At 32.5% G+C, this 72,089-nt stretch overlaps 3 protein-coding genes and 1 non-coding gene across 12 annotated transcripts; 3 read left to right on the top strand and 1 right to left on the bottom strand.

Moving 5' to 3' along the window:
* The first annotated feature begins 22,296 nt into the window (after window positions 1-22,296).
* On the top strand, window positions 22,297-22,403 carry LOC139903731 (small nucleolar RNA R71). The gene has a single exon (XR_011778526.1). It is a non-coding gene; the product is annotated as a small nucleolar RNA R71 (small nucleolar RNA).
* A 9,448-nt stretch (window positions 22,404-31,851) lies between these two features.
* Window positions 31,852-33,907, top strand: LOC139895947 (probable CoA ligase CCL5). The gene is made up of 4 exons (XM_071878501.1): window positions 31,852-33,249; window positions 33,334-33,401; window positions 33,508-33,610; window positions 33,782-33,907. Exons 1-4 carry the CDS (start codon window positions 31,852-31,854, stop codon window positions 33,905-33,907), a joined length of 1,695 nt encoding a protein of 564 aa, XP_071734602.1.
* Window positions 33,908-33,986: 79 nt separating this feature from the next.
* Window positions 33,987-36,293, bottom strand: LOC139895942 (probable small nuclear ribonucleoprotein F). Its single transcript, XM_071878496.1, has 4 exons — window positions 36,200-36,293; window positions 35,690-35,815; window positions 35,101-35,165; window positions 33,987-34,288 (listed from the first exon to the last, which is right to left on the bottom strand). The coding sequence occupies exons 1-4, from the start codon at window positions 36,203-36,205 to the stop codon at window positions 34,216-34,218; spliced, it is 270 nt and encodes an 89-aa protein (XP_071734597.1). The 5' UTR covers window positions 36,206-36,293; the 3' UTR covers window positions 33,987-34,215.
* Window positions 36,294-39,908: 3,615 nt separating this feature from the next.
* On the top strand, window positions 39,909-46,560 carry LOC139895941 (uncharacterized). 9 transcript variants are annotated; one of them, XR_011776077.1, is made up of 10 exons: window positions 39,909-40,051; window positions 40,203-40,347; window positions 40,461-40,599; window positions 40,994-41,119; window positions 41,214-41,428; window positions 41,507-41,541; window positions 41,693-41,785; window positions 42,720-42,772; window positions 46,180-46,262; window positions 46,356-46,382. XR_011776077.1 is itself a non-coding variant. In XM_071878495.1 (9 exons), the coding sequence occupies exons 4-8, from the start codon at window positions 41,114-41,116 to the stop codon at window positions 42,737-42,739; spliced, it is 369 nt and encodes a 122-aa protein (XP_071734596.1). In that variant the 5' UTR covers window positions 39,909-40,051; window positions 40,203-40,347; window positions 40,461-40,599; window positions 40,994-41,113; the 3' UTR covers window positions 42,740-42,772; window positions 46,324-46,560. The 9 variants fall into 9 exon arrangements, 4 of the variants coding, with proteins under 4 accessions (XP_071734596.1, XP_071734594.1, XP_071734593.1 ...); XM_071878495.1 differs by lacking the exon at window positions 46,180-46,262 and having other exon boundaries at window positions 46,324-46,560; XM_071878493.1 differs by lacking the exons at window positions 42,720-42,772; window positions 46,180-46,262; window positions 46,356-46,382 and adding an exon at window positions 42,064-42,404 and having other exon boundaries at window positions 40,461-40,533.
* Window positions 46,561-72,089: the final 25,529 nt, after the last annotated feature.

Raw genomic sequence — 72,089 nt, 5'->3', positions numbered from 1 at the left:
TTTATGTTGTAGGTGTTAAACAATCAAATTGTAAACCAAAACACAACCTTCTTTGTTGGAGAGGGATAAACTCAATGTTCGAACTTCTTAGACTAGCACCGCAGTAAGAGATTTGTTCTCAAATATAAAGGGAAGTTTAACAAAATTAAAGAACCCTTACCCGATCCTTTTGCTGATACAATTGTTGTTATTCAGCATAATGCTTATTGGATGTTGTTCGATGAGCAGAGGAAGAATGGTGGTAGGGTGAAAAAGAATAAGCCAAATACTTTGTGGAAGAAAAATGACAAATCATTTTATAGGAAGATTATTCCACTTTCCAAGAAGAAAAACTTATCAAAAGACATTGAATGTTTCCATTGTGGAAAAGTTGGTCATTGGAGAAGGAATTATCTTATCTTCCAATCTAAGCTTAGAAATGTCACGGCTGGTAAGACTAGCAATCAAGTGTATTTATATATAGTTATATATTTTCTTATAGTGATTTCTGGACTTCTGTTACCGATTGTGGCATTCACATCTGTAACAATATGAAGGGAATGAGAAGAAGTATTGAACTGAAAAAGACACACTGGATTTGTGAGTTGGCAAAACGGAATTGAGCTTCTGCTGAAGATATTGATTCCCATAAGCTTACTCTTCCAAGTGACCTCATTGATTTTTTGAAACAATGGCATTACGCTCATAGTATTACGAGCTACATAGTTTGGAAGATGTTGGTTTTGAACTTTCATTTACACACTTTTGTGTTTCAATTTCTAAGGATAATATTTTTTATTTTAATACCTATCCACGTGATGGTATTTTTGAAATTGATATGCGTGGTGTGATTTCAAATGAGAATTCTGTGTATACTTGTACGGTCAAACGATTCAAGCAAGACTTGAATAAGACCTATCAATGACATTGTTGCCTTGGTCATATAAACAAACATCACACTTTAAAACTCCAATCAATTAGACTTTTGGAATCAACTGGCTATGAGTCATTTGATGTATGCGAGTCATATTTATATGAAAAGATGACAAAGACTCCTTTATGTGATTTAGGTGAAAGAGCTAAAGATCTTTTAGGACAAATACATACTGATGTATGTGGCCCTTTTAGAACAATGTCTAGAATGGTGAATCTTACTTCATTATATTAATTGATGATTATAGCACATATGGTTATGTTTAATTGTTGAACATAAACATGAAGTTTTGGAAACATTCAAAAGTCATCCAAAATGAAGTAGATAATCAGCTTGGAAAGACCATTAAATCACTTCGCTCTGATAAAAGAAGTGAGTATATGAGTCAAGAGTTTGTAACACCCGCAAAACGAGCCTAGTTGAAAATGACCATTTTGCCCCTATGTGCATTTATAATGTTGATTTTATAATTGAATGTTTATAGTCGTTTGACTATTTGGTTGAGACCAATTCGTGACAAGGGTTACATAAAAGGTTTGTTTGTTTAATTTGGACTCCGTTAGATCCGCCTAATGAGGTGCGTGAGATTCCAGATAACTGATAAATACCCGTGTGATGTGGAGCATGAGATTATAACACATTAAAGTGTATGTATTCAGCTTATTTCCTTCATTTTCTAGAAATATCCACACACACATCCCGTACCTAACTCCTTCACTCTTGAAAGCCCAATTGATCTAAACTTGAAATTGGACTAAGAGACTTTAGAGACTAATTTCTAGCATCATAGTGAGCATCATCTCAGGTTTGTCTTGTTGAATCCATGCTTTGATTGTTAGAAATTGAGATTTTTATGTTCTTGAGTAAAAAGTTTGATTTTGATGCTTAATCTTGATGAAAAGTGTTTATATATGTTAATTGATGTTAGATTTATGTTCTATAGTTGTTATATGATGTTTTGAAGTGGTTTCATGATCAGATTGAGCAAAAATCAAGATTTGGGGTCAAAAAATGCGAAAACAGCGAGCTAGAGCTGATCTTCATCTCCCACACTTTTGACAGCTCAATCAATCGGTTGAGCACGCGTTTGAGGGTTCAACCACATGGTTGAGGGCTCAACCACGCGGTTGAGCACTTGTCAGCTTTTGGTAAAATTGAAAAGGGTATAACTTTCAAACTGTAACTCCGTTTTTGATGAATAAACTATCGTTGGAATCGTATTGATGAGTAATTTTCAATGGTAAACTTTTAATAATCTGGATCAACCTGTATTTGGATCGAAAAGCGAGGTTTTAACGTTATTGTCTTATTTCGCACTCACCCGAATGTCGATATTGAATGAATTTATGTTGTAGACTTATAATATGATGATTAAATGATGATATGACCTAGTTTATAGTATGAATCAATTATAATGGTATTATTGATTAGAACACTATACTGACTTGGTTTATGATGTTTCCAGGTGATCAGGAGAAGTGGACTCAGAAATATAAGACCTTTAAGTTCTTCTCGTGCTGGTATTCGGTGAGTGGGTTAATTTAGCCATTAAGGCATATAGTGACATGACCTAGACCGTTGACCTAGTTGCTATGCTTCGAACCAATGTCGTTGTGTGTTGTTGACTATGGCCTCACGCGTTTATTGGACCGACCTTGCTTCTGATCAAGTCGGGAGAGATCAACCTTGCTTCTGATCAAGTCAGGCTCATTGATGTTGTATGATTAGTATAAGTTGGAATCACGTGTTCGTCGCGTGTGGAAGACTTATACTAGTGATACAGAGTTATGAGTTTTCGGTAGACTCTAGTCTGATCAACTGGGGTCGTTGGCCCGGCCAGGCCGCCGAGTCTCTCAAGGGGTTACTTCAGATTACCCACACGGTTGCTTTTGATTGACCGTTTTTTGTAGTTATTACGGTTGCTTTGGATTGACTGTTGATGTAGATATTTTTTATGCTTTGGTGGTCTTTGGATTTAGTTGATTGTTGGCTATTGTATGATATTATATTTGTATTGCTTTTTATGTTGTATGCTAATGGTAGATCACTCTGTTTCTATATGTTCTAGTGGTTATTTGATTAACTGTCTGCCTAATTTGATGCTGCATGTTCTAGTGATTGTACATATGTGCTTTAGCTGTTAGATTAGTCCATTCACTTAGCTTCGTACTAACCCCTCCACCTTACCCCTTGCAGGTTGTAGGTCTTTTGCTTTTGTGGACATGGGAGAAGATGGGCGTGTTGGGTTGTGTTCGACAAGTCTAGAACTCTGATGTTGTCTATATGAAATCAGATATTAACGTAACACCGGTTGTTTGATAACAATGTATTTATGAATGAATTTGTAATAATTACGTTTATGTTAGTACATAAGTGCATGTTTTGTAAATAAGACTTCCGTTGTGTTATTTAAAAAAAAGTACGGTGTTGCAACTTGTTATCAGAGAATAGGTTTGGCCGCATCGACATTGTACTTGAATGTCATGTTCCCAAACCTTGAGAGGATCTTGTCGAACATAACACAAAGGGGATGGGTTAAGTGAATGTAGGAGCTTTTATGTGTTATGATGTGCTCGATCGTGTCCTTTTATTTTGATCGGATTTAGATTGAATTTATTACACGAATTGGTTATGATTATATGGTGTTCTTATGATTTCGGATTGATTTCACACATATAGGCAACTTTGTCCTATCCGTATAGTAATAGTTTATTTGGTAAATTCGGTTCGTTCCACAGAGAGATGGAGTTTTCAAGATTTTTTAATTGCTAAAAGTTAATCTATTTAAAAGGGGGATTTTGGATTAGCGTTTACTACTTAATTGAACGGAAATTAAATTTAACTAAAACAAAATAACTAAATTAACGACAATAAAAATACAATTTAAACTAATTTAACAAAGTAGAAGAAATAAGGTTTTTCATGGAAATATAGCAAAATAGTAAAAAGTAATTAAAGTTTATGATATGGCAATAAGTGAAATTGAAGAGATTTAAAATAAGGTAAAGTAGTGGCTACTAAAATATGTCCCCTATGGATTTATGGATTGTTTTTAAGTCCGATTACGATGTTTTAATATATATCCTTATATTTTATCTTTCGATTTATAAAGATTTAATCAACTAAAACTAAATCTCACTTTCGTTTAGATCTCATTTTAGCGAATTAAATTATACCCCGACTATTTAAATTAAGATTTAATCCAGTTTTTACTTTCGTTAAAACCAAAATTATAACGGTCTTACCCTTTTTATAATTACACGATTATATAATCTGTAATATTACCCAAACCACCGAATCACACTTCTAAATTGTTGTCAATAATTTGTCCATATGTCCGTCTAGATCACCGAGGTGATGAAGCATAATTTATGTCAGTTTAATGCACTTTCGTTTATCAATTTTAATAAATTATGTGATAGGGGTGAAAATATTAAATTATATAACAATGGGTCGGTGATTAAACTTAATATTAAAAATAGTCAAAGTTACATCATAATATTATAATATGGTTCAATCCATTTGTCCAGAGGTTCTACATTTTAGTTACCACTATGGATATTTAGTTGGACATTATAACGGCGTAAAAATATAAATTATAAAAAATGGACATGGTAATAATAATAATAAACGATAACAATAATAAATAATAAATAACGATAGTAATAACAACGATAATAACGATACGCGAAAATAAAGTTGGGACGTGGAGACTTACAGCGAGTTGGAACGGTAAAAAGTAATATAATTAGCGTAGCGGTACCCGGACAGAACTCCGACTTAAAGCCCGTAAATTAAACGTTACAATAACCTTATTATTAAAATAAACTTAAATTAAAATTAAAATTATAAATATATATATTATGTTTACAGAAATGAAAATGAAAAGAAAGTGTACATAAAACTCGAGCAAACTGACTTTTTATAGAGATGTGGCCTGCTACAGGACACCATGCGATCGCATGGAAAATAGCCTTCCACGCCATGCGATCGCATGGCCCCCTTTTCCAGCTCAGGATTTTTTTGTTTGCTTCTTTGTCGACATATTTTTTAAATATAAATATAATATATATAATTTATATAATTATATATATATTATATTATATTTATGTGCATAGTTGACTCATAATTTTGGCTCCGATGTTTCGTACGTTTACGCCCGGTTTATGTCTCGGTTGCGGTTTCTCGAACGTCTTTTCGTACAATTTAATATCGTGTAATTTGCGTTCCGCGACTTGCGTTCTTGTCAATCTTTAGACGTTTTTCTTCGATAATTTAAACCACTTGGAGTGTAACTTGTACGTTTGAGCATTTTGGACGTTTTCGCCTTTTAAATCTTCGTTTTAATCTTTAAATCTTCAGTTTCGAGCGATCTTCGTCTTTCGTCTTCGCACTTATTTATTTAAACAATTACAACTAAAAATAAGGAAATTACAATTAAAAACATTACATTTTGGAATGATATTGCGACTAAATATATGTTCGTTTGGAGCAATATCAAATATCCCTACACTTGAACGTTGCTTGTCCTCAAGCAATACATAACTTGAAATAAAACAAACTTCACACAAATCACTTCTTTATTCTCACACTTTATACATCAGTGATTTTGATACGGCAGTATGAACAATGATAGTAACGATAGAACCATGGTTAAAGGTGGGTGTGCCATCCACAGTTGCCTCGGGTTCAGGTCAACGACACTTGCAATCAAATAGCCGATTTACTTCCGGTTTCAAAAGCAAAGTGCACATTTGAACGGCGGTTTAAAGTCCCACATGACTATGAAAATTTAGATCCTTAAGAAAATTGGATCTTTAAAAAAACTTTTGATCTTTTGAAAATTTAAGCTAGATTTTACCCTAGAAAAGTTTTCCAGAATAATCCTTCACCGGTGTTAGCAAAATGATTTTGTAGGTTTTGTGGGTTTCAGATTTTTAAAATTTTAGCTCAAAACTTATGGTTTTGTGTCACTCACTTGCTAATCCTTGTATTAGGAAAGCCCACGTCCAGTTTACTTGTCCCGTATATTACCTTTCAGTAAACTACCGTCCGGTTGTAAAGGAAAGCAATGAACAAGCAACTGTTAAGGCAATGTCTAATGACATGCTTTTGAATATGGTCCACAACGTGTCGAATGCTATTACTATCCTTTGTAGGAGCAATAGTAAAGATCATCCTATAATTTTTTGGTCTGGTACAAGGTCCTGTCTTCGACCATGCTATGCAACCACCGTTCTTACGGTTGACACCCGATTTGGTTCATGTGACCTAATGAATTCTGATGAATTCTCAGGATTTTACGTTCAATGGTAATGAACGCATTGAAAATAGGTTTTCAGAAAACAAATTGGTTTTAATTTGATCAAAATATTTTCTCGTTCAAGCTCGAGTTTAGATATCATCGAATTCCATGAGTTTGTAATTCTCAATCTTTAAGATCAATCTCAAGGATTGAGTAATATCATGCTTAAATGTCGATTTTTAATCTTTTAGGAGATTATCCTTTCTGGGGGTCTGATTCATTAGTCTTATCAAGCTAATTTGCACGGCGCCCTCCCCATTTTACGAGACAGATCCTCTCATGGTTAGGATAAGTCTGACCACTTGACGACCCTGTTTGATGTTGAGGTCCGTGAATTTCCAGCTGATTTTCGAGAAAACTTTTCAAGGTTTTTCGTAGACTCTACAACTGGTCTGGACGACAACTTCCTGACCTAAATCAAGAAGCGCATTTCTTTTTCTGAAGACTTTACTTCATTTTAATGATGGAATTGATTCATCGTGTAGATCCATCTTTTCTTTCATTTATATTACAATTTAATGGGTAAAACAAATTTATACAGCCCAAAGCAAAAGTACCTGAAAAAACTTCGTACAAACATGTGATAACAGTTCATATATATTGACAAATCTCCCCACACTTGGCTTTTTTTCATGCGTCTTTTTATTTCTAATAAATAAATTCAAGCGTTTTAGTTGTTTCTCAATTTATGTCCTTATTTTAGGGTAACAATAATTTCGGTACCCACACCTAGTTTTATCGTTCATAAACATATTAAACAAGATTTGAATTCATTTAGTTAAAAAAATTTTAAAATTTTCACAAAATTTAGAAAATAAGCCTAGTGTAAACCCGAGAGAATTTATAACCCCTCCCCACACTTGAGATCATGCAATGCCTTCATTTGCAATGAAATCAGACAAGATAAAATTCATGAGGGCAATTAGAATAGAAAGGGAGTTAAAACCTCTTTAGCTAAAAAGCCGTAACTTGCGAGTTTTCTGTTTAATCTGTTGATGTTGATTTGTTCGTCATCCCAAAATTTCGGTCATCTTTTCATATGTTTTGCCAAAAATTGGTTGCTTTTGCTGAACTAAATTTCAGTCTTTGAAAATGCGTCTTTTACCCTTATTAGTACATAAAATAAACTACAAACATATATACATATTTTTGAAGTTTGATATATTACCCCACATTCATATAATATTTTTGGCATACTTTAGATCAATAATATTAAAATAATGATAACAAAATTTTTCGCCCCGTCCTAGGGTAAAGCAATTTCGGTTCTATGACCTAGTTTTCAACTCACGACGAATTTTAGAAATCATTTTTTTTAAGCTTAATGAAATAAAGTAAATTTTGTTTTTAAATCACACAAAATTTAAATTTAAAAAGCATATTAATTTCATACAAAACTAAAAAAAAATTCAGAATGGAGGGAGAAGACTAGTTCTTTAGTGTCTGCTAGCAGAAAAGACCAATCGGGCTCCACTCTTGAAATAATTTGAAACGTTTTAAGAAGGCGAGTGGTTAGCTAAAATTACCCTGAATTTATTTGTCCTTAGGGTAGAATGTGATGTCATCTCTTTCAGTGTTGTTGAACCCTTTATAATAGAATTTAAGTCTGTGACCATTCACATTGAAAATACCACCATTCTTGTCATATAACTCTACGTATCCGGATGGAAATGCTTGTTTTACTTCATAAGGTCCCCTCCATCGGGACTTAAGTTTCCCAGGTGAAAACTTAAAACGTGATTGAAAAACTAGAACTTTGTCCCCTGGTTCAAATGCTTTCTTCTCTTTTAAGCGAGCATCGTGCCATTTCTTAGTTCTCTCTTTGTAAGATCTCGAGTTTTCATATGCTTAAAGTCTTAGCTCGTCTAATTTATGCAATTGTAAGAATCGATTTTCTCCGGCTTCCACAAGGTCCGTATTACATTCTTTTATTGCCCAGTACGCCTTGTGTTCAACCTCGACAGGTAGATGACATGCCTTACCATATATTAATCGGAAAGGAGTGGTACCAATGGGCATTTTGAATGTGGTTCTAAATACCCACAACGCATCAACTAGCTTTCGATGCCAGATTTTTGGATTATTCTTAACCGTTCTTTCTAAAATTCGTTTAAGACCTCGATTTGTGTTTTCAACTTGGCCACTCGTTTGAGGGTGGTAAGAGGTTGAGAAACGATGATTAACTCCGTACTTTTTAAGTACTTTCTCGAGTAATTGATTTGTAAAATGAGTTCCACGATCACTGATTAATGCTTTTGGAAGTCCGAATCCTGAGAAAAGGTTTTTGAGAAAGCTGACAACAACTCGAGCATCGTTAGTGGGTAGAGCTTTTGCTTCAGCCCATTTAGAAAAGTAATCGACTGCTACGAGAATGTATTTGCATTTGTTAGAGGCGGGGAATGGACCCATGAAGTCAATACCCCAAATGTCAAATACTTCGCATACTAGGATGCTTTGTTGTGGCATTTCGTCTCTCTTGGAGATTTTTCCGGATCTTTGACAAGCGTCACAGGTTTTTACCATGTTGTAAGAATCTTTGAAAATAGTTGGCCAGTAAAAACCTGAGTCAAAGACCTTCTTAGCTGTATAGCTTGGTCCGAAATATCCGCCAGCTGGTCCTTGATGATAGTGCTTCAGAATTTGTTGAGCTTCTTTACCGTATACACATCGACGAATAACTTGATCTGCTCCTATACGAAAGAGATTAGGGATTTCCCAGAAGTAAAAATTTAGATCAGCGAAAAATTTCTTCTTTTGCTGATAGGTTTGATTTTTAACAAGAATTTCTGTGGCTAGATAATTGGCAAAGTCCGCAAACCATGGAATTTCTTATTCCGTTTTAATTTTCATTAGGAACTCGTCTAAAAAAGTATCGTGAATAACATATTCGTCGAGTGATTCTAAGTGAGGATTTTCAAGACGGGACAAGTGATCTGCAGTGAGATTTTCAGCACCCTTTTTATCCTTGATTTCAATGTCGAATTCTTGTAGGAGAAGAATCCAACGAATGAGTCTAGGCTTAGCATCTTGCTTTTTGAATAAGTACTTTAGGGCTGAATGATCGGTATAAACAATTGTTTTAGATAACACTAGGTAAGATCTAAACTTATCGAAAGCAAAAACTACTGCAAGAAGCTCCTTCTCAGTAGTTGTGTAATTCAACTGAGCTCTTGTAAGTGTTTTACTTGCGTAGTAGATTGGTTGAAATTTGTTATCTTGACGTTGACCTAAAACAGCTCCCAGCACGAAATCACTAGCATCACACATTAGCTCGAAAGGTTTGGACCAGTCGGGTGATACCATGATGGGTGCATTCGTAAGTTTCTCTTTCAGAATGGAGAAAGCATTTAGACATTCGTCATTGAAATCGAATGTACTGTCTTTCTCAAGAAGTTTAGTCATGGGTCGAGCGATTTTGGAAAAGTCCTTTATGAATCACCGATAGAATCCCGCATGACCAAGGAAACTACGAATTCCTTTAACATTAGTTGGAGGAGGAAGTTTTGAAATAACGTCTATCTTAGCTCTGTCTACTTCCATTCCAGCTCGAGAAATCTTGTGTCCTAAATCAATGCCTTCCTTCACCATGAAGTGGCATTTCTCCCAGTTTAAAACAAGATTTGATTCTTCACAACGAATTAGCATTCATTCAAGGTTTGAGAGACATGAGTTGAAGGAGTCTCCAAAAACAGAGAAATCATCCATAAAGACTTCTATACTTTCTTCAATCATGTCATGAAAAATTGCCATCATATACCTTTGAAAGGTGCCTGGTGCGTTGCATAATCCGAATGGCATTCGTCGGTAGGCAAAAGTACCAAATGGACAAGTAAATGTGGTCTTGTCTTGGTCTTTTGGATCGATTGGAATTTGAAAATAACCGAAGAATCCATCAAGGAAACAGTAGTAATATTTTTCCGCCAAACGTTCTAGCATTTGGTCGATAAATGGTAGCGGGAAATGATCTTTCCTTGTAGCGTCGTTTAGACGACGATAGTCTATACAGACTCTCCACCCAGTGACTGTTCTTGTAGGAACGAGTTCGTTCTTATCATTTAGAATAACAGTCGTACCCCCTTTCTTGGGTACTACTTGTACAGGACTTACCCATGGGCTATCGGATATAGGGTAAATTAACCCGGCATCAAGTAATTTGATAACCTCCTTTTTGACAACTTCTTTCATGTTAGGGTTTAACCTCCGTTGCCTTTGTACCACGGGTTTAAAATCTTCTTCCATTAGAATTTTATGGGTACAATAAGCAGGGTTAATCGCTGGAATATCAGTTTTTTTTCCAGGCAATTGCCTTTTTGTGGGTTTTTAAAATAGACATTAACCTACCCTTTTCGTCATCGAAAAGTTTTGATGAAATTATGACAGGTAATTGTGACGTTCCTTGGAGATAAGCATACTCCAAATGTTCCTGGAGTTCTTTAAGTTCCAATGTGGGTGGTTCTTCCAAGGAAGATTTTATCCGAAACCTATTACCATCGGTAATTTCTTCAAAAAGGTTCACCTTCCCCGGGAATTTCTTCTTTTATGTATTCTTCATTAGTGACTACCTTCAACAGCTTGTCTAACTCTATATCGACATCAAAATCTTCACCTTCACCCATCGGGGTGAAATCTGAGGTGTCGATATTTAATAGTTCTTGTAGTTCTTCCTCAATACAAAAATCAACAATGTCTATTTGGAAACATTCGTCATCAGGAGACATAGGGTGTTTCATAGCCTTATCTATGTTCAATATAATTCTATCCTCCCCCACACCTAAGCTGAGATTTTTCTCTTTTACGCGCACAATTGCGTCTGCAGTATTTAGAAAGGGACGCCCTAGAATTAGGGGAACCTTACTATCTTCTTCCATTTCAAGAACAACGAAATCAGCAGGAAAGATTAAGTGATTTACTTTAACCGGTAGGTTTTCAGCAATGCCAATAGGATAATTGTAAGTTCTATCAGCTAATCGTATACACATCCTGGTTGGTTTTAAATCACCTAAGTTCAATTTTAAGTACAAGGAGTGAGGCATAGGGTTAATGCTCGCTCCTAAATCAGCTAATGCATCGTACATTACTGAATCTCCCATCAGACAAGGAATTATGAAACTTCCTGGATGAAAGGACCCGTTCATATACATTATAAACGATTCACAATAGTTGATTACATCGCAAGGTATTTGACCTCTATATGATACGTTTTACAAATATTGCATTCGTTTTTAAAAGACAAACTTTCTTTACATCAAAAATTGACGGCATGCATACCATTTCATATTACATCCAACTATATTTGACTTAATATTAATCTTGATGAACTCAACGACTCGAATGCAACGTCTTTCAAAGTATGCCATGAATGACTCCAAGTAATATCCTTAAAATGAGCTAATGCACAGCGGAAGATTTCTTTAATACCTGAGAATAAACATGCTTTAAAGTGTCAACCAAAAGGTTGGTGAGTTCATAGGTTTATCATAACAATCATTTCAATATATTAATAGACCACAAGATTTCCGTTTATAAATATATGTACACTTCCAAGTGTATAAAAGTATTCTATAAGTTGTAGGCACCCGGTAACAAGCCTTAACGTTCATGTTTTACCCTCTGAAGTACACCAGATCAGGTGTGTTTAAAATAACTTCGAAGTACTAAAGCATCCCATAGTCAGGATGGGGTTTGTCAGGCCCAATAGATCTATCTTTAGGATTCGCGCCTACCGTACATAGACAAGTAGTTTAATGTTACCAAGCTAAGGGTATATTTCTGGTTTAAACCCACGTAGAATTAGTTTTAGTACTTGTGCCTATTTCGTAAAACATTTATAAAACAACGCATGTATTCTCAGCCCAAAAATATATATTGCAAAAGCAATTAAAAAGGGAGCAAATGAAACTCACCATACTGTATTTCGTAGTAAAAATACATATAACGTCATTTAACAAGTGCAAGGTTGGCCTCGAATTCACGAACCTATATTAATTATATATATTTATATGTTGGTCAATATTTGTCTAACAATTTTTGGTCAAGTCATAGTGTACCACAATTCTAATGCTTGAGACTAATATACAAAAGTAAACAAAAGTCAACTTGACCCAAAATGACTTCTAAAATTTATACGTGTTTATTATATAACTTAACTATAGTCGTTTTATATATTTAAATATATTTATTAGATTTTATAATAATAAAAGTCATTTATTAATAAAAATTTATATTAACGTTTATATATGATAGAATATACTTTTATATATCTTAAGTAGTAAAATTTATAAAGTTCACTTAATATCGTAAAACTATAGTGGTAAGTATTATTAATATAATTACATTACGCGTGGTGAAAAATATCTTTATATCCCCTATTTATTTGATAAAATAATATTGATCATAATAATAATAAGTAAAAGTTGTATTATTTTGTAATAATAATTATTATTATTCTATAAAAAAATAACAATATTTATATTTACTAAAAATGGTATTATGATAAAATGATAATACTAATATAATAGTAATAATGATATTTTATAATAACAATGATATTTCTATTAAAATAATAACGACGATAGTAATAATAATCATTTTAACAATAATACTAAAATTCAGTTGACTATAACTTCTAATCCGTTCATCGAAACCATTCGATATCTAAATGAAAAGTTCTTAATTTTTCGCTAGCTTTCCAATGATATGCATATCATATACCCTATCTCAGTAGCATATGTATCTAATTCAGGATTCAACAAACCTATCTAAGGACAATATCGAATGTACAAGCATGCATAATCCTATATACTTGAGCACTAGTCAGGGATACACTATTGATATATAAAAGTTAAGTTATGAGTGCTCACGTATCAATATTGAGATTCAATATTACAGGAAAGTATGTAGACGCAACGGAGATGATAAACACTAGATTGACCTCAAGAGCATACCCATGAACCATACCCATCACCTCCATAGCTATAACCCATAATTTTCTTAGCTTCGACTCATTCAAAAAAAAACTATTTTGAAATCACTCGGACAGCACTCCGTCGTAATATTTTATGTATACTAATAATATCTTGAAATAATACAAAGAAAATATATATATGTAATTCGATTGAGAGAGTTTAGAGAAATATATTTTCAAGTTTCTATGAAATAATGAAACCTATTGAATTCTATTTATAACAGATTTTTGAATTATTAAAGTGAATTATTAAAGTATGAATTATTAAAATGAATTATTAAAGTATGAATTATTAAAGTGAATTATTAAAGTGAATTATTAAAGTATGAATTATTAAAGTGAATTATTAAAGTGAATTATTAAAGTATGAATTATTAAAGTGAATTATTAAATTGAATTATTAAAGTATGAATTATTAAAGTTAAAGTAAAATAAAAGTAAAGTAAAGGTAAAGTTAAAGTATAGTAAAAGTATAAAACTATATACGTATAATACGCGTATAAGTATATATAATATTAATTTAAATCGTTATATATATTTAATAAAATAAAATATAAATATCGTTATCTTTATCATACTGGTTAAGTAATGAGTTGTCAAAAGTGGTTCTAGATATTTATAAAAGATATATATGTTTTAATAATAAAGTTCTTTTTAAACTGAAAACGTTTTTTGTACTTTTGAAACTAAATTAATAGAATATTATGGAAACCAATTCTCCACTAACTTTTGTCTAACTTTCGTAAATGACACTTTTTGTTTTTATTTATAAATAGCTTTACAAATTATTCTGAATATCGTTAAGAGGAATAGATTTTCTTAAATCATAGTGGACCTCTCAACAGAGACTTGTAATCATAATTAAATGTTTCTGATAATTCAATCATTTAATATATTTTTTTTAATTTCATCGAAAATCATATTGAAACAAATACGTTCGTGTAAGGTATTATACGTTTAATACTTTATTAATATTCTCAAGTTATAATATATATACATATACATATCTATTTATATATAACGGTTCGTGAATCGTCGGAATTTGGTCGAGGTTATAATGAATGTATGAACACAGTTTAAAATTCTTGAGATTTAACTTAACAAACTTTGCTTATCGTGTCGGAATAATATAAAGATTAAAGTTTAAATTTGGTCAGAAATTTCCGGGTCGTCACAGTACCTACCCGTTAAAGAAATTTCGTCCCCGAAATTTGATCGAGATCGTCATGGCTAACCATAAAAATGTTTTCATGACGAAAATGAGTTGATAAATAGAGTTTTATAATCATTGAGTAATATAGATAAAACAATTTGATTACGCGAAGAGTATAAGTGAAGCTATCACAAAAGAGTGAAATGAATAAATGCAGATTCGTTTTAACCAGTGACGTAGTCACGGTTGATTTTCAGATTTAGAGGAAATCTTCGTCATAAGATTTGGGTTCTTCGATAATTAAGGAAATTAGAATCCTCTTTGGTTAAATGCGATGATCTGTCCTGATTGTTCTGTCTGGTACTTCACTATAAATCCACCATCTTCGTTTCCTTACACCTTCTATTCTTTCTCCCTCAACTCATATTTTAAAGTATTTGTCAATATGCTCCATCCAGTGCTGATTCTTGATATACTCCTCACTTTCATATCTGTCGTTCTTCTTTTTCATCTGCCGCCGGAAGAATCTATTTACTTCTACTATACTCTTGGTTTTATAGTGTTTTTAGTTCTCCCGTGTCTTTATACTGCTATATGCATCGATATATATGGTTTATAATTTTCGGGTTGTCATTGGGCTTTATATCTTCCCTTATATTTCCAAGTCCCTGCTTCTGTCTTCTATAATCATTGTCATCTACAGTTAATGCTCCATTCTATTTGCTGCGATTTATACTCCCATTTCTATTTCAGAGCTTCATTCTTTCATTTCCTCTTCTTGCGATTAAGCACCGTATATAATGGTCCAGATTTCGTAGATATGAATTTCGGAATGAACATAGTTAATGTTCTAAGAGTAAAATTGAAATGGCACGATCTTGATTTGTCAAATTACCAAAATTCAAGAGAAAAGATAGAATTATCAGAAAGAATATGTTCTCGATATGTTTGGAGATTAGGTAGAATGTAAGAGTCGTGTAACATGGCACATGATGACGTTATAATCTGTGAATCATCACATTCCATTAGAAACTCAGCATGACTTACTGTAATATAATCACGTTGATCAAGTGTCATTATATTATACTAACTCATGCTTCAGTTCCCAACACTACTTCAAAAACATTCTTAATTTAAATTTGAATTTTTCAGAATTTAGAAACTAATACAGTTTCCTTTATAATATATCACTGATGTCACGATGAGATAAAAGATTTTAGTTAACAATAGTTATGAAAATATCTTCAAAAATATGGAGGATATTTATAATGAAAGATATGATGATATCTTAGAATATTTAAGATAAGAGGATGATGAAGAATATTATCCACAAGGGTTTAGAGTCAGGAGCAAGGTATTTGATAATGATGATACTGAATCATTTGGATTCTTTGAAGGCAGGTTTAGTCTTTGTGATTTGTCCACAGCCTCCTTCATACTTTGCTCAATCCATTTTCCAGTTCCAAACCTTCTCTTTTTCTGAGTTTTGCCAACACACTATTTTTTATCATCAAACTTTTTACTGTTAAGATCGTTGACAGTTTCTGCTGCTTCATCAGCATTTTTTAAAATTTCGAGAACTAGTTCGCAGTTTAGGCGTTTTCCAGAAACTTCACATTCGAAGTATGTAAGTCTTGGAGGTAGATGTTATATGTATATATAACTGTTGATGTAGACATGCTGCAAGATTTCAAAATACTGATTACTGATTCTCAATAATTAGTATGGCAATTCTTGTTACAAAGTGCGGATGAGTATATGATAGGGTTCTAATGAATATATCGATTTTTCTGAAAATCAAAGATCGGTGAAATTGTTGGTAAGTTTATTGCTAATGTGATGGGACATAAACGGTTCTCCGGTAACGATGGCGAAAGGGCAACGTATATATCGAGATTATAATAAGACCGTTTTAATTGAAAAGTCGAAGTTGACTTGTGGAGCTGTGACACAACTGTCTACTTTGGTAAGGAATTGAAAAGTCATTTTTGCTAATAAATGCCAAAGAGTCTGACACGGATACGTGTTAAACTATGACTTTAGTTTCGAGAGTTTTTCAGGTGTATACTGTGGGTAACATGTGGTTGGATCATCATCTCGATTGTTCATTATGTGAAGCGTCTTCAGGAATTTCGAAGGGTTTGGACACAGATTGTAATCGTTAATATACCTATGATGTTCTAACACAGTTTTGAAGTCAAAGTATAGCTTTGAAAGATGTAAGGATTTAAGAGTGATGATTTTTGGCTATATCTCGAATTAAATTTTGCGATTTCAAAATCAGAATATGTAATTGAATTTGAATGAGTATGGTTATTTTGATTTCTATAAAAGAATGTATATTGTTGTGAAAGTAGGGAGTATAATGGATGATTTGCTAAATCAGATTCGAAGAATGTAACATATTAATTGTGAATTTATATATCTCTCGGGTATTACCTACCCGTTAAAAAAAATTGTCACAATTAATATTTTGGTCAAAAGAATTTTATTACAGTCTTTATGGAAATATATGTGTATATTTCTTCATATGTAATATTGATTTAATGAGTTAATATTAAATTAAACTCACTTAATTTATGGTTAAGGCTAGGATAGATAATTTCTAAACTTTAGAAATTACATAATCGTCATAGAATGTTTTTCCAATGAAGTTATGAATCAATACTTCATCGTTGTGGTATTCCTTAGTATCTACAAGGCGTATGACGTCGATGCTCATGGGACAGATTGTGAAGTTGAGGTTTGCGATGCGGTTGTTGTTGGTGGTGGTAATGGTACTGTTGATGTTGTTGATGGTGGTACTGGTTATGTTGTTGGTGCTGCTGCTGGTGTTTGTAACCTTTGCACCATATTCTCCAAAGCCACTACCCGAGCGCGAAACTCGTTGACTTCTTCTATTACACCGGGGTAATTGTCGGTTCGGACGAGCGGATAAATAAGATCTAGAATTTGGTGTAGTATATAATCATGACGAGATACTCTAGAAATGAGAGAGAAAATGGTGTTTCGAATAGGTTCGCCGGTAAGTGCTTCAGGTTCTTCGCCAAGAGGGCAATGTGGTGGATGGAAGAGATCACCTTCTTCTTGTCTCCAATGATTAAGGAGGCTACGAACCCATCCCCAATTCATCCAGAATAGATGATGACTAATTGGTTGATCCATTCCGGTCACACTGCTTTCGGAACTTGAGTGGGATTCAATTTCGGAATCCGAGGGACTTGAACTAATGACGAATTCCATTTCGTATGATTGAATAAAGAATTTTTCGATATGAAATGATTTTTCGGCTATCAGGTGGTATTCTAATTATATAGAGCAAAAGGTTTCGTAGATTACGGAGGAATTTACGGAATATGTCAGGCAAAGTTTACAGTAACAGATACGCTAAGATATGAATTAGCAGATACGCTAAGATATGAATTTTGTCTATACACTATTCATGTAATCAATGCAATAAGATGTGTCTAGACTAAGAATGATAAGCAGATAATTTCTGACAAAAATGATGAGCAAAACTTTTGACATGCAGACACGGTCAAAGTCCAGACTCACTAATGCATCCTAACGACTATCAGTTAGACACACTAATGCAGACCTGGTTCGCTAAGACCACCGCTCTGATACCAACTGAAAGGACCCGTTCATATACATTATAAACGATTCACAATAGTTGATTACATCGCAAGGTATTTGACCTCTATATGATACGTTTTACAAATATTGCATTCGTTTTTAAAAGACAAACTTTCTTTACATCAAAAATTGACGGCATGCATACCATTTCATATTACATCCAACTATAATTGACTTAATATTAATCTTGATGAACTCAACGACTCGAATGCAACGTCTTTCAAAGTATGCCATGAATGACTCCAAGTAATATCCTTAAAATGAGCTAATGCACAGCGGAAGATTTCTTTAATACCTGAGAATAAACATGCTTTAAAGTGTCAACCAAAAGGTTGGTGAGTTCATAGGTTTATCATAACAATCATTTCAATATATTAATAGACCACAAGATTTCCGTTTATAAATATATGTACACTTCCAAGTGTATAAAAGTATTCTATAAGTTGTAGGCACCCGGTAACAAGCCTTAACGTTCATGTTTTACCCTCTGAAGTACACCAGATCAGGTGTGTTTAAAATAACTTCGAAGTACTAAAGCATCCCATAGTCAGGATGGGGTTTGTCAGGCCCAATAGATCTATCTTTAGGATTCGCGCCTACCGTACATAGACAAGTAGTTTAATGTTACCAAGCTAAGGGTATATTTCTGGTTTAAACCCACGTAGAATTAGTTTTAGTACTTGTGCCTATTTCGTAAAACATTTATAAAACAACGCATGTATTCTCAGCCCAAAAATATATATTGCAAAAGCAATTAAAAAGGGAGCAAATGAAACTCACCATACTATATTTCGTAGTAAAAATACATATAACGTCATTTAACAAGTGCAAGGTTGGCCTCGAATTCACGAACCTATATTAATTATATATATTTATATGTTGGTCAATATTTGTCTAACAATTTTTGGTCAAGTCATAGTGTACCACAATTCTAATGCTCGAGACTAATATACAAAAGTAAACAAAAGTCAACTTGACCCAAAATGACTTCTAAAATTTATACGTGTTTATTATATAACTTAACTATAGTCGTTTTATATATTTAAATATATTTATTAGATTTTATAATAATAAAAGTCATTTATTAATAAAAATTTATATTAACGTTTATATATGATAGAATATACTTTTATATATCTTAAGTAGTAAAATTTATAAAGTTCACTTAATATCGTAAAACTATAGTGGTAAGTATTATTAATATAATTACATTACGCGTGGTGAAAAATATCTTTATATCCCCTATTTATTTGATAAAATAATATTGATCATAATAATAATAAGTAAAAGTTGTATTATTTTGTAATAATAATTATTATTATTCTATAAAAAAATAACAATATTTATATTTACTAAAAATGGTATTATGATAAAATGATAATACTAATATAATAGTAATAATGATATTTTATAATAACAATGATATTTCTATTAAAATAATAACGACGATAGTAATAATAATCATTTTAACAATAATACTAAAATTCAGTTGACTATAACTTCTAATCCGTTCATCGAAACCATTCGATATCTAAATGAAAAGTTCTTAATTTTTCGCTAGCTTTCCAATGATATGCATATCATATACCCTATCTCAGTAGCATATGTATCTAATTCAGGATTCAACAAACCTATCTAAGGACAATATCGAATGTACAAGCATGCATAATCCTATATACTTGAGCACTAGTCAGGGATACACTATTGATATATAAAAGTTAAGTTATGAGTGCTCACGTATCAATATTGAGATTCAATATTGCAGGAAAGTACGTAGACGCAACGGAGATGATAAACACTAGATTGACCTCAAGAGCATACCCATGAACCATACCCATCACCTCCATAGCTATAACCCATAATTTTCTTAGCTTCGACTCATTCAAAAAAAACTATTTTGAAATCACTCGGACAGCACTCCGTCGTAATATTTTATGTATACTAATAATATCTTGAAATAATACAAAGAAAATATATATATGTAATTCGATTGAGAGAGTTTAGAGAAATATATTTTCAAGTTTCTATGAAATAATGAAACCTATTGAATTCTATTTATAACAGATTTTTGAATTATTAAAGTGAATTATTAAAGTATGAATTATTAAAGTATGAATTATTAAAGTGAATTATTAAAGTGAATTATTAAAGTATGAATTATTAAAGTGAATTATTAAAGTGAATTATTAAAGTATGAATTATTAAAGTGAATTATTAAAGTATGAATTATTAAATTGAATTATTAAAGTATGAATTATTAAAGTTAAAGTAAAATAAAAGTAAAGTAAAGGTAAAGTTAAAGTATAGTAAAAGTATAAAACTATATACGTATAATACGCGTATAAGTATATATAATATTAATTTAAATCATTATATATATTTAATAAAATAAAATATAAATATCGTTATCTTTATCATACTGGTTAAGTAATGAGTTGTCAAAAGTAGTTCTAGATATTTATAAAAGATATATATGTTTTAATAATAAAGTTCTTTTTAAACTGAAAACGTTTTTTGTACTTTTGAAACTAAATTAATAGAATATTATGGAAACCAATTCTCCACTAACTTTTGTCTAACTTTCGTAAATGACACTTTTTGTTTTTATTTATAAATAGCTTTACAAATTATTCTGAATATCGTTAAGAGGAATAGATTTTCTCAAATCATAGTGGACCTCTCAACAGAGACTTGTAATCATAATTCAATGTTTCTGATAATTCAATCATTTAATATATTTTTTTTAATTTCATCGAAAATCATATTGAAACAAATACGTTCGTGTAAGGTATTATACGTTTAATACTTTATTAATATTCTCAAGTTATAATATATATACATATACATATCTATTTATATATAACGGTTCGTGAATCGTCGGAATTTGGTCGAGGTTATAATGAATGTATGAACACAGTTTAAAATTCTTGAGATTTAACTTAACAAACTTTGCTTATCGTGTCGGAATAATATAAAGATTAAAGTTTAAATTTGGTCAGAAATTTCCGGGTCGTCACACTGGATCTCCAAGTTTTGGTGGCAAATTTTGCTTTTGTAAAATTGCCGAACATTCCTCATTAAGGAATGTGGTTGAAACTTCTGCATATTTTCCTTTGTCTGATATAAGATCTTTGATAAACCTTCCATAATTCGGCATACCTGCAAGAACATCTACAAGTGGTACATTTATACAAATTTGCTTAATCATGTCAGCAAACTTGTTGTATTGTGCTTGTAATTTATCTTTCTTCAAACGTTGTGGATATGGAATTGGAGGTTTGTATACCTTCAATGGTGGTTGATTTTGAGTCTTTGGTGCACTTGTGGTTGGCATCGTATTTTCTTCCACCACAGGTTCGTTTTCTTGTGAAACATGAATAGGAGTGAGAGGCTTTGGAATCTCTGGGTTAATGGTTAACCCAGTTCACGTAGTGATAGAATTAACTTGTGAAACATTACTTGAATTTTGAGTTTCCTTACCCTTAGGGTTTGGTTGCGTGTTTGATGGTAAAGTTCCCGATTGCCTTTCAGCAAGTAATTGGGATATTCTTCCCATATCTCTTTCAAGGTTTTGAATTGACGCTTGATGATTCCTTTGTACTTGCTCGTTTTCCGTTTGGGATTGATGAAGTTGTCTCTTCACTTGCTCATTCGTTTCTGTTTGACTTTTGACAAAATTCATCATAACTTCTTCAAAGTTAGATTTTTTCTCTACTGGTTGCGTGTTATGATTTTGTTGTTGATACGGTTGTTGAGGTAACGGATGTTGTTGGAAATTTTGTTGAGGTGGAAATGGAGGTTGGTTTCTATTGAAAAAGCCAGGTGGTCCATTTCTTTGAAAAGCAAAATTCTTCGGGTTTTGATATCCTGGGTTTGCAGGTTGATAATTAGAATTTCCTCCTTGAAAATTTCCTTGTCTTTGATTGGCCATAAAATTAACTTGTGCTACTGAGTTCATTGGCCGATCATTGATATCACAATCTTTTGTGAAATGTGGCTGCCCACAGATTTCACAGCCTACTTGCAATGCTAAAACTGTTGAATTTAGTTTCTCTATTTCTCTTCCAAACTTTTTGAATTGATTCGACAGTGAAGCTATGGTTGTATTGTTGTCTTCATTTTCTTCAAGGCTTGCCACCGTTCTTCTAGGTAGTTGATCCCTAGACGGTGTCCATTCAAAAGTATGAACTGACATGTCTTCTAACATGTCATACGCTTGATTTGGTGATTTGTACATAAATACTCCTCCAGCGGAGGAATCTAATATACCACGAGTATGTTCATCAATACCACGATAAAAAGTTTGTACTATTTGCCCTTTTTGTAATCCGTGTTGCGGACAATTTCTTAACATTCTTTTTAATCTTTCTCATGCATCATAAAGAGTTTCATCCGCCTTTTGTTTAAAAGTGGTGATTTCAGTTCTAAGTCTTTCGGCTTTTGCCGGTGGAAAAAATCGGATAATAAATTTTTCTCTTAATTCATTGAAAGTTGTGATAGAATCAGGCTTTGATGCTTTCAACCAAGCTTTTGCGTCTCCGATTAACGAGTACGGAAAAGTTCTTAACTTAAATGCATCTGAAGAAACATCTTTATTTTTGTACAATTCACATAAATCTTCAAAAGCTTCTAAATGTTCTATCGAATTATTATTAAGTCTTCCGTCAAATTGGTTTTCACGAACCATGTACATAAACTCCCCCTTAACTTCCCAGTTTTCAGCCTCAATTTCAGGTCTTCTTATAGGTGCAAGTGCGAGAGGGGGAACAGTTTGTCTGGTATTCCACATTGGTAGATCATTTAGATCAGGTGTTACTTCAACCATTTCTTCTTTAATGACGATGGTTTCAGGTTCAGTTTTGATTTCTGGTTGACCACTAGTGTTTCCTACTTGTTTTTTGATATTTTTCGGTGTTTTCGGTTTACTAGTACTACCTAATTTTTTTTTTGTTTTTCTTGTTTTAATCTTTTGTTCAAGTTTCTTTCAGGTTCTGGATTAAGTGGAACGAGTTTAGGATTTCCTGAACGGGTCATACAATTACAAAATTGTATGTAGTCTTGAAGGATTTATTCACTAAGTGTATGAACATTGAACTTTCTTGAAAATGAATTTTCACGAAAGGATCGAATAACTAAAAACAATGATAAAAACATTTAAACAAACATATTTTCCTTCTGATTTTGCTCACGTTTTGAATAGCCAAAAGATGCAGCAGAGGGGCAGGATTCGTTTGGTCTCAATATAATTGAGTACTGTTTGGCTCCAATAACCCAGTCCACGTACAAATCCAACTACTACTACGAATCAGAAAAATTATCTATTTATTTAACTGCCAACTTATCCCCGGCAGCGGCGCCAAAAAGTTGATGTGCTCGATCGTGTCCTTTTATTTTGATCGGATTTAGATTGAATTTATTACACGAATTGGTTATGATTATACGATGTTCTTATGATTTCGGATTGATTTCACACATATAGGCAACTTTGTCCTATCCGTATAGTAATAATTTATTTGGTAAATCCGGTTCGTTCCACAGGGAGATGGAGTTTTCAAGATTTTTTAATTGCTAAAAGTTAATCTATTTAAAAGGGGGATTTTGGATTAGGGTTTACTACTTAATTGAACGGAAATTAAATTTAACTAAAACAAAATAACTAAATTAACGACAATAAAAATACAATTTAAACTAATTTAACAAAGTAGAAGAAATAAGGTTTTTCATGGAAATATAGCAAAATAGTAAAAAGTAATTAAAGTTTACGATATGACAATAAGTGAAATTGAAGAGATTTAAAATAAGGTAAAGTAGTGGCTACTAAAATATGTCCCCTATGGATTTATGGATTGTTTTTAAGTCCGATTACGATGTTTTAATATATATCCTTATATTTTATCTTTCGATTTATAAAGATTTAATTAACTAAAACTAAATCTCACTTTCGTTTAGATCTCGTTTTAGTGAATTAAATTATACCCCGACTATTTAAATTAAGATTTAATCCAGTTTTTACTTTCGTTAAAACAAAAATTATAACGGTCTTACCCTTTTTATAATTACACGATTATATAAACTGTAATATTACCCAAACCACCGAATCACACTTCTAAATTGTTGTCAATAATTTGTCCATATGTCCGTCTAGATCACTGAGGTGTTGAAGCATAATTTATGTCAGTCTAATGCACTTTCGTTTATCAATTTTAATAAATTATGTGATAGGGGTGAAAATATTAAATTATATAACAATGGGTCGGTGATTAAACAACAACAACAACAACAACAAAACTCAATACCACATAAGTGGTGTATGGGGGAGGTGATTAAACTTAATATTAAAAATAGTCAAAGTTACATCATAATATTATAATATGGTTCAATCCATTTGTCCAGAGGTTCTACATTTTAGTTACCACTATGGATATTTAGTTGGACATTATAACGGCGTAATAATATAAATTATAAAAAATGGACATGGTAATAATAATAATAAACGATAACAATAATAAATAATAAATAACGATAGTAATAACAATGATAATAACGATAATAACGATACGCGAAAATAAAGTTGGGACGTGGAGACTTACAGCGAGTTGGAACGGTAAAAAGTAATATAATTAGCGTAGCGGTACCCGGACAGAACTCCGACTTAAAGCCCGTAAATTAATCGTTACAATAACCTTATTATTAAAATAAACTTAAATTAAAATTAAAATTATAAATATATATATTATGTTTACAGAAATGAAAATGAAAAGAAAGTGTACATAAAACTCGAGCAAACTGACTTTTTATAGAGATGTGGCCTGCTACAGGACACCATGCGATCGCATGGAAAATAGCCTTCCAGGCCATGCGATCGCATGGCCCCCTTTTCCAGCTCAGGATTTTTTTGTTTGCTTCTTTGTCGACATATTTTTTAAATATAAATATAATATATATAATTTATATAATTATATATATATATATATATATATATATATATATATATATATATATATATATATATATTATATTTATGTGCATAGTTGACTCATAATTTTGGCTCCGATGTTTCGTACGTTTACGCCCGGTTTATGTCTCGGTTGCGGTTTCTCGAACGTCTTTTCGTACAATTTAATATCGTGTAATTTGCGTTCTGCGACTTGCGTTCTTGTCAATCTTTAGACGTTTTTCTTCGATAATTTAAACCACTTGGAGTGTAACTTGTACGTTTGAGCATTTTGGACGTTTTCGCCTTTTAAATCTTCGTTTTAATCTTTAAATCTTCAGTTTCGAGCGATCTTCGTCTTTCGTCTTCGCACTTATTTTGTTTAAACAATTACAACTAAAAATAAGGAAATTAAAATTAAAAACATTACATTTTGGAATGATATTGCGACTAAATATATGTTCGTTTGGAGCAATATCATGTTAGTTGATAGGCACTAACCGGTTATCTACTAAGAGTTTTTGTTAGATGTTGTGGTAGTGCAGATATGTCAGGTAATCAAGACGCTGCCCCCAATGCCTTCGGAACCTTTAGAGCTCCTGTTGAAGATGGTCATGTATAAGAGGAAGAAGTATCAGAAGAAGTGTTAGATCTTCAGAGTCAATTGCAAGAAGCTCAAGATAGGGTCAAAGAGCTTGAACAACAAGTGATGTCGCAATCTAACACCACAACAATTAATCCAAGCTATCCTCCAAGTGTTTACCTACAGTTTGGAAACATTTCTCAACAACAGTATGTGCCACCCCGGTACCATATACCATCTCAGTTTAATCCAGAATTTCCGAATCAACTGATGTACCCGTTTCAGACACCATTCTTCCAACTACCGATGTTTGAAAAGAAAAAGTGCTCGTATAAGGACTTTCATAATTGTCAACCTTCGGAGTATACTGGTAAAACTGACCCGACTGAGACTCTAAATTGGCTCAGGGAAGTGGAAAGAGCATTAGATGCTTGTCAGTGCGAGCCAGAGTTGAGAGTATTATATGCCAGTTGATTGTTCAAGGGGCGAACTATGGAGTGGTGGGACTCCATCACAGGTCATTTATCAAAGAAACAACTAAGTCAAGTGTCATGGGAGCAGTTTCATGCTAAGGTTCGTGAGCAGTATTGTTCAGAATATGATTTAGAGAAATTGAAAATCGAGTTCTTGGGGATGAGAATGACTGATGATATGACGATTGATGATGTTATTTTGGACTTTACCTCTAAGCTAAGATTTTGTCAACAGTGGGTACCACATGAGAAAGATAAAATTCAGCATTTTATTAGAGTTATCAAGCCAGAGTATCGGTCAATGGTTAGATTTGCTTCCTCTTTATCGCAAGCTTTTGAGATGGCTAAAGCGACAGAGGGTGATGTTAAAGCCGCAAGGAGTGCGGGAGTGGGGAGTGGTTCTTATGGGAAGAGGTCGGAAGTTCAATCTAATTATCAATCAAGTCCGAAATCAAGAAAGTCAACCGGGTCCAGTACGAGGGAAGTTTCGAGTACGAGTAGGTCGGGTTCCGTACAGAAAGAGTGGTGTAACTCGTGCAGATCTTACCACAGTGAACAGTGTTCTCCAGGTACGAAAAGGTGTCTAAGATGTGTTATAGTGGGACATGATGTTCAACAATTTTCTTTCGGAAGCAATGTATGTTGGAATTGTCATAAGGAAGGTCATAGGTCAGCACAGTGTCCTACAGCGGGTAGAGGTGGTTCCGGGGCAGGTCCGGGGTGCAGTGGGCATTTGTTGGTGGATCTACCGCATCAGTAGGACAGAAGAGAAAAGGTCCTCCCACAACTGTAGCTAGAGCTTATCAGATGGTAGCAGATGTTGATGTTGCGTCGGAAGATGTAGATACTGGTACGTTGAGACTAATTTGTTGTTGCTTTTGATTTCGTTTATGCATACTTAGTAGATTATGTGAATATTGTAGTGAGCTTATTGGTAGGTGCTTTAAGGTAGTGTTGGTTGTAGTGATAGATATGACTTGGATTCAGGATTCTCAGATTTTCTTACTTGAAATGGAGACGTGATCTATGATAATGTATTACGTCTGGCCAACATAAGGACATTCTGGTAGATCATGAGGAAGTTTCAGTAAGTTAAGAAGAGAAGTAGGATAGTTGACTACTTAAATTGTTGTTAATATGTGTTGTTGACGAATAGATGATGGGATTTTGTTACCGTGACTATTGACTTTGACCAGATTTTGAGGACGGAATCTTTCTAAGGGGAATAGATTTGTAACACCCGCAAAATGAGCCTAGTTGAAAATGACCATTTTGCCCATATGTTCATTTATAATGTTGATTTTATAATTGAATGTTTATAGTCGTTTGACTATTTGTTTGAGACCAATTCGTGACAAAGGTCACAAAACAGGTTTGTTTCTTTAATTTGGACTCCGTTAGGTTCGCCTAACAAGGTGCGTGAGATTCCAGATAACTGGTAAATACCCCTGTGATGTGGAGTATGAGATTATAACACATTAAAGTGTATGTATTCAGCTTATTTCCTTCATTTTCTAGAAATATCCACACACACATCCCGTACCTAACTCCTTCACTCTTGAAACTCTAATTGATCTAAACTTGAAATTGGATTAAGAGACTTTAGAGACTGATTTCTAGCATCATTGTGAGCATCATCTCAGGTTTGTCTTGTTGAATCCATGCTTTGATTGTTAGAAATTGGGATTTTTATGTTCTTAAGTAAATAGTATGATTTTGATGCTTAATCTTGATGAAAAGTGTTTGTATATGTTAATTGATGTTAGATTTATGTTCTATAGTTGTTATATAATGTTTTTGAAGTGGTTTCCTGATCAGATTGAGCAAAAATCAAGATTTGGGTCAAAAAACGCGAAAACGGCGAGCTGGAGCTGTTCTTCAGCTCCCACACTTTTGACAGCTCAACCACGCGGTTGAGCACGCGTTTGAGGGCTCAACCACGCGGTTGAGCACTTGTCAGCTTTTGGTAAAATTGATAAGGGTATAACTTTCAAACCGTAACTCCGTTTTTGATGAATAAACTATCGTTGGAATCGTATTGCCCCTACAAAAAATGATGATATATCAAACTTAATAAGTAAAATATACATGTTCACATAATGTAAAAGTTCTTAAAATCGGAAGCATCACAGAAAAACAGTGTATTGGTAACATATGTTAAGAATGGTGGAACTCACAAAGTATATGTAACATGTATCTCATGACCTAAATTTAAGACAGGTACAAGTAATGATAAAAAAATTGTGTGAGCTTAAGAATATTACGTGTTGTGATGGTTACATTTAAGAAGCTATATGAAATACATAAATAGATGTCTAATGTTCTAAAACTTATACTAAGATAAAATGTAAGAAACTTAAGTGTCATGTACTTTTGTAATGAATATAGTATTAAGTCATCACCTGAAAAGTGTGTGACATAAAAGGTCAATCCTATGTTTATCTAACTACCAGATTTACAAATTACAGTAACGTCTCAATGTTGTAATTAAAACATTTCAAAGTAAATTAAGTTGTAGTTCAAGGCTTCAACTTCTGTCTGTTTATCTAACTCCAGATTTACGAAGGTCATTCCTATCTGTTTGATGTTTCCTTTTCTTTTTCTTTTTTTGTAGAAATAAATTCTATCTGTCTATATCGACATTTACATATGGATATGAAAAAAAAAAAAGTATATAATCAACCTTTATAGACTGCGACAATGACCTCATAAGAGACAATGATTAGTTAAAAGTCACCATTAAAAAATAGGATGAGATTTCCAAAAAGAATATTATAGATTCATCAAATTTGTACATTAACATGTTATACTAACCTGTACCAACAAATAATGTACAATTTTAGTGGATTTTTTTAAAAAAGTGTAGATTTAGCAATACTCTAATTCTAATGTAGACAAGTAGATAATGTTGGAACATATATGTTCCTTCATGCTTTTTATTCCATATCACTCAAATATACAATAAATATATAAGAGCAAAACAATACCAAAAACACCTTGAGACTACATTGTGACTACTTTGCTATTTTGTATTCACGTCACAATTGGCTTTAAATAGCCATCAAACTTACACGTTCCAATACATAGTAGCTGCTATCCCACTTGCCCACTATTTCCATGACTAGACTCACTAAGCTAATACTAGCATTTAATTTAAATAAATAATAAAATACATGCTGCTTGTAAACGTGGAGTAACAATAACCGAAATCTTCTACCTTTGACTATTGACCCCATGATCTCCACTAGACTACTTATCCTTTCAACTTGTAAAACCCACGTCCAAACACTCCCTTTCTTCGTTAAACTACTTACAAATGTGGATCACATAACATTCGGCCCAAATTTAATATTGTTCATTTTGGACTAAGACTCGGGTTTTCAAGATTACCCAACATTCACCCCTGTAATCTTGAAACGAGCCTCTTTCGATCATGCGGTCTCGTCGTTAATCAAAACGGTCTTGATCTTTCTTGGACAACCTGGTCATGGTTGTCTTCTTCGGTCTCGGTCTACTTTCTTTCTCGGTCAAGACACCTTTTCGGTTTAGGTGCCTTTAACGATCTAGGAGCTTTTCTCGGTCTTTTGCACCTTGTCGGTCTTCCTTCTTTTGGTCTTTCTTTCTTTCTTTCGGTCGTTCTTCTTGATCACCAATAGTGATCAACTTTCTTTCTTTCTTCTTACTTCTTTTTTTTTTTAACTTTTGATCACCACTTGTGACCAACCTTGCTTCATACTTTTGATAACAAATTGTGACTACTTGCTTCTTGCTATTTTTTCAACTTACTTGCTAACTTTCTTGCTTCTTTCTTGCTAACTTGCTTGCTAACTTGCTTGCTAACTTTCTTGCTACTTGCTTGCTTCTTCGTGCTAACTTTTAGACCTTGATACTAATTTCTTTCATGGGATCGAGCCTAAGCTCTTGATACCAATTGTTGGAACATATATGTTCCTTCATGCTTTTTATTCCATATCACTCAAATATACAATAAATATATAAGAGCAAAACAATACCGAAAACACCTTGAGACTACATTGTGACTACTTTGCTATTTTGTATTCACGTCACAATTGGCTTTAAATAGCCATCAAACTTACACGTTCCAATACATAGTAGCTGCTATCCCACTTGCCCACTATTTCCATGACTAGACTCACTAAGCTAATACTGCAATTAAATAAATAATAAAATACATGCTGCTTGTAAACGTGGAGTAACAATAAACGAAATCTTCTAGCTTTGACTACTGACCCCATGATCTCCACTAGACTACTTATCCTTTCAACTTGTAAAACCCACGTCCAAACACTCCCTTTCTTCGTTAAACTACCTACAAATGTGGATCACATAACATTCAACCCAAATTTAATATCTTTCATTTTGGACTAAGACTCGGGTTTTCAAGATTACCCAACATTCACCCCCGTAATCTTGAAACGAGCCTCTTTCGATCATGCGGTCTCGTCGTTAATCAAAACGGTCTTGATCTTTCTTGGACAACCTGGTCATGGTTGTCTTCTTCGGTCTCGGTCTACTTTCTTTCTCGGTCAAGACACCTTTTCGGTTTAGGTGCCTTTAACGATCTAGGAGCTTTTCTCGGTCTTTTGCACCTTGTCGGTCTTCCTTCTTTCGGTCTTTCTTTCTTTCTTTCTTTCTTTCGGTCGTTCTTCTTGATCACCAATAGTGATCAACTTTCTTTCTTTCTTCTTGCTTCTTTTTTTTAAAAACTTTTGATCACCACTTGTGACCAACCTTGCTTCATACTTTTGATCACAAATTGTGACTACTTGCTTCTTGCTATTTTTTCAACTTGCTTGCTAACTTTCTTGCTTCTTTCTTGCTAACTTGCTTGCTAACTTTCTTGCTGACTTGCTTGCTACTTGCTTGCTTCTTCTTGCTAACTTTTAGACCTTGCTACTAATTTCTTTCATGGGATCGAGTCTAAGCTCTTGATACCAATTGTTGGAACATATATGTTCCTTCATGCTTTTTATTCCATCTCACTCAAATATACAATAAATATATAAGAGCAAAACAATACCAAAAAACACCTTGAGACTACATTGTGACTACTTTGCTATTTTGTATTCACGTCACAATTGGCTTTAAATAGCCATCAAACTTACACGTTCCAATACATAGTAGCTGCTATCCCACTTGCCCACTATTTCCATGACTAGACTCACTAAGCTAATACTAGCATTTAATTTAAATAAATAATAAAATACATGCTGCTTGTAAACGTGGAGTAACAATAACCGAAATCTTCTACCTTTGACTATTGACCCCATGATCTCCACTTGACTACTTATCCTTTCAACTTGTAAAACCCATGTCCAAACACTCCCTTTCTTCGTTAAACTACCTACAAATGTGGATCACATAACATTCAGCCCAAATTTAATATCTTTCATTTTGGACTAAGACTCGGGTTTTCAAGATTATCCAACAGATAATGAAATTTGCTGCAGGGGCCATTTTATCTCTCTAAGTATCACAACATATGAATAAGTTAAGTAGATTATGTAAATTATTTAATTATGTATAATTTTTAGTAGAAAAGCAGTCATTTTGTCAGCAGTGTTAATAGGGATGGAGCATGATTTTACAAACAGACATTTACAAGAATATATGGACAATAGTTAAGTATATACCTTTTGATCACTGGATATATTAGACAAATTCTACCATGACCTTGTCACCTTATTCCAAAAATTTGCAGGCCAGTGACCTCGTACGATAATGATATTCCTAGTTATCGGTGATAACGACGACAATAAAGACATGCCTACATAGTACTTACTTCCCATAAGACTCATCAAACTATCCCATACAATAACCCCCATTATAAATTTCTTCAAACGCATAAATTTTTCAACATCCAGATCACATGGACACTTTCGAAGATAGTCCAGTTGGCCAATCACAGGTAACGAGTCAACGAAAGAAATGTGGGTATGATTCCCAAACAGGAATCTACCACTCGCTCACCCAACTCGGGAATGGTAACAAGATTCCTACTGAGGCCAACTTAGACACTGCTACATTTGTGTTGTCACAGTTTCCACAACTCGACCAAGCAGACTCAAAAGTGGCTCTAATAGACTCTGCTACAGGTCAACGAGTCACCTATGCTCAACTAAAAAGGTCCATCTACTCGTTGGCATATGGGTTGTACCATGGACTTGGTGTTCGTAAAGACGACGTTGTTTTTGTGTTGTCACCGAATTCAACCCTTTACCCGACCATATGCCTAGCTGTACTTTTGGTTGGCGGAGTGCTTACCACGGCTAACCCACTTAACACTGAGTCAGAAATAGCCAAGCAAGTGCTCGACTCGGGTGCAACACTAGCAATAGCCGATCCTAACGAGCTCCATAAGTTGGTGCTAACTAAAGTGCCTACCTTGTTAACTTGTCGGTCATTAAATGGAGACGAATTCTCAGTAGAAGAGCTTATCGAGTGTTGTGAACCAACTGAGTTGCCTGAAACCCGGTCAACTCAGTCAGACACAGCAGCAATATTGTATTCTTCCGGGACGACTGGAGTAAGCAAAGGAGTTATATTGACTCATTCAAATTTCATATCTATTATGACAATTTTAAAATGGTCGGTTGACAAAACCTCGGCTATCAATGATGTGTTTTTGTGTTTCATACCAATGTTTCATATCTATGGTCTTGTGTTTTTTGCTTTGGGGTTGTTTTCTTCCGGTACGACAACGGTTATAATGAGAAGATTTGATTTTCAAGGTATGTTAGAAGCTATACAAACTCACAAGGTCAATAATATTCCGGCTGTTCCTCCAGTTATACTGAATCTAGTCAAACACAATGGAAGTGGGTATGACTTGTCATCTTTGAGACGAGTGGGGTCCGGGGCTGCTCCTTTGAGTAAGGAATTGGTGGGTCGGTTCAGAGCAAAATTTCCATGGGTTGCACTGAGACCTGGGTACGGTCTAACCGAGAGTTGCGGTGCTGCAACGGTATTTATTGATAATGAACAAGCGAAAGCTCATCATGCCGGTTCGGGAACTTTGTTACCAACTTTTTGTGCTAAAGTTGTTGATTTTGAAACGGGAATAGCTATGCCGCCTTACAAAGAAGGAGAATTATGGTTAAAGTCACCGGCTGTGATGAAAGGTTATTTAAAAAATGAGGAAGCAACTGCTGCAACTATTGACTCAGATGGGTGGTTAAAGACAGGAGATCTTTGTTATATTGATGAAGATGGGTGTCTGTATATCGTTGATAGGATAAAAGAGCTTATAAAACATAACGGGTATCAGGTACAACAGATCAAATACAAACGAATTTTTGTTTATGTGTTTGAATTTTAGATGAAATGATGTGAACTATAATAATAATTGCAGGTAGCTCCAGCACAACTGGAATCCGTACTACTGAGTCATCCCGAAATACTCGATGCAGCAGTCATACCGTGAGTTCTATTTACTAGTTTTTGTGTGTGTGTGTGTGTGTGTGTGTGTGTGTGTGTGTGTGTGTGTAAAACTGCATGTCTAAGTTTTTGGGAGTTGTAAACATAGACTTGAAGACGAAGAGTCGGGAGAGGTACCTATGGCGTATGTGGTGAGAGCAGCTGGATCTGAACTTGATGAACACCAAGTCATTCAATTTGTTGCCAAACAGGTTAGTCTGAGATAACTTCATTTGGGTCATAATAGTCACAATCATTTGACTTGCCTGAGATAAGAACCAACTGATGACCCCCGTTCATACTATACAATCATCTCATGTAATTTTCACCACTAATGGGTGCAACATGAATCATCTGACTGTAGTTGATTGTATATCTTTCAGGTGGCCCCGTTCAAGAAGGTGAAAAAAGTTTCCTTTATAAATGTAATACCAAAATCAGCAGCAGGCAAGATATTGCGAAAGGATTTAGTGGCACAAAGCAAACAATATGTCAAATCTAAACTTTGACCACCAAAGTTTCACTCCAATATGTATGCATTTAATCACAATGTTACCTTTAGTGTGAATCTTAAGAGCTATTGCAATCTTAATTGGCTCAAAAAAAATGATATTTGTCCAACAAAGAAAACAGTAACTACCATACAACATCATCAATATTTAGAGTTCGGGCTGAACTTTTAGCCTATCAAAGGTGTTGTTACATTCTGAATTTAAGTCAATTAGATAATAATAGCATCTACACAAGTATATCCATACAAAAACAAAACACGCCGAAAATGAAACAGATAGATCTAATAAAAAAACCCATCCATCTGCTAATCGCGATCTTCTGCCTCTTCCATTTCTTCACCCTCTGGTACACCTCGTAAGTAGAGAACGTTGTTACATCTATATATCCAGCAAACAACCATTAGTGTTAGCCAGGGATATACATACACACAAAAAAGTAATCTTTTTTCTTCAGAACCACAAAAGACCCATCCATATAAGACACATCACACAAGAATGAACAAAATTAGGCCATGAATATAAATTATAAACGCAACAGAATAACCTTTCCGAATCAATTCGGGTTGTCACATCTCTAACAAGAAAATCCAGACAACCAAACTAATGGAAATGGTAAGAGTTGGAAGTTTGTTTTAAAAGATACAATCTCCTAGAACTTTTAGCACACAATTTAGATTATTATCTTGATACAATCGAAACTGTTGCAAAACAAAATATCACACGCTAAATATTTAAAAACACACACATATATAGAACTCTTTCACAAGTGAGTTGGTTAAAATTAGTTTGGAAAACTTTAAAAGAAAAGAGATGGAGCAAATTAGATTTATCAATGGCAAGTAGCATTGTAGCAACAAATAGAACTTTTTAATACTTGCGTAGAGAAACCACTAACTCCAAGTGATAGCTTCGCATATTAGAGCAGTATAAACAATGGGCACATCATGTTGTATATAGCCTAAATTTCCAGCAAAGGGAAACAGCAACAATTATGCATATAATTATCAGAAAATAAAAATGAAATAGTAACACCGTCTTTGGAAACTTTATATCTGATGTATTTTTGATGCACCCAACTGCCTCAACATGCCTTTTGAAAAAACTTTTTGTTATAACGTGTTTTTGTAGTCATACTCGAGCCATTAAATATTTACACATTATACCTCAAGCAACTCGTAATTTATGTATACCTGATTAGAATTTCTCCGAGGCTTCCAGTAAACTGCCCATCAATGTATTCTTCAGAATTTGCCAACTGGAAAACAAGATTAGCTAATTAGAAGCTAAGTATATTGTTGACGTGAAGCTCATAACTTAATCAGAACTTGTTGGAACATGAGTTTAATCAGGAGGTTTGACTGTTTTTGAGTGACAGGTCAAAACGAGTAAATAATCATAATGGGACTTTCGACTCCCGCAAACACTCCCTTATCTTTACTTTTGTTTAAAAAGACTAAAATGTTACAATTTCGAGTGATAGTCTTGTCTTTACAATAAATTGTATTAGAAGGCTTTATACATGAAATTTTTTAAAAGAGACTTGTTCCTATTTCATTCGATTCTCCACAACTTACCCAACCGACACACTAGAGGCAAGTAAAACCTGAATCAACCTATTAGCCTGCCACCTATCTTTATAAACCAAGCAAGCAACAAAAGATATAAAACCAAAATGCATATACCACTTACTATAAGATGCATATGCAAACATCTAGACATATTGTAATTACTCGGTAACAAGCGTAAAACCAGATATCACGTAAGGAAGTTAAATTGTACCTGCAAGTTCATGTATGAATCAACAGAGACAAGAAAGCCTTTGTACTCCATTCCCCATTTAAGTTTGACAATGACAGACTTCCCGGTCAAGTTGTTCAAGAATGGTTTCGGGTTTACAGGTACAGTCTGCAATGGTAAAACAATTTAGATCACATATTTACACCACAACTAAAAAAAACCTTCAAAATCAATAAAAGAATAAATAATCAAATAAAATCGTAAACTCTACACTACAGTAACAAGTTAATAATCAACAAACTGTTCAAAATCAGACACACAATCTTCAAAAACAATATTCTTATATCCGCTAACTCTCATTCACCCATTAGCCCTAAATTTCGAACTAACAAAGCCGCCCTAATAAATCGAAAGATACACAGCTAAATCTAACATCTACATGACTACATTTGGACGGGAAACAAAACTATAATCATTATTATACGAAAATAAAACTTAAAATAGCATAATTATAAATCAATATGAATTGCAGAATCGGAGGATGCGACTTACGGCCATATTCGTAAGGATGAGAAAAACCGATTGCAAGCTACAGGGTTTAGGGTTTTTGACGATTTTAGAAAGTGTCAAACAACGGGAGGGCAGTGTAAATGGGTGGAAAATAAATAACCATCAGAATCAAATATTACATTATATCCCCTCAACTATTAAAAAAAACATTACGTTTCAAACCCTATTGCTTTTTGAAATTCATATTTCATATCCCTCTAATAGAACAGTCGGGTAATATATAATACTATAAATTAATTAATTAAATATCTCTACTAAGATGTTCAATTTCTTTTTCCATTATGTGACTCACACACTGAAACTGCTATGCATATTATATCATAATGGATACATGTGAAATCAGTTTGTAACTCAACGATGTGAATATTTTAACCATCGATGACACTTTCTCACATGAACTCAACTCCATCAAATCGGAATCCGGTAAAACAATTTGACAAGCAACTAAATGAATTTGTAGCTAGATTATTTGGTATCATAGAAACATCAAAACATTTCGGAATGGAAATTGGGATTCTGCATCCATCATTAACAAAGTTCAACTTAATAGCTTCCGATGAATCTCTCGACAATTCAAGAAATGCTCACTCGTGTGGAACCAATGGCTAATAAATCCGGGCTTCTACGTGCTTCCTTCAAACAATAGGGAAGGCATGGACTAATTTGATCCTCTGATATTATTTGTTTAGTAATATCCTAATACCCGATTGTAACCCTTAGGAGTGACCTAGTGGTTGAATGTTTAGGAATTTTAAAGGAGACTCGGGTTCAATCTTCAGTAGCTACACTTTTGAGACAGGGCATATATAAGCATATATATGTTCGTTTATGTACGAGGGTGGGGTATCCCCATTGTTATACAAATGTAAGTTCCTTATCATTAATAAAAGTTTGGTTGTTATGCTTTTCTAAAGGGCGGGGCATCCCCATTGTTGCTTCCCCCGCTTCCCCCAGATTGGTTACTTCTCTCTTGATCCTACCAATATATATATATATATATATATATATATATATATATATATATATATAGTGGTAGGATCAAGGGGGAAGTAACCAATCGGGGGGAAGCGGGGGGAAGCAAATTTTTTTTTCGTTTTTTTGAAAAAACTTTGTTCACGAACATTATAGATTTGATGAAAATATGAACATTTAATAAAGACACTTTATGATAAATGTTTTTATTTTGACAGGAAAACGCTCGAAGAAGTAATATATAACAATTATCGTGTTTTTCGAGCATATGTTGAGGTTTTAGATATTAGGGTTAAGATATTAGGGTTTAGATATTAGGGTTTATAGGGTTTAGATATTAGGGTTTAGAAATTTAGGGTTTAGGGTTTAGATTTAGGGTTTAGATTTAGGATTTAGATTGAGTTTTTAACACGAACGGTTTAGGGTTTAGGGTTTAGGGTTTGGTGTTTTAAGTTTATGGAATAAACTCAAAACACCAAACCCTAAACCCTAAATCGGGCTAAATTTTACTTCACAAAACATGGAAAAAAACGTTAACATTCTTCACAAACAATATTATCTTGAATGTTATTTTTGTCGATCGTTTTCCCGCCAAAATAATAAGATTCATCATGAAGTGTCTTTTTTAAATGTTCATATTTTCATCCATTCTATAATGTTCGTGAACAAAGTTTTTTCAAAAAAAAAATAAAAATTGTTTTGCTTCCCCCCGATTGGTTACTTCCCTATTGATCCTGCCCCTATATATATATATATATATATATATATATATATATATATATATATATATATATATATATATATATATATATATATATATATATATATATATATATATTTCCTAACAAAATGACAATGTCCACTATTCGGTAAAACATCATTTTGGTCGACCACCTTTTAACTTGGTCGACAACCTCATTTTGCTAGGTGGTCGACCAAAATTTATTCAGTGCCCGGTCAATTGGCTTGTTATTTATGTTCGACTCTATAGTAGACCAACAAACAAAGAGGTCGACCAAAAATGTGGTCGACTCTCTAGTCGACAAACAAACAAAGAGGTCGACCAATTTCCCAATAGTTTATATCAAGATACTTATAATCATATTATGAATAACGATATGTTTATATATTATTTTCTTTAATATGCTTCACTTTTTATGTCAAAAGCTCGACGGATTAAGTCCCCTTAGCTCTTCCGGGCATTGGATAGGGGTTAGCTCTCGAGAATAAGCGAGGAGATCATGAAGCTCTAACTTTTATAAAAATTATTAACTTTACAAGTTTAGGTATAGTACCTGTTAATTCCATAGAATTTGGCTTTGATTTTTGAATTAATATGTTTTTATGACTTGTTAGTTATCTGCTCGTTTGCTTTGAATAATCGTTTAGCCTTGTTTCCGTTTGTGTTTTGTTTGAATTTGTGGTAAACACTAAACAGTATTGTTTTCAGCTATAATTGGGTTGGATCATGGTGTTTCGACTTAAAACGACTATAATGTAGGTGTAACCTTACTGCAGGGGCAGCAAGACCAAACCCACAAATTAACAACTAAAAAAAATGATTTTTCTCTCTCTTGGGAAAAGGCGATTATGGCGGGACTTCAGATCGCCACCATTTTTGACCTAATTTCAAGCTTTTTTCAACATTTTTTCATCAAATTCGTACAATCAATTGCTGTTTTTTCATTCTCGTTAACTCGATTCATCTCCTGTTCTCAATTATGGCTCGTAGATCTAGAAGAAAAACAGAAGTTCCAGTTAAATTTTCAGATTCAGTGCATAATTTGAAATCAACTACGATCGATAACAATCAGAGTGATAACGAATCTCAATCAGCATCAAATGAAGCATCCGAAGGTGAAGATGAGATTAATAGGGAGAACATGCCGGATAATTCCTATAAGGTGAATTACACTTTGAATAATGATCAGTTTCCTCCATTATCATGAAACAACCCAACCCGTATTCAACCCGGCTAAATTATTATTTTTTAAATAATAAACCATTAACGCGCCATTTAAATGGTTACATGATGTAAACCGTTCCATACCACCCGTTTAAACATACCACAAGTTTAATGTTTACAAAAAGAGGCACAAAGGCCTTTAATCAAAGGTTTACAAGTTCGACCCGTTAGATGATAGTTTTAAACCAAACAACACCCGAGTATGGTTTGGGGCTAAACTACCTGAAACATTAAGTCGACTTCCAAAAGCTCCTCCTAGGCAACCAACTTGGGATTATCTAATGCCCAACAACCCCCTTCCCTTTCTCCACGTTCGTACCTAAAAAGTAAACAATGAGAGGGGTAAGCAAAGCTTAGTGAGTGCAACAATTATACATACACATATATAACCCATCTATTTGCAATCGCACCCACCAAATACCTCATACGAGTTTATAACTCAAATAGCATGCCATCATACTTATAATGCTAACAATTCGTACAATATCACAAACCACATTAGCATATACTCAACACAATATCACTTCACTATATACATTAAAAGAGAGTCGATTAGCTAATAAATATTTTCAAAACCCCCTTAATTACCATTAGATTAGAAAATTACATTATAATATCCCTTGATCCAACGGTACTTAATCATCCACTAAAAAAATTAGCTAATAAATCAAATTTACATGCACTCCATCCCTAAAATACCCTTCTAATAAAATAAAAAAACACGGCCGCTTCTAACAAAATGAGGGGTTTCGTTCAATTGGGAGTTATCAAATATACACTTACTAACAAATTTAACTCATCGATTCAAAGAGATCCTGACTCCGGTGCTAGATATCTTCTAGGGTTCTATTGAATCCTTAAAGCATTGATGTTTGTTCCCCAATTAAAGAACGCAGGTATGATTTTTTGTATAAATCCTCAATCAAAATACATTGGCTATGACTTTTTGTTACGGTTTACTATATATATAATTTAATAAAAGAAAATCACGGGGATAAAGAGATAACCTAATCTCTTTTGTTTCTATCTTCTTAATAACCATTCCAGATCTCCATGATTCAATCCCACAATTCAGAATCGCAAGACAATTAGGTTTCCAACCGATAGAGAACAAAGATTGCGAATCATATGCGTCTATTAGGTTAATCAATTAATCGTTTTGAGCATCTTTATAGGCGGCTTTCAATTAAAGGTATTGCTAATCAATCAATCGTGTTTGTTTGAAATTTATCTGTTGTTTGTTATATGTTACTATGTTTACTTTAATTAGGTTTAATCACTAATGTGAAGTTTTCTAATTTTTAGGGAAGAGCATTATATGCAGCAGAAGCCGATAGACTAAGAAACTGGGCAGAGAGTTGAAGAAAAACATCCACAGGTATTTGAAGCTGTACAATCAGTTAAAATGACAAATGTGCTGGGTGAAATCTAATATCCAATCAAGGTTTGTTGTTAATATCACCATTAGTATATTTTTCTTTAATTGCTTATGACTTTTTTGTGTAATAGGGAATTAATATCTTAAAAGCTCATGGAAAAAGTGCTTTATTGTTTGTTTTATATGTGTGTATATGTTTGAATATGTAGGTAATTCGCATAATATTATTAGTTCACTTACTTATGAATGTGATATTTTGCAACCTTCTCCTGTTGTTGGTTCTGGATTTTCACAATTTCCGAGTAGTCGTTTGTCTGATTCTGGGTTGTCAAATGTCGTTGTGTTCGAGTAGTCGTTTATCTAATTATGAGTTGTCATGTTATAACTGGTAAGTAATTTGATCTTTTGGTTTTCTTTATATTCGTTGATGATAATTTTTCATCTATTATGTGTTTTGTAGATAATAGAAGTGATGTTCTACCAGTTCCTACTGTTAATGAATGTGGATTTTCAAATGTCGTTGGTGATTGAGATAGTAATAACGATTTCTCGGGCTCTTGTGGACTGCTAACTTTGCAACATGATGGTATGGCTTTAGTTTGGCAATGTTTTCTTAAGATTTTTTTTTACCTATATGTTTATTTTATTTTTTTACCTATTAAATTTTGTTTTATACCAAGTGCGATACTATCTCACCTGAAGGATTCCCCACACATTATTTTTGCTTCGCCTCATTCAACCAACTACAAGCCCGGTCAGATAACAGAAGTTCCATACTAACAGGTACAAATGGGAAGATAAATTTTCTGCGGGTATCGGTTCGCCGTCAAGGAGAAACGTGGTTTGTGTCGCCTAGAGAGGAACGTACGTCTCATAATGAATTTAATTTGTTAAGGTCGATAATTTGTTAAGTTTTATTATTTTTGCTGTGTTTGTTATGGCAAGTTATAATTGTATGTAAATGTTGATGCAGGTCAGTTTGGGTTTTACTTAACAGATCACTTTGTAGTAAGTTTGTTTAATGTTTTTTTTTTTAAATTTTTTTAGTTACGTTTAAGTAATATCTTTTTTTAATTAGTATTTTCGATGTTCCTGTTTTTATGTTTCGTCTTCGTCGCTGTGGTCGTTTGTGTGACATATCTCAACTGCTGCACTGAAGTTTTCGGGTTGGTTGCTAGAGTGACTACTACTTCGTCAGTTCCCATGCCAATTGCATCAACATGCACTTTCTCTACTCCGTTTAACTCTTCAGGTTATTCTTTCATTCGCCTTGTAATTTACTGCATTCGTTAATAATGTAAATATAGTTGGGTTTTGATGTTCATAAATGATCTATGTTTTGTAAACAGTATGTGCTATTTATGTTTCATTATTTGTTGATGTTTACTTTTGTGACTTATGTTTTATAGACTCCATGCGATATTGTTGCTTCGTGATTTATTGTTGTATGGTCAGTAAACATATAAGAAGTGTAGTTTGTTTATTCATGTTTGCTCAACTTGAGCAACACATATCCTATTTTTGGTGAAGGTTTTATGCCAGTGACTGCTGTAAAGGAAATGCTGATTAGAGCAGCCTTGTCAAATACTTTTGGGCTTGGAGGAACAAATGTGTATGCCTGGAAGGGTGGGTGAAACTCAAATAGGAAGTACCCTGTATCACGGCCTCATAGGTGTGTGAAATTTTTTCATGCTGTTATACTAATCTTTTAACCATTAAGAAACGGATTTTAGTTACACGCGTTGACGTAGAAGTTTCGTTTATTAACATAAAGCTTACAACTAAACACCATCAAGTCCCTCATGAGGTATACCATATCCTAAATGTATCATACATTTAAGATATATGTGTAGCCTGATTTGGGAATCACCATCGAGCTTGAAGTAAAGAATGATATTTATGTAATTGTGTATATTATAATATGATGCATCTAAGTCGACCATCAGTTTCATTATGCTTCATGAAGCTCATTTCATGTTATTCTTATGCACTGTAAATCATCTATTTGGCTTAAGTTTCATCAAGCTTATTAAGGGTAGGCCGTCTGGTACTTATATAAATTATAATCTATTAAAAACTAAAATGGTTCATCTATTTGGGCTATAATGAGATTTACATCTTAACAGTGTATTAACAAAATAAAACATTTACGATTGTTAAATATGGATGTTTTTTCATTATTATAGGTTGCTGCTATATGGTGTAAATCGAGACGTCGAGTATTTTGGCTGATACATAGGTATATAATTCCCATAAACAATAATATCTTCAATTTCCATTTTCAATATAACATTTTACACTGCCTCTATGTGAAAGAGGGGATCCATGGGTGGGTACTAGAACTATACGTTGCCGACTCAACAACCACCGATGACTGAAACCATGATTATACTCGGTAAAGCAGCACCCAATTTGCATCCAAGTCATTATATGAAACACAAAATAGTTGGTTGGTGGGTCCCATAGAACGGAATAAAAAAGGTATGTTGATCTCGGATGTGTTATTATCTATCAGGTGCATTTCCTCTCGGAATTATTATGGTTGTTGTCAGGTGCATTTAAGGTTTTATGGTTTATGGTTTTGGGTTTAGTGTTTACGGTTTAGATATAGGGTTTAATGTATAGGGTTTATGTTTTAGAGTTTAGGGTTTAGGGTTTAGAATTTATGGTTTAAGGTTTAGGGTATATGGTTTAGGTTCGGTGTGTAGGGTTAAGGGTTTAGAGTTTAGTGTATAGGGTTTAGTGTTTAGGGTTTATGGTTTAGATTTAAGGTTTAAGGTTTACATTTTAGAATTTATGATTTAGAGTTTAGGGTTTAGGGCTTAGGGTTTAGTTTTTACAATTTATGGTTTAAAGTATAGATATAGGGTTTAGGGTTTAGTGTATAAGATTTAGGGTTTAGGGTTTAGGATTTAAGGTTTGAGGTTTAGGGTTTAGATTTTAGAATGTAAGGTTTAGGTTTTAGGGTATGTGCTTTCGGGTTTAGAGTCTAGAGTTTAGTGTGTAGGGTAAAGAGTTGGTGGTTTAGGATTTAGGGTTTAGATATAGGGTTTAAGTTTTAGTGTATAGGGTTTAGGGTTTAGGGTTTAGTGTGTAGGGTTTATGGTTTACAGGTTAGGGTTTAGGCTTTAGATTTTAGAATTTATGGTTTAGGGTTTAGGGTATACCGTTTAAGTTGTAGGGTTTAGGTTTAGGGTTTAGGGTTTATAGTTTAGGGTTTAGTATGTTTAAGGTTTAGATTTAGGGTTTAGGGTTTACTGTTTAAGGAGCGAGATATGTTGATTGAATTGCTGATAGAAATTAAGATCGGTAGGAGGCCATATATAGTAGGAGGCCACATATATATATGCACAATAATTAGTCTGGTAGAAGTTCTGAAAGGACAAAAGCATTAATAATATGTTTTATTAACTTATAAAATATGATATTACAAAAATTTAAATAATTTATTCTAACTACATTTACGTGAGTCAAATATAAGTAATATATTATTAATTTTTTTTAAAATTTGCAGAACGAAAAGAAAAAAATAAAGAATAGAGAAGCAGTTATGAAAAACCTCAAAAAAAAAAAGGTTTCGATTGTTAGAATGACAATAGTAATTGTTAATTTCAAATTGTTGTAGTTAACATACAATTATATTTTTATCGTAGACGTACTTCACTAAGATGGAAGAAAACGTTATACAACTGAACAATGAAATACAACTACAAAACGAACTACTACAAAAGGTACTTTTTACATGTTCACCAAAAAATAAAAAATATACGAATTTATGACTTTCAATTCTCAATCCATTTACAATTACATTGCTAAAGTATTATATCACATTTACAGATTGCTAGGAACTAAGACCTCAATCGTGGTACATTTTAATCTAATATAATTTATATACTTCGATCTTTTATAAAACAATAATATGTATACTTTATAAGTTTTTGTTTAAATATCTCCTGAAGATCCGATTAACTTTATCAAAACGTATAGTGATTGATTACCTCACTAACGTATATTACAACTATGTAGAAGATTGATTGGAGAATTCATTGGAGATGACATTCTACCGATTATCGAAAACATATTATCACATTTCTATAGTTTATTTAATATGAAAAAATTTGCTACTAAATTTGATGTCTTTAGTATTACATATGGAACTTGGATGTGTTCTACTGAGCGGTGCATAATGTGGATGAGTGGATTATGTCCAACTGATATGTTACAAGCAAGTACACGAAACTATTTCTTTACCTTATTTATTATTATTGCTTATATTAACTACTTTTTCATATTTTAATTTTAAGATTAACATACATTAACTTAATCTTGATTGTGACAGTTAATCAACAATCATATTAAAGTTATTGGACCTAAACTTGAAAAAATGAAATCTTTAACATCTGAAATTAGAAGTGAAGAGATTGCACTTACTACAAAATTTAGAAATAAAGAACCCACAATATCAAATACTTTAACAGGGAAAGATTTTGTGAATAAAGGAGACGAATCGACAATGTTAAGTTATCATAATTCTATGTCATTTTAAGTTGGAAAGCTTACTATTATGCACAACTTTAAGGATGAGATGTACTAAATCATAAACTTCATACATCTTCTAAATAATTAAACAAATATTACAATATCATGCATTTTATTACAAATATAATGTTTCAACTCATTATAGGCTGACGATTTACGACAAAAGACTTTCTCAGGGATACACAAAGTACTAACAACAAGACAAAAAATTATGGCATTATTCACAGTTCATGATCACCTAAAAAATAACTAAATTGTCAAATATGTGGGAAAATACAACGAAGATATGAGATAACCATTCACAATTCTTAATTCAATCGCCTAAAACTACATCACGATATCGGAGATAATTTATTTAATTTGAATCAAAATTTTGTTTTTTTATTTATTCGTTGGTACATTTTGAAACTTTAAAAATTTGAATCCTCTATAAAACATTTGGTTTAATGTTCATCATAGACTTAATAATTGTTCGTTAGTACATTTTGAAACTTTAGAAATTTCAAGCTTGTGAAAAACATTTGGTTTAATGTTCATCTAGACATAATAATAGCTTTTTAATTTAATATAAATTATAATTTATATATATACACATATATATATATACACATATATATATATACACATATATATATATATACACATATATATATATACACATACACACACACACACACACACACACACACACACACACATATATATATATATATATATATATATATATATATATATATATATATATATATATATATACCTCATTAATATCAGTACAATATTTAGATTCAAACAAATTATGTTTGGCCATCAGATCAACAAGTATGTGGGGAAACTCTTTTAAGAAAAGAAAATATGTGTTTATTGAGAATGCTTATTAATTTGTGTTTATAAGGTTATTTGGGTAAGTTTATTCATTTGAATAGTGTTATTCTTATAACTCAACCATTTTCCCGTTACTAATGTCAGAGTTAGTTATCTCCATTATTATAATGCCTTTTATCATACTACCAGAAAAGTCATAAAAAAAAGTTGGAAAAAAACATTGTTGATGATCTTTTAAGTCATTAAGTTACTCATAGTTTTGTTTTTAAACATTTTCACAATAAGAAGAAAAAGTGTATACAGCGGAGTGAATATCAGGGTACGTTTTCATTCCAATTCCTATTGAAAGACGAGTCCTCCACTTATAGGTATTAATTATGTTATATAGTGTCAATTATTACATTATTTTTTGGTCTTTTGTGATTTTAGCAATTTACATGCAATTTCTGTGCAACATGAAGAAGCAAATATACCAACAACAATAGCTGATTATTGATGTATTCAACATCAGAAACAAAAGGCAGATCACAAAAGGCAGAAGATGTTGTAGTACATATATTTACCATCTACAAGCAATTTTATAAAAGTATTGGCTATGTTTACCCTTACTACAACTTTAATGTCAAGTAATTTGTATTGTTAACCTATTAACAATTGTTAACAAAATACCGGTGCAACGCACGACCCATTAATATTATAGTGTAAATTTCGTAGTAGTACAATATGTTGATAAAAGTAGTTATTGCCATTTACTTTATGCATGTACCTGATATTCAAGCCGCCACATGACACCCAAAAAAGATATGTTTGAAGTATATCATATTCTTTTTCATGTCTACTGTATATCATATACTCCGAAATCAAAGAAAAGTTACAAGTACATGAAACCTTATGTTTTACTTTATGACAACAATTTATTTTAACCAATCCCACGAATTCGTGGGTCTTTTTCCTGACGAAATGGATGTTAGCTTTTTTTTACAGTGTTAGACTTTCAATTTTATTTTATATGTATTGTTTTTAGGTTCAAAAAACCTACATTGATTATAAGTCAGGTAACACAAATATTACAACCGAATCAATTTATTTATTTTTTATTTTTGGGTAAAGGGTTTTACCCGGTGATTCATACAAGTCAACGGTGATTCATCTCTAAAAAATCTCCGCGAATTCGTAGGTCTATATAATGAGTCAATTCTTATGACGCTCATGCTAATGAAATAGTTATATATGTATCTATTTAGTATTTCCATCTATGATAAAAAAATCTTTTAATTTCAGCTTGGTATGTACTTTTAATCATAAACATTTCTTATTACAACTCTTTGATGGTTAGATATGTGCAACGTATTATGAGGTCTATTTATGTTATTGAATATATCACAACTCTTTGTGGTTTATCTAATATTGTTTGCTTTTTAATAAACCTAACAAATACTCTATCAAATTCTATCATTTCATAAAACCCTCGAAACCGCGGGTCTTTAACTAGTATATATATATAATATGAAATGTCCCGTTCATATCGATTATAAACGTTTCATATTAATTGATTTTGTTGCGAGGTTTTGACCTCTGTATGAGACGTTTTTCAAAGACTGCATTCGATTTTTAAAACAAACCATAACCTTTATTTTATCGATAAAGGTTTAAAAGAATTACGAAGATTATCAAATATGATAATCTAAAATTTAGCGTTTACACACGACCATTACATAATGGTTTACAATAATATTACACAACATTTTAAGTCTCCGAATGCAGTTTTTAAACAATATTTTACAAGCATGCAGACTCCAATTCCTGTCTTTATTAAGCATGCAACAGCGGAAGCTCTTAATAATCACCTGAGAATAAACATGCTCAACAAAAATGTTGGTGAGTTATAGGTTTAACCTATATATTTATCAAATCGTAATAATAGACCACAAGATTTCATATTTCCATTTCTTATAAACATCATGCATGCATATAGCAATCTGCATAAAAATCATTCATATGATGAACACCTAGTAACCGACCATAACAGGATGCATATATAATATCCCCATCATTCCGGGACTCTCATCGGATATGATAAATCGAAGTACTAAAGCATCCGTAACTCGAATGAGGCTTGTTGGGCCAAATAGATCTATCTTTAGGATTCGCGTCAATTGGTGGCAATTATAATAAACACCAATTATTAGGCTACCAAGTTAAAAAGGGGCATATTCGGTTCAATAATTCAACATAGAATGTAATTTCAATTACTTGTGTCTATTTTGTAAAACATTTATAAAACTACATGTATTCTCATTCCAAAAATAATAGATTTTAAAAGTGAGACTATAACTCACTTTCACGTATTTTCACTCCGCCGGAAAATAAGACTTGGCCACGGGTCGATTCACGAACCTATAACAAATATATATATATATATATATATATATATATATATATATATATATATATATATATATATATATATATATATATATATATATATATATATATATATATATATATATATATATATATATATATATATATATTACGTTTTAACGATTTAAGTTTGTTAAGTTATCAGTCCAACGTTAGTAGTCCACAATTAGTAGTCCACAGTTAGTAGTACATAAATGAATATATTTTCTCGAATCAATCCACGACCCAGTGTATACAAGTCTCAGACTCGATCACAACTCAAAGTATATATATTATTTTAGAATCAACCTCGACCCTTTATATGCTAACTCGATCATTACCGCATATAGAGTGACTTACGGTTATTCCAAATAATATAAATAGATGGCGTCGATATGATATGTCAAAACATTGTATACGTGTCTATGGTCTATCAAGATTACATAATATATGTTAGAATACATGTATAATACAATATAAGTTAGTTAAGTTATAGTTGGTATAGATTTGTTACAAAGTTTCACGTAGCTAAAACAAGCAAAATTATTCGATTTTGTTTTACCCATAATTTCTTCGTTTTAAATCCGTTTTGAGTGAATCCAATTGCTATGGTTTCATATCGAACCAAAGATTAATAAGCTAAACGGAAAAAGTATAGGTTTATAGTCGGAAATATAAGTTACAAGTCGTTTTTGAAAGAGATAGTCATTTCCGTCGAAAGAACGACATCTTGATGACCATTTTGAAAAACATACTTCCACTTTGAGTTTAATCATGATTTTTGGATATAGTTTCATGTTCATAAGAAATATCATTTTCCCAGAAGAACAACTTTTAAATCAAAGTTTATCATAGTTTTAAATTATCCATCCCAAAACAGCTCCCGGTTTTACTACGATGACGTATATTCGGTTTTACGGTATTCTTCGTATTTCCAGGTTTTAAATCATTAAGATAGCATATCATATAGATATAGAAAATGTGTTTAGTTGATTTTAAAAGTTAAGTTAGAAGGATTAACTTTGTTTGCGAACAAGTTTAGAATTAACTAAACTATGTTCTAGTGATTACAAGTTTAAATCTTCGAATAATATAGTTATATATATATATATATATATATATATATATATATATATATATATATATATATATATATATATATATATATATATATATATATATATATATATATATGAATCGAATGATGTTATGAACATCATTACTACCTCAAGTATAGTAGGTAAACCTACTGAAAGTGACAAGAAATGATCTAGCTTCAAAGGATCTTGGATGGCTTGAAAGTTCTTGAAGTAGAATGATGACACGAAAACAAGTTCAAGTAAGATTTCTACTCGAATTAAGATTGTTATAGTTATAGAAATTGAATCAAAGTTTGAATATGAATATTACCTTGGATTAGAATGATAACCTACTATAAATAACAAAGGTTTCTTGATCTTGGATGATTACTTGGAATGGATTAGAAAGCTTGGAAGTAGACTTGCAAACTCGAAAGTGTTCTTGATGTGTTCTTGAGTAGTTGTTTTGGAAGTTGATCTAGGTTAACTAGATTGAACTAGATTGAGCTAGATTATGAAGAAAATGATGAAGAACACTTAGAACAATGAGAGAAAACTTGAGAGAGAGTAGTTTGATGCATGAAAGTTGAAAAATAAAAGTGTTTATGGTGATGGTTGAAAACGTGAATGATGCTCCCATATAAGGTTCCATTTAGTTTGTATTTTTGTTAGATATTTCATGCTAGATGTTAAATGATGGTTCCCACATGTTTAGGTGACTCATTAAGGCTGCTAAGAGCTGATCATTGAAGTGTATATACCAATAGTAAATACATCTAGAAGCTGGGTATTGTACGAGTACGAATACGGATGAATACGAGTAGAATTGTTGATGAAAATGAATGAAAATAGAATTGTAACCATTTTTGTTAACTATGAGTGTTTTAATATATGTCTTGAAGCCTTCCAAAAGTGTATTAATACATCTTAATACACTACATGTATATACATTTTAACTGAGTCGTTAAGTCACCGTTAGTCGTTACATGTAAGTGTTGTTTTGAAACCTTTGAGTTAATGATCTTGTTAAATGTAATTAATCCATTGTTATTATACTTAATGAGATTGATAATGCTAAAAACGAACATATATTTCATAGCATTATCCTTCAAGAAAGACAAACTTTTAGTTGCAATTGTTCTATTTACAAGTGATATTCGTTTAAATAATAAAAGGTGAAGACAAAAGACAGATTCGACGATTTGAAGACGCAAACGACCAAAAATCTAAAAAGTACAAAGTACAATCCAAGTGGTTCAAATTATTGATGAGAAACATCTAAAAATGGCAAGAGTACAAGCCGTGAAACGCAAAGTACAAGATATTAAATCGTACAAAAAGGCGTTCGAAAATCCGAAACCGAGACATGAACCAACTATCAACGTGCGACGCAACGGACCAAAAGTTACAAGTCAACTATGCACGAGAATATAATATAATACATAATTACTTATATATATATATTATATATTATATTTATCCGCAGCCCACGTTTTGGATTTGATCTATGAGCTGGAATCCATAGCTCCGCGACTACGGAGCGATGAAGAACAAAAATACCGCACTCGCGGAGCACACAGTGATCAAGTGGGCCTATAAAAGGCCGCGCATTCTGCTCGATTATATATATATATATATATATATATATATATATATATATATATATATATATATATATATATATATAAAATTTTAATTTTAATTTTAATTTTAATTTAAAGTTTAATAATAATAAGGTTATGTTGGCGAATTTTTAAGTTTGTAAGTCGAAATTCTATCCGTGTAACGCTACGCTATTAATAATCATTGTAAGTTATGTTCAACCTTTTTAAATTAATGTCTCGTCGCTAAGTTATTATTATGCTTATTTAAATCGAAGTAATCGTGATGTTGGGCTAAATATTAAAGACGGGGTTATTGGGCTTTGGACCATAATTGGGGTTTGGACAAAAGACCGACACTTGTGGAAATTGGACTATGGATTATTAATGGGCTTTATATTTGTTTAACTGAATGATAGTTCGTTAATTTAATATAGAGATTTACAATTTGAAGTAATTATAAATAACCACATACACTCAATCGGATACGATGGGCGGGATATTTATAAATACTAATAATCGTTCATTTAACCGGATACGGGGATGGATTAATAGTCAATGAACTCATTAAAACAGGGGTGTATTACATACAAGGACACTTGGTGTAATTGTTAATAAAGTATTAAAACTTTGGATTGCACACAGTCGATAACCTGGTGTAATCATTAACAATGTATTAAAACCTCATTACAGTTTAAGTCCCCAATTAGTTGGAATATTTGACTTCGGGTATAAGGATAATTTGACGAGGACACTCGTACTTTATATTTATGACTGATGGACTGTTATGGACAAAAACCGTATGGACATATTGAATAATCCAGGACAAAGGACAACTAACCCATGGTAATAAACTAAAATCAACACGTCAAACATCATGATTATAGAAGTTTAAATAAGCATAATTCCTTTATTTTATATCTCATCATACTTTTAATTATCGCAATTTTATTTATCGTCATTTTATTTATCACCCTTTTAATTATCGCAATTTTATTATCGTCATTTACTTTACGCTTTAAATTAAGTTATATTTATTTTTAATATTTTACATTAGGTTTTAATTGTGACTTAAGACATAAAATCGACAAACCGGTCACTAAACAGTAAAAAACCCCTTTTTATAATAATAATAATAATAATAATAATAATAATAATAATAATAATAATAATAATACTACTTATATATATATATATATATATATATATATATATATATATACAAATATAATTTAAAAATATAGCGTTAAACTTGGCTAGTTCCCTGTGGATGAACCGGACTTACTAAAAACTACACTACTGTACGATTAGGTACACTGCCTATAGTGTTGTAGCAAGGTTTATGTATATCCACTCTAATAATAAATAAATAACTTGTGTAAAATTGTATCGTATTTAATAGTATTTCACAATAAAAATATAACTATTTCGTATACACCTATCATAACATCAAGTATTTTTGGCGCCGCTGCCGGGGAATGCCGAAGCGAAACGCTATTTTTCTAAAAAAAATATTTATTTTTAATCTATTTTTGTAAAAATATAGTAAGTTTTAAATATTAAAAACAAAAATATAAAAACAAGAAAAAGAAAAATACATATCTATATTTTTAAGTTTAGTTAAAATTAAAAAGTTTATATTTTTGTTTATTGTTAAAAGTTATAAAAAAAACTAATAAGTAACATTTTTTTTTATTCAAATTATTTTATTTCTATAAATTAAAAATCAGAAAAAAATATTAAAAACTAAACCTGTCGAACGAATTTGAGCCTGCTACTCAGCTGAATCTGCAACCTCCGCACTCGCGGAGCTTTTTGGCATAAACAAATCCGCACTTGCGGAGCCATCTGACACGCCTGACTTGGTACCTCATGTATTACGAAATTAGGGTAAAAATTAATTATTATTAATTATAATTATGGTTTATATTTAATATTAAATAGTTTTAGTTTTTAATTAAATTTGTATTTTTAAAGTTTTAATTAGTTTTATTAATTTATAAAATTAATACTTTTATAAAATAATAATATAAAAATAATATTTTTATAAAAATTGTACTTTTATAACTTTAAGTTTTATTTTTTTTATTTCGTATCTTTTTAAACATATAATTCGTAATTTGTATATTTATCATTCGTAATTTGTTTTAAGATTAGTATTTTGTGATAGTTATTTCTATTTCTAGATTTTTAGGCATTGCCGTAAAATCCCTCAAGTGCTTTTTCTTTAGATTAAGATTTAGGCGCTTTAGAATTGTACGACATCGCTTATCGCTTTAGTATTAAATAGATTTTAGTGCCTTTTAAGTTATTGCCGTTTTGGATATAGAATTTCTTTTAAGCTTTAATACTTTAGACGCAACTTTTAGACTTAAGTTTTTAGAATTCTAAGTTTCGACGCTTTATTTTCTTATTTTTATTTTTCGAATGTTTGTTTTTCGACATTTGTTTTTCGACTCTTGTTTTTCGACGCACTCTTCTTCTTTCTCATTTCTACATTCTAGTCTTTAGGACATAGAATTTTCTTTATTTTCTTTAAACTTCGACGAAAAAAATTATTTTAAGTGGTTAAATTGATAGACATCCAAAATTTTCTGGTCCGTAGTAATAGTTGGATTTGTTAGTGGCGAGTTGTGGGCTTCCGATTTAAAGGGTCCTGGCTACCTGCTGCATCTATTGGCTATTCGAAACGTGGGCAAAATCAGAAAAGTCTATTAATTTGATAGCTTTAATAATTTTTATCTTTTATAACTAATAGGATATTCAGTGAATGCACCGAGCAAAACGTTCACCACCTTTCATACGTTCACCACCTGTAACACGATCAAGACATCTAGCCAACATTGTCGCCGTTGATTTTTATTTAGAATCGTCATCTAGTCGACCAAGTACTCCAATTCAAATTTCCGATAATCCATTTTTTGAACCCATCCTCACAATTGAGAATCCAGAGGATATTCAGGGACAATTCAGAGATCCTGAACCACTAATCATTCCTCTTGAACCACAATCACTCATCCAGAGATTGTCGAGGAAGATACCATTAAGTCAGAATCCTCTAGTGATTCAGATTCAACAATTTCAATCATGGAAAATCTGGAACCTCTAAGTATGGAAGACCGAATGAGAGCTAAACGCACTGGCCAAGGTCATGCAATTACTCAACCAGACATTAATGCACCAGATTATGAAATCAAAGGACAAATCCTACACATGGTAACTAATCAATGCCAATTTAGTGGTGCGCCGAAGGAAGATCCAAACGAACATCTTCAAACCTTTAATAGGATCTGTACACTATTCAAAATCAGAGAAGTTGAGGCAGAACAGATCTATCTCATGTTATTTCCTTGGACTTCAAAGGAAGAAGCCAAAGATTGGTTAGAATCGTTACCTGAAGGGGCGATTGATACATGGGATGTTTTAGTTGAAAAATTTCTTAAACAATTCTTTCAGGCATCTAAAGTCGTGAGACTTCAAGGAGAAATTGTTACGTTCACGCAAAAGCCAAATGAAACTCTATATGAGGCGCGAACAAGATTCAGAAAGTTGTTGAGAGGATGTCCTCAACATGGTTTAGACACTTATCAAATAGTACAAATATTCTATCAAGGATGCGACATTACTACATGAAAAGACATCGACATAGCAGCTGGTGGTTCCATTATGAAGAAAACCGCAACTGAAGCTTACAAAATTATTGATAACGCAGCCTCCCACTCACATGAGTGGCATCAAGAAAAAGACATCATTAGATCATCTAAAGCGGCTAGAGCTGATTCTAGCCATGACTTTGATTCCATGTCCGTAAAGTTAGATGCTTTCGAGAGACGAATGGAAAAGATGACTAAAGATATTCACGCAATACGAATTAGTTGTGAGCAGTGTGGAGGACCACATTTGACAAAAGATTGTCTCAGTATCGAACAAACAATGGAAAAAAGAGAGAATGTTTCATACATGAACCAAAGGCCTGGAAATAATTACCAAGGTAATTATCAACCGCCAAGAACAAACTACAATCAAAATTAGAATTATAACCGAAATGTTTCATACAACAACCAACAAGGTCCTAGCAATCAACAAGTATCTAACAATACTTACAATCAGCAAAGACCTATTTTTCAAAATAAACCACCACAAACCGATGATAAAAAGACAAATTTAGAAGATATGATGTCAAAGCTAGTTTAATCTCAAACGCAATTTTTCACATCTCAGAAACAAACCAATGAACAAAATGCTCAAGCATTTAGAAATCAACAAGCTTCTATTCAAAATCTGAAACAAGAAGTAAGTAACCTAGAAAGGTTGATAGGTGAAAGAAAACCGGGAAGTCTACCTAGCGATACAAATGCTAACCCCCGGAATGAAACAGCTAAAGCCATTACCACGAAAAGTGGTATTACACTTAAACCACCTGAAATGCCTGTAATTTCTGATGATGCTATTCCTACTACACAGTCACCATAACCTGAACAAGAGAAGGACTCAGAACCGGTAGTTGAAAAGGTTAATGAAGATAACACAGTTAAAGCTAAACCTTATGTTAAACCATACCAACCACCACTTCCTTACCCGAGTAAAATGAGAAAAGAAAGACTTGAAGCCGAGCAATCCAAATTCTTGGATATGTTTAAACAAATAAATGTCAATCTTCCTTTCATTGATGTGATTTCAGGAATGCCAAGATATGCTAAATTCTTGAAAGATCTAATCACAAATAGAAATAAAATGGAAGAACACTCGGCTGTTACTATGAATGCTAATTATTCTGCAGTGTTGCTGAATAAGCTACCAGAAAAACTTTGAGATCCAGGAAGTTTCACAATTCCATGTTTTCTGGGAAGTCTTAGTTCAATAGAAGCATTGGCAAACTTAGGTGCTAGTATAAATTTAATGCCGTATTCACTATACGCTAAACTAGACCTTGGAGAATTGAAACCAACACAAATAAGCATACAACTAGCAGATTGATCAGTAAAATATCCTAGAGGGATAATGGAGAACATGCTAGTTAAAGTTGGTACTTTAGTATTTCCAGTAGATTTTGTTATTCTGGACATGGAAGAAGATTCTCGAGTTCCTCTCATATTAGGATGACCATTCTTAAACACGGCTAAAGCAATAATAGACGTGTTTGGTAAGAAACTGACCCTAAGTATAGAAGACGAGAGTGTTACCTTTTCTGTTGATAGAGCCATGCAACAACTGCAATCTGCAGATGATACATGTTATTATATTCAAACTATAGATTCACATGCAGAATTATTAGAAGAATTTCCAGAATTACAAGGAACTGGAGAATGTTCTTTAGGAGAAGGAACTGAACCAATTAATGAATCTGAAATATTAGCTACACTTATGGCTAATGAATATGAACCAACAACAGAAGAACTTCAAATGCTAAAAGAAGAAGACAGATATTGATACAAATCATCGATAGAAGAACCACCAATATTAGAGTTAAAGCCACTTCCAAACCATTTGGAATATGCTTATTTACATGGTGAATATGAATTACCTGTAATAATATCGTCTTCTCTTACGAAAAATGAAAAATCTCGACTCATTTCTGTGCTAAAAGCTCATAAACCAGCTATTGCATGGAAGATTCATGACATTAAAGGCATAAGTCCTTCGTATTGCACACATAAAATCCTTATGGAAGAAGGTCATAAAACATATATGCAACGCCAACGAAGACTAAATCCTAATATGCAAGATGTTAAGAAAGAAATTATTAAACTGCTAGATGCAAGTTTAATTTGTCCAATCTCTGATAGTTCATGGGTAAGCCCAGTTCAATGCGTACCTAAGAAGGGTGGCATGACTGTCATCACAAATGAAAAAAATGAGCTTATTCCTACTAGGACTGTAACAAGATGGCGTGTTGGTATTGATTATAGAAAATTAAATGACGCCACCAGAAAAGATCACTTTCCCTTACCTTTCATTGATCAAATGTTGGAAAGATTAGCTGGGAATAGTGATGTTAAAGCGAAGGGGTACAAAATAGTATTAATTTTTACTAGGAAATACTATTAAATACGATACAATTTTACACAAGTTATTTATTTATTTATAGAGTGGATATACCTAAACCTTGCTACAACACTTATAGGCAGTGTACCTAATCGTACAGTAGTGTAGTTTTTAGTAAGTCCGGTTCGTTCCACAGGGAGCTAGCCAAGTTTAACGCTATATTTTTTTTAAAACTATATTTGTATAAATATATATATATATATATATATATATATATATATATATATATATATATATATATATATATATATATATATATATATATAAGTAGTATTGTTATTATAAAAGGGGGTTTTTACCGTTTAATGACCGGTTTGTCGATTTTAAAACTTAAGTCGCAGTTAAAACCTAATGTAAAATTTTAAATATATAAAAGACTTAATTTAAAGCGTAAAGTAAATAACAATAATGAAATTGCGATAAATAAAAGTGCGATAAATAAAATGACGATAAATAAAGTTGCGATAATTAAAAAGTACGATAATTAAAATGACAATAAATTAAAGTGCGATAATTAAAAGTGCAATTAAATATGAAATAAAGGAATTATGCTTATTTAAACTTCCGTAATCATGATGTTGGAGGTGTTGATTTTAGTTTATTACCATGGGTTAATTGTCCTTTGTCCTGGATTATTTAATATGTCCGTTTGGTTTTTGTCCATAACAGTCCATCAGTCATAAATATAAAGTGCGAGTGTCCTCGTCAAATTATCCTTATATCCGAAGTCAAATATTCCAACTAATTGGGGACTTAAACTATAATTACACCAATTTTCCTTGTACTTTGCTTTTCAAGGCTCGTACTCTTGTAATTTTGAGACGTTTCTTATCAATAATTTGAACCACTTGGATTGTACTTTGTACTTTTGAGCTTTTTGGTCGTTTGCGTCTTTAAATTGTTGTTTTCTTCTTTTGTCTTCGCACTTATTTATTTAAACGAATATTACATAAAAATAGAACAATAATAACTAAAAGCTTTACATATTGGAAGGATATTGTGCCTAAATATATGTTCATTTGGAGCACTATCAAATATCCCCACACTTGAGCGTTGCTTGTCCTCAAGCAATACAGAACTTAAAATAAAATCACACATCACTCGAATCACTTTTTATTCTCACACTTTATACATCAGTGATTTTGATACGGCGGTATAAACAATGATAGTAACGATGTGGTTTACAGTCCCACCTGACTATGAAAATTTAGATCCTTTAAGGAAATTGGATCTTTATGAAAACATTTGATCTTTTGAAAATTCATTCTAGCTTTTACCCTAGATAAGTTTTTCGGAATAACCCTTCACCGGTGTTTGCAAAATGTTTTTGTGAGTTTTGTGGGTTTCATATTTTAAAATTTTAGCTCAAAACTCGTGGTTTTGTGTACCCACTTGCTAACCTTGTATTAGGAAAGCACACGTCTAGTTTACTTGCTCCGTATATTACCTTTCGGTAAACTACCGTCCGGTTGTAAAGGAAAGCGTTGAACAAGCAACTGTTAAGGCAATGTCTAATGACATGCAGATGTTCATGGTTTAAAACGTGTCGGATGCAATTACTATCCTTTGTAGCAGCAATAGTAAGGATCACCCTATAATTTTTCGGTCTGGCACAAGATCCTATCTTCGACCATGCTATTCAACCACCATTCTTACGGTTGACACTCGATTTAGTTCAGGTGACCTAATGAATTCCGGTGAATTCTTAGGATTTTACGTTCAATGGTAATGAACGCTTTGAAAATAGGTTTTCAGAAAACAAATCGGTTTTAATTTGATCAAAATATTTTCTCATTCAAGCTCGAGTTTAGATATCATCGAATTCCTTGAGTTTGTATTTCTCAATCTTTAAAGTCAATCTCAAGGATTGAGTAATATCAGGCTTAAAAGCTGATTTTTAATCTTTAAGGAGATTATCCTTTCTGGGGGGTCTGATTCATTAGTCTTATCAAGCTAATTTGCACGGCGCCCTCCCCATTTTACGAGACAGATTCTCTCATGGTTAGGATAAGTCTGACCACTTGGCGACCCTGTTTGATGCTGAGGTCCGTGGATTTCCTGCTGATTTTAGATATGACTTTTCTAGATTTTTCGTCAACCTACAGCTGGTCTGGACGACAACTTCCTGACATAAATCAAGAAGCGCGTGTCTTTTTCGGAAGACTTTACTTCCTTTTAATGATGGAATTGATTCATCATGCAGATCCATCTTTCTTTCAAATATATTACAATAAATCGGGTAAAACCGATTAGTTTAGTCCAAAGCAAAAGTACCTGCAATAATCTGTACCAAATATGTGGTATGTGTTTTAAAGAAATTAGTAAATTCTTCCCACACTTAGCTTTTATTTATTCTTTTATTTGCCTTTTTATTCTCCTTTATTCCATTTTAAATGAATTCTAACATTTTGGGTTGTTTCTCCATTTATGTTCTTTCCGAGGTAACAATAATTTCGACATTAACACCTAGTTTTATCGTTCATAAATATGTATAAACAAGATTTTGAATTCATTTTATTGAAATTTTTTCAAATTTTCACAAAATTTGGCAAATAAACTAAGTGTAAACCCGAGAGAATTTATAACCCTTCCCCACACTTGAGATCATGCAATGCCCTCATTTGCATGAAATCAGTAAAAATTAAATTCATGAGGGTGATTAGTGTAGAAAAGTGATTAAAAATACCGAGTTTGCAAATATATTATTTTAAATCACATTTGATATTTTGCGTCTTGTCGTCAAAATTAGTAGCTTTTGCTGAACTTAATCTTTAAAAGTGCGATGTTTTACCTTGTTTTGTACATAAGATAAACTACAAACATATATATATATATATATATATATATATATATATATATATATATATATATATATATATATATATATATATATATATATATATATATAAACCTTTATTTATTAAAACAATTTAAATGAATAATTTTTTTAAAATTTTGTTTCCTTTTACTTTAGGTAGTTTCGGTATGTTTACCTAGTCCGTCCCTCGACAAAATTTAAAATTTGTCGTTTTTAAAGCGATTGTTTTAAAAGCAAAGATTTTTGGGTTTTTTAATTTTTTTGTATACTTTAGATCAATAAAATTAAAAATAATGATAACAAAATTTTTCGCCCCGCCATCGGGTAAAGCAATTTCGGTTCCATGACCAAGTCTTCAACTTACGATGAATTTTAGAAATTATTTTTTAAACTTAATGAAATAAAGTAAATTTTGTTTTTAAATTCACACAAAACTTAAATTTAAAAAACATATTAATTTCATACAAAACCTATAAAACAAAAATTCAGAATGGAGGGAGAAAACTAGTTCTTTAGTGTCTGCTAGTGGAAAAGACCAATCGGATTCCATTCTCGGAACTACACGAGAACATAACAAATAACTCTAGACAACATTATTTCTTAGAACATTTGAATCTCCCCACACTTAGGTAGCTGTGGTTTTAAAATTGTGATTAACTTCATCGTCAATTTCTTTTGGACCATAATCAACTTGCATATCTGTGATTTTTGCTTTAAGCCATTGGTCGGATTTCTGTGTAACATCCACAAATTCAACTAGTTTCGCCTTTTCTTTAGGCGATAGATTGGATACTAACCGTTTACATAACTTTAAGTTCCCCTTAATTCTAGCATCGCGAATCCGTTTAATAAGTTTCTTCATTGAACTATTAATAACGAGGTCATTTAATTTCGTATCAACACCGGGGTTCTTTGTTATCAGGTCATAATTAGGTGTTACTTCATTTTCCCTACACTTAGGCATTTTATTATTGTTAAGCACTACCGTTGGAGTTCGTAAAACAACATGGTTCTTACCAATCATTTTTGTTGGTTCAACGGTTTTGGTTGGTGGAGATTTAGACTTTCGAATCACAAAGGTGACCGATTTGTCACCATCACTAAGTGTCATTCTACACTTTCTTACATCGAATAACGCCCCGGTAGATGCTAAGAATGGTCGACCTAAAATTAGAGGAATGTTTGGGTCCTCTTCTATGTCAATGACAATAAATTCGACTAAAAAGGTTAAATTACCCACTTGAACGGGTAGGTCGTTAGAAATTCCAACTGGGTGCTTAATGGTTTGATCAAAGAGTCGAACACTCATTTCCGTTGGACTTAACTCACTTACCCCTAATCTCTTATATAATGAAAGAGGCATAACACTCACACTCGCACCTAAATCTGCTAGTGCATCATACATGACACAATCACTAAGTAGACAAGGAACAATAAATTCACCCGGATCACCCAACCTGGGTGGAGGTTTTGGTGGAAATGTTATCACCGAGTTTACTTTTACGGTTTTTGTTTCTTGTACTTTCTTATTCTTCTTCTTCTTTCCAGAGGTATCACAAACTTTATTACCTATTACTTACTCATACTCAACTCCTTTTCTTGAAAACGGGATGGGTGGTCTGTATGGTGCCACCACTGGCTTTACATACTCAGGTGGTGGTGGTGGTGTAACTTCTTCATTGTTACTCACATCGAAAACCTTCCCATCTTCTGGAGCTGGTTTTTCAGAATTTGTTGACACCATATTAACATTCTCATTCCGAGGATTTACTTCAGTATTACTCGGTAGCTTTCCTTGTTCCCTCTCACTCATCATGCTAGCAAGAGTACCTACGTGTTTTTCTAGATTCAAAATGGAAGCTTGTTGAGTTCTTAATGACTGATCAAATCTCTCATTTGTTTGGGTTTGAGATGTAATAAATTGTGTTTGAGATTCCATTAGCTTTGCCATCATTTCTTCCAGATTTGGCTTTTTCTCTTCGGTTTGTTGTGGTGGTTTATACAAGCTAGGTTTTTGTTGATTGAAAGTATTGTTTTGAGTTGGTTGGTTATTCAGACCTTGTTGGTTATACGAGTTATTATTAGGTCCATTTGGATTGTAAAGAATGTTTTGATTTCGATTGAAGTTTGGCCTTGGCGGTTGATAATTATTTTGATAATTATTTCCCGGCCTTTGATTCATGTAGAAAACATTCTCACGTTGTTCCATGGTTTGCTCAATGTGGCAATCTTTCGTTAAGTGTGGTCCACCGCATTGCTCACAACTGATTCGTATTGCGTGAATATCTTTATTCATCTTTTCCATTCGTCTTTCGAAAGCATCTATTTTTGCAGAAACGGAATCAAAGTCATGGCTAGAATCGGCTCTAGCCGCTTTAGATGAACGAAAGATATCTTTTTCTTGGTGCCACTCATGTGAATGGGAGGCAGTGTTATCAATGATTTTGTGAGCTTCGGTTGCGGTTTTCTTCATAATGGAACCACCAGCTGTTATGTTGATGTCTTTTCGTGTAGCAATGTCGCATCCTTGGTAGAATATTTGTACTATTTGATAAGTGTCTAAACCATGTTGCGGACATCCTCTCAACAACTTTCCAAATCTTGTGCACGCTTCATATAGAGTTTCATTTGGCTTTTGTGTGAACGTAACAATTTCTCCTTGAAGTCTCACGGCTTTAGATGCCGGAAAGAATTGTTTAAGGAATTTTTCAACTAAAACGTCCCATGTATCAATCGCCCCTTCAGGTAACGATTCTAACCAATCTTTGGCTTCTCCCTTTAAAGTCCAGGGAAATAACATGAGATATATCTGTTCATGCTCAACTTCTTGAATTTTAAATAGTGTACAGATCCTATTAAAGGTTCGAAGATGTTCGTTTGGATCTTCTTTTGGCATACCACTATATTGGCATTGATTAGTTACCATGTGTAGGATTTGTCCTTTAATTTCATAATCTGGCACATTAATGTCTGGCTTAATAATGGCGTGACCTTGGCCCGTACGTGTGGCTCTCATTCGATCTTCCATACTTAGAGGTTCCATTACTTCCATAATTGAAATTGTTGAATACGAATCACTAGAGGATTCTGATTTAACGGTTTGTGGTTCAGGAGGAATGATTAGTGGTTTTGGATCTTGGAATTGTCCTTGAATATCCTCCGGGTTCTCGATAGTGAAATCGGGTTCAAAAAATGGATTATCGGAAATTTGAATTGGAGTACTTGGTCGACTGGATGACGATTCTAAAGAAAAATCAACGGCGAAAATATTGGCTAGATGTCTTGATCGAGTTACAGGTGGTGAACGTATGAAAGGTGGTGAACGTTTTGCTCGGTGCATTCACTGAATATCCTATTAGTTATAAAAATAAAAATTATATAAGTTATCAAATTAATAGACTTTTCTGATTTTGCCCACGTTTTGAATAGCCAATAGATGCAGCAGGTAGCCAGGACCCTTTAAATCGGAAGCCCACAACTCGCCACTAACAAATGCAACTATTACTATGAACCAGAAAATTTTGGATGTCTATCAATTTAACCACTTAAAATAATTTTTCGGCGAATTTTAAAGAAATTTTAGAGAAAAATAGAAAATTCTATGTCCTAAAAACTAGAGCATCGAGAAATAAGAAAGAAAAAGAGCGCGTCGAAAAACGTCGAAAAATAAAAGGTCGAAAAATAATAAAAAGAACGTAGCGCGTCGAAACTTAAAAGTCTAAAAACTAAGAATTAAAAGTTACGTCTAAAAGTATTAAAGCTTAAAAGAAATACTATATCCAAAACGGTAATAACTTAAAAAGTACTAAAATCTTAAAACGGCGTCACAAAATTCTAAAGCACCTAAATCTTAGTCTAAAGAAAAAGCACTTAAGGAATTTTACGGCAAATCCTAAAAATCTAGAAATAAAAAGAACTACGGCAAAAACTATGACTTAAAACTAAATACGAGCGAAAAATATACAATTGCGTACTAAATAATAAAAAGATACAGAAATATAAAAATAAAACTAAAGTTATCAAAATACAATTTTTTATATAAAAAAATATTATTTTTATATTATTTATATAAAAGTATTAGTTTTTTTAAAGTATTAAAACTAATTAAAACTAAAAATACAAATTAAATACTAAAACTAAAAATAAAAGCTAATTAAATATCTATAACCTAATCCGGGTTAATAATAATAATTATTATTATTAAAAAACCTTAATCGTACAGACTTAGGTACCAGGCCTCTTAACTCAGCTCATGCGATCGTATGAGTTGAAGGTTAATTTTCCATCCGGTCGCATGGATCCAGAAATCAGGCCTGATAGTTGGGCTACTACAGTGTTCGGGCCTGAATAAAATTTTAATTATTATATATATTTTTTTCTTCTGTTTTTATATATAAGATATAAATATATTTAGTATATAAATATTACATATTAGTTTTATAACTTTTTTACAATAAATAAAAATATAAACTTTTTAATTTAACTAAACTTAAAAATATAGATATATTTTTCTTTTTCTTGTTTTTAAATTTTTTTTTGAAACATATTTTTAGAAAAAGAAATTAAACTTAATAAAAATCTTTTTTTTATTATATATATATATAGCGTTTCGCTTCCGGCGTTTAAGCAGTTCCCCGGCAGCGGCGCCAAAAATATTGATGTTAAAGCGAAGGGGTACAAAATAGTATTAATTTTTACTAGGAAATACTATTAAATACGATACAATTTTACACAAGTTATTTATTTATTTATAGAGTGGATATACCTAAACCTTGCTACAACACTTATAGACAGTGTACCTAATCGTACAGTAGTGTAGTTTTTAGTAAGTCCGGTTCGTTCCACAGGGAGCTAGCCAAGTTTAACGCTATATTTTTTTTAAAACTATATTTGTATATATGTATATATATATATATATATATATATATATATATATAAGTAGTATTGTTATTATAAAATGGGGTTTTTACCGTTTAATGACCGGTTTATCGATTTTAAAACTTAAGTCGCAGTTAAAACTTAATGTAAAATTTTAAATATATAAAAGACTTAATTTAAAGCGTAAAGTAAATAACAATAATGAAATTGCGATAAATAAAAGTGCGATAAATAAAATGATGATAAATAAAATTGCGATAATTAAAAAGTACGATAATTAAAATGACAATAAATTAAAGTGCGATAATTAAAAGTGCAATTAAATATGAAATAAAGGAATTATGCTTATTTAAACTTCCGTAATCATAATGTTGGACGTGTTGATTTTAGTTTATTACCATGGGTTAATTGTCCTTTGTCCTGGATTATTTAATATGTCCGTCTGATTTTTGTCCATAACAGTCCATCAGTCATAAATATAAAGTGCGAGTGTCCTCGTCAAATTATCCTTATATCTGAAGTCAAATATTCCAACTAATTGGGGACTTAAACTATAGTTACACTAATTTTCCTTGTATGTAATTCACCCCTGTTTTAATAAGTCCATTGACTATTAATCCATTCCCGTGTCCGGTTAAATGAACGATTATTAGTACTTATAAATATCCCGCCCATCGTGTCCGATCGAGTGTATGTGGTTATTTATAGGTATGTCCAATTGTAAATATTTATATTAAATTAACAAACTATCATTTAATTAAACAAATATAAAGCCCATTAATAGCCCATAGTCTAATTTCCACAAGTGTCGTTCTTTTGTCCAAACCCCAATTATGGTACAAAGCCCAATTACCCCGTCTTTAATATTTAGCCCAACATCACGATTATTTCGATTTAAATAAGCATAATAATAACTTAGCTACGAGACATTAATTTAAAAAGGTTGAACATAACTTACAATGATTAATAATAGCGTAGCGTTACACGGACAGAATTTCGACTTACACAGTTACAACATTCGATAACATACCCTTATTATTAAAATTAAAATTAAAATTATAATATATATATATATATATATATATATATATTACAGAGAGATAGAGAGGATAGATGGATATGATGCTCGAGCAAAAGACTGCCTTTTATAGGAATGTGGCCAGAAAAAGTTGGCCATGCGATCGCATGGATTTCCTTTGCATTTTCCATGCGATCGCAAGGAGTAGGAATCCAGCTCACATTTCTTTGTCATATAGTTTGCCGACGGTTTATATATATAATATAATATATATATATATATATATATATAATTTTAAGAATTATTTATATATTATATTATATTTATGTGCATAGTTGACTTGTAATTTTTAGTCCGTTGCGTCGAGCGTTGAGAGTTGACTCTGGTCCCGGTTCCGGATTTTCGAACGTCCTTGCGTACTATTTAATATCTTGTACTTTACATTTTGCGGCTCGTACTCTTGTAATTTTGAGACGTTTCTTATCAATAATTTGAACCACTTGCATTGTACTTTGTACTTTTGAGCTTTTTGGTCGTTTGCGTCTTCAAATCGTTGTTTTCTTCTTTTGTCTTCGCACTTATTTATTTAAACGAATATTATATAAAAATATAACAATAGTAACTAAAAGCTTTACATATTGGAAGGATTTTGTGCCTAAATATATGTTCATTTGGAGCACTATCAAATAGTTACTATTGTTTTCTTGACGGTTTTTCCGGATACTTTCAAATTCCAATCGCACCCGCGGACCAAGAAAAAACCACGTTCACGTGCCCTTATGGTACTTTTGCTTACAAACGCATGCTATTTGGACTTTGCAACGCCCCTGCAACCTTTCAAAGGTGCATGATGGCGATTTTTCACGACATGATAGAAGAATGCATGGAAGTATTCATGGATGACTTTTCAGTCTTCGGTGATACTTTTGAATCATGTCTAGTTAATCTTGAACGAATGCTTATTAGATGCGAACAATCAAATCTAGTACTTAATTGGGAGAAATGTCATTTCATGGTTAAAGAAGACATCGTTCTTGGTCATAAAATCTCAAAGGAAGGAATTGAAGTGGATAGAGCTAAAGTAGATGTAATTGCTAAACTTCCACATCCCACCAATGTTAGAGGAGTTAGTAGTTTTCTAGGGTATGCCGGTTTTTACCGACGTTTTATAAAAGATTTTTCTAAAATTGCCACTCCTATGAATAAACTCCTTGAAAAGGATGCTCCATTCATCTTTTCAGATGAATGCATCAAATCATTTAATATTCTTAAAGAAAAACTCACTAATGCTCCGATCATGATAACTCCAAATTGGAATCTACCATTTGAACTCATGTGCGATGCAAGTGATTTTGCAATGGGAGCCGTTTTAGGACAAAGGATTGAAAAAAGATTTCAACCTATTTATTACGCTAGTAAGACGTTACAAGGAGCATAAACGAATTACACAACTACTGAAAAAGAACTCCTTGCTATTGTCTTTGCTTTTGACAAATTTCGTTCATATCTCGTTCTAGCAAAAACGGTGGTCTATACCGACCATTCTGCTCTTAGATACCTATTTTCGAAACAAGATGCTAAACCACGATTAATCCGTTGGATCTTACTCTTACAAGAGTTCGATATTGAAATTCGAGACAAAAAGGGAGCAGAAAATCTTGCTGCTGATCATCTTTCTCGTCTTGAAAATCCCGAATTAGAAGTTCTAAATGAATCGGCAATACAAGATAACTTTCCTGATGAATATCTTTTGAAAATCGATTATAGTGAAATTCCATGGTTTGCAGAATATGCAAACTACTTAGTATGTGGATTTCTTGAAAAAGGGTTGTCGTACCAAAAACGAAAGAAATTCTTTAGTGATATAAAACACTATTTCTGGGAAGATCCACATTTATTTAAAAGTTGTCCCGATGGAATAATACGCCGATGCGTATTCGAAAATGAAGCTAGTCAAATCTTAAACCATTGTCACACAGGACCTACAGGAGGGCATTATGGGCCTCAACTTACAGCAAAAAAAGTCTATGATGCTGGATTCTATTGGCCTACAATTTTCAAAGACGTGCACCTTCTTTGTAAATCCTGTGATGCTTGTCAAAGGGCCAGAAAAATAAGTCAACGTGATGAAATGCCACAAAATGTCATTCAAGTATGTGAAGTATTTGACGTTTGGGGTATTGACTTTATGGGTCCATTTCTAAAATCTCATAATAATCTCTACATTCTCGTTGCCATTGATTATGTATCTAAATGGGCGGAAGCACAAGCTCTTCCAACTAACAATGCACGAGTTGTAGTCAACTTCTTAAAACGTCTTTTTGCAAGGTTCGGAACACCGAAAGCTTTAATAAATGATCGGGGTACTCATTTCTGTAATAATCAACTTGAGAAAGTTCTCAAAAGATATGGAATAACTCATAAAATCTTAACAGCTTATCATCTACAAACAAGTGGACAAGTTGAAAATACCAACCGAGCTTTAAAACGTATTCTAGAGAAAACTGTAGGATCAAATCCAAAGGAATGGTCCATGAAATTGGAGGATGCACTATGGGCTTTTAGTTCAGCCTACAAAACTCCAATTGGAACCACACCTTTTAAACTTGTTTACAGAAAAGCATGTCACCTTCTAGTAGAAATTGAGCACAAATCATTTTGGGCTTTGAAGACATGTAATCTTGATTTACATGAAGCCGGACGTCTACGGTTAAATCAATTAAACGAATTAGAAGAATTGAGACATGATGCATATGAAAATTTGTTAATCTATATGGAAAGAACGAAGAAATGGCATGATAAAAAAATCAGAAGTTCAAAAGAATTTAAGGAAGGAGACAAAGTTCTTCTTTTTAATTCACGATTCAAGATATTTCCTGGAAAATTGAAATCAAGATGGTCTGAACCATTCATAGTCAAAAGAGTTTTCCCATACGGAACATTAGAATTAATAAATTCAAATGGGATTGAATTTAAGGTTAATGGTCACAGAGTTAAACATTACATAGATAATCCAATGGAAGTTGAAGATGAAGTTAATCACAATTTCGACACCACGGCTAACTAAGTGTGGGAAGATTCAAATCTTTTAAGGATAATATATATTTCTGTTAGAGTTAGATTTTCTGTTTTCGTGTATTTTCCGAAAATGGAATTCGAATGGTCTTTCCCTAGCAAACCCTAAAGAACTAGTCTTCTCCCCCCATTCTGAATTTTTATATTTTTTTAGGTTTTACGAGATGAAGAATTCCTTTGATTTGAACCATGGTCTAATGCTACATGCTTTGATTACTAAACGTAATAATGACACACTCCCGAGTGAAGTGGTATCCTTCATAAGAGGCAAAATGGACGAAGTAAGGAGAGAACTCAGGAACAATCATAATAAGATACATTTTGGTAAAGGAAAATCAAAATCCGCAACAAAAAGAAGAGCACGACACCTTGAAAGATGTCATAAATGCAGAAAATGGTCACACGAAGGTAAATGTTCAAACAATCAAACATATTCAAATACCGAATTTGTTACTCTATGCAGAGAAGGACCGTTCATATGTTTAGAAGAAAAGTTATTGAAAAATTGAGGTTACGCTTACGTAGCTATGGAAAACCAAATCACACGACTCTCCTATGAGTCGGCTAAAGCAGGTCACTGAGAATTCTTTCTCACAGGTAAGTATGTACAGTTTTGATTTGTTTTTATTTATTGCTTTTAACCTTTTTATAATAAACGCTGAATCGTTCGCTATAAAGTATTAAATTGGTATTCAATAAAATTAGGTATGCGAAACCGAAATTATTGATATCATACAAAAATTTATTACATCACTGCGAAATTTACCGTTTATTCATAAGGTATAACTATCTTTAATCAATCAATCCAAAATATTTCAAAAATTCGTCAGGAGTAAAACTAGGTAAAATAGCCGAAATTACTTTACCCAAAAGAGGGGGGTATATTTTTGATAATATTTGATTGATTAAAGTGGGATAAAAAAACCAAAAAGATTTTCTATTTTATTTTTATTTTTACCTTGTTTTTAAAATTAATATATAAATATTAAATTATTATTGTAAAATTTTAAGATCAATATATTTAAGTTTGTAAATATTTATAAAAAAACCAATATTTTTAATATAAGTTTGTAAAACTAATATATATAAATATTAATAATATTTAAGTGAAATCTTATGCATTTTAAATTTTAGTTTGGTGTGAATTTAAAAACAAAAATGTACTTTATTTCATTAAGTTAAAAATATGATTTCTAAAATTCGTCATAAGTTGAAGACTAGGTCATGGAACCGAAATTGCTTTACCCAAGGGAGGGACGATAAATTTTATTATAATTATTTTTAATCTTATTGAATTAAAGTATGCCAAAAACATTTAAAAAACCCAAAATCTTTACTTTTTAAACAATCAAATTTTAAAATTTTATCGAGGGACAGACTAGGTAAACGTACCGAAACAACCTCATCCTAAATAAAAAGGAAAACAAAATTTTAAAAACTACTCCATTAATTGTTTCATTATTAAAGATTTAATAAAAAAAAAATGGAAATCCTCACTCGCGGAGCTTGAAAGGGTCCCACATCCGCACTCGCGGAGCAATAAAAATCCAGAAAGGGTTAACTGGTCGACAGATCAGTCCCCAAACACACCACACCCAAAAATTGCTGCGAAAATACCCACAAAAATACTCTCAAAATCATGATTTTTCACCGTTAATCATCAAATTTTTTGTTAAAATCACGATGAGGAGATTCTTCCCAAGAAGTTACTCAAGAAAATCGGTAATTTCTACATCTAAACACTCTTTAATCCGAATTTTTAGTGTTCTTGAGCAAAAATTTACCTAATTTGATTTTGATGATTTCTAGTTTGATTATGCTTAAATTGATTGTATATTATGCTTGTATAACCTAGATTGATGCTATTTAACATGATTAGAAGCCTTAAACTTCAAATTTTGAGTAATCTAGGGTTTGTGTTCTTGAGCAAAATTGGGGCTTTTTGATATAAACAGGTTATGGCCGAATTTTGTTGTTGGTTTATGCTAAATTATGTAGTGTAACATGTTTAGGTTGCTAAATGATCAAAACTTTGATCCTAAACATGATTTTTGAGTATTAAAGTGGACTTTTTGAGTCAAAAATGCATGAACTCGATTTAATTGATATGAATGCCATGTGGAACTTGTTTAATTGCTATAATAATTATTTTTGACATGTTTTAAAAAATGAATGCTAAGGAACATTGTATATATTTTCATATATGTTTATTTGTATTAAACATGTCATTATGATTGTTTTGATTAATGATTTTGCTAACACTAATGCATATTTGGATGCACAAAAATTGTGTTTAATGTGTTTTTGCAGACTGAAAGGGGTGAATCTTCATCCCAGGCTCGCAATGCTCCTCCTAATGCAGATGAGCAGGAGATTAACGACCAATACAGACAAAATATACCTCATCAAGTCATTTCATTTTCAAATATCATTGAGGCAAATTTACACCCAAACTTGAGGTTTGACAGATTTTGGATAGACTATCCAAAATATCAGAGGAACTTACACACCCTTCGGTCTAATGATGTTGAAGTACCCAGGGTAATAGATTGGGAAACGTTTAAAGCGGTGGGATTGGCCGATCCAATCAGAGAATTACTTACACAAAGGTATGGTAATTCTACTTTTAGTGATTGGGAACGTTTGTTCAATATACGTAAGCCTGTATATAGAGAATGGTGTGTGTAATTATTATGTAGTATTGAAATAAATGATCGGGTAGCTACCTTAACCGATCGGAGCTTTTTTAGATTTTTATTAGGAGGTGAGATGCACCATATGTCTCTACTAGATATGGCTCAGGCTTTACGCATATATACGCCTGAGGAACTAGCATCTACTGATTGTCAAAGGTTGATAGTTAATGGTAGGAGGGTTGATAAAATTTTTGATATGAATGGAATATGGAGTAGAATGACTAGCCATAACCGATTTCGTGGGGGATCTTACTCTTATATTGATATTGATAGAGCTTAGTTAAGAGTGATCCATAGGTTTTTAGCAAACTCGATTACACAGCGAGGTAGGAACAAAGAAAAGGTAAATGAACAAGATTTATTTTACCGCATGTGTATTCGAGACCCACAGAGCACTGTAAGTATACCTTATTGTGTGGGTTATTATTTATCGGCTATGGTTAGGGGTATGCGGCCTAATAGTATAATAGGAGGTGGTATCTTTATTACTTTAATTGCTGAGCATCTCGGTGTGGATAGAAGTCGGGGGGGGGGGGATTATTAATGGCAGAACCAGACCCCGTGATAGAATAGATTTACGCG

The sequence above is a fragment of the Rutidosis leptorrhynchoides genome, chromosome 3 (genome assembly GCF_046630445.1).
Source record: "Rutidosis leptorrhynchoides isolate AG116_Rl617_1_P2 chromosome 3, CSIRO_AGI_Rlap_v1, whole genome shotgun sequence".
Taxonomy (NCBI): Eukaryota; Viridiplantae; Streptophyta; class Magnoliopsida; order Asterales; family Asteraceae; genus Rutidosis; species Rutidosis leptorrhynchoides.
This window is presented reverse-complemented; position numbering and strand designations above follow the sequence as displayed.

What these genes read in the sequence shown, in the direction of transcription:
- LOC139895947 (XM_071878501.1), top strand. Translation starts at nt 31,852, where the DNA reads ATGGACACTTTCGAAGATAGTCCAGTTGGCCAATCACAGGTAACGAGT. An exon ending in TAAAACATAACGGGTATCAG is followed by an intron (nt 33,250 to 33,333) that starts GTACAACAGATC and finishes TAATAATTGCAG; the next exon opens with GTAGCTCCAGCACAACTGGA. An exon ending in CTCGATGCAGCAGTCATACC is followed by an intron (nt 33,402 to 33,507) that starts GTGAGTTCTATT and finishes TTGTAAACATAG; the next exon opens with ACTTGAAGACGAAGAGTCGG.
- LOC139895942 (XM_071878496.1), bottom strand. An exon ending in ATTCATACATGAACTTGCAG is followed by an intron (nt 35,166 to 35,689) that starts GTACAATTTAAC and finishes CTTGTTTTCCAG; the next exon opens with TTGGCAAATTCTGAAGAATA. An exon ending in CTCGGAGAAATTCTAATCAG is followed by an intron (nt 34,289 to 35,100) that starts GTATACATAAAT and finishes CTGGATATATAG; the next exon opens with ATGTAACAACGTTCTCTACT.
- LOC139895941 (XM_071878493.1), top strand. An exon ending in ACTTAACAGATCACTTTGTA is followed by an intron (nt 41,542 to 41,692) that starts GTAAGTTTGTTT and finishes GCTGCACTGAAG; the next exon opens with TTTTCGGGTTGGTTGCTAGA. An exon ending in TACTCCGTTTAACTCTTCAG is followed by an intron (nt 41,786 to 42,063) that starts GTTATTCTTTCA and finishes TTTTTGGTGAAG; the next exon opens with GTTTTATGCCAGTGACTGCT.